The sequence below is a fragment of the Triticum aestivum genome, chromosome 5B (genome assembly GCF_018294505.1).
Source record: "Triticum aestivum cultivar Chinese Spring chromosome 5B, IWGSC CS RefSeq v2.1, whole genome shotgun sequence".
Taxonomy (NCBI): Eukaryota; Viridiplantae; Streptophyta; class Magnoliopsida; order Poales; family Poaceae; genus Triticum; species Triticum aestivum.
In genome coordinates this window covers 67,993,866-68,065,954 of record NC_057807.1, presented here as the reverse complement: position 1 = coordinate 68,065,954, position 72,089 = coordinate 67,993,866, and the positions used below count along the sequence as shown (strand labels likewise).

Here is a 72,089-nt window from a genome sequence, read left to right as displayed (position 1 = left end):
GAGACTATCACAGACCCATTCAGGAGACTCGACACCCTCCTTAGGAACATGGCTAAAGCGCTCGCGATTTGGGGCCAGAAGAAAGTGGGTAACATCAAGATGCAAATTGTTGTGGCCAACATTGTCATCCTAAGACTCGACTGTGCTCAGGAGTCCCGGTTACTCACGGAGGAGGAGAGGTGGCTCAGGAGAACTCTCAAATAGCTCGTATTGGGCCTGGCCTCGCTGGAGAGAATGATCTCTCACCAGAGATCATGTATTACTTGGCTTCGGGAGGGGGATGCGAATACCCAGCTTTTCCACTTGGTCGCGAATGGCAGAAGGATGAAGAACTATATCCTGTCCCTCTTAGTGGATGGGCACATTGTCACGGACCAAGCCGGGAAGGAGGTGGTGTTTCATGAGACATACAAGGAGTTGCTTGGGAAGGAGGTTTCTCGCGAGTTTACTCTGGACTTGGACATGCTTTGCTAGACTTGACCTATCGGAGCAGGATCATCTCTTTAGTGAGGAGGAAATATGGGCGGTGATCAAGGGCATGCCGGCGGATCGTGCCCCGGGGCCGGATGGCTTCATTGGCCTCTTCTTCCAGAAGTCTTGGGAGATAATAAAAGTGGACATTATTATCGCGGCATTGCACAAGCTATTCATTGGAAATGGGAGAGGTTTTGGTAGGTTGAACCAAGCGCTGATTACCCTGATTTGAAAAACCCGGAGGCCTCCACGACACTTGACTATCGCCCTATAAGTCTTGTGCATAGCCTTCCGAAGATTGCTTCCAAGCTCTTGGCAAATAGACTCGGTCCTCGCATGGGAGAGCTAGTTCATATTAACCAATCGGCGTTCATCAAGGGGAGAAGCAACCATGATAATTTCCTGCTTGTTATACAAATGGCTCGCCGGCTGCATCAAAGGAAGGCCAAAGGAGTAATGCTCAAGCTCGATATCTCAAAAGCATTTGACTCTCTTTCGTGGGCCTTTCTTTTTGAGGTGTTGAGGGCAAAAGTATTCTCAGACAGAAGGATCTCGTGGATTGGCACTTTGCTCACGTCTGCTAGCTCACGGGTCATGGTAAATAGTTGTGCGGGCGCAAAGTTTATGCACGCCAAGGGGCTTCGGCAAGGGGATCCGTCCTCCCCTTTGCTTTTCATCATTGCTATGGATGTTCTCACCTCGCTTGTCATCAAGGCGCATGAGTAGGGGATCCTCAGCCCCATTGCTAGTTATACCACGATGCAGAGGCTCTCCCTGTATGCGGATGACGTGGTCCTCTACATTAGGCCTACCAGACCAGAGTTGCAGTTGGTGAAGGATCTGCTTGGCATCTTTGGAGTGGCTTCGGGATTGAAAGTGAACTTTGCTAAGTCTGCGGCAATTCTTATAAGATCCGAGGAGGAGGACATGGAGCTGGTTAAGAATGCTCTACCATGGAAGATCGATTCCTCTCCGTGCAAGTACCTGGGCCTACAGTTAAGCATCAAGCAACTCAAGCGGAATGAATGGCAGCCAATTGTAGGCGCGGCTCTCCATATTATGCCTGGCTGGTAGCATGGCCTAGTCACTAGGCCCGGACGGCTCATCCTGGTAAATCAAGTCATGAGAGCAAGGCCTGAAGGAAATATGCCCTAGAGGCAATAATAAAGTTATTATTTATTTCCTTATTTCATGATAAATGTTTATTATTCATACTAGAATTGTATTAACCGAAAACATAATACATGTGTGAATACATAGACAAACATAGTGTCACTAGTATGCCTCTACTTGACTAGCTCGTGAATCAAAGATGGTTAAGTTTCCTAGCCATAGACATGAGTTGTCATTTGATTAACGGGATCACATCATTAGGAGAATGATGTGATTGACTTGACCCATTCCATTAGCTTAGCACTTGATCGTTTAGTATGTTGCTATTGCTTTCTTCATGACTTATACATGTTCCTACAACTATGAGATTATGCAACTCCCGTTTATCGGAGGAACACTTTGTGTGCTACCAAACGTCACAACGTAACTGGGTGATTATAAAGGAGCTCTACAGGTGTCTCCGAAGGTACATGTTGAGTTGGCGTATTTCGAGATTAGCATTTGTCACTCCGATTGTCGGAGAGCTATCTCTGGGCCCGCTCGGTAATGCACATCACTATAAGTCTTGCAAGCAATGTAGCTAATGAATTAGTTACGGAATGATGCATTACATAACAAGTAAATAGACTTGCCGGTAACGAGATTGAACTAGGTATTGGATACCGACGATCGAATCTCGGGCAAGTAACATACCGATGACAAAGGGAACAACGTATGTTGTTATGCGGTTTGACCGATAAAGATCTTCGTAGAATATGTAGGAGCCAATATGAGCATCCAGGTTCCGCTATTGGTTATTGACCGGAAACGTGTCTCGGTCATGTCTACATAGTTCTCGAACCCATAGGGTCCGCACGCTTAAGGTTTCGATGACAGTTTTATTATGAGTTTATGAGTTTTGATGTACCGAAGGAGTTCGGAGTCCCGGATGAGATTGGGGACATGACGAGGAGTCTCGAAATGGTCGAGACGTAAAGATCAATATATTGGACGACTATATTCGGACATCAGAAAGGTTCCGAGTGATTCGGGTATTTTTTGGAGTACCGGGGAGTTACGGGAATACGGGGAAGAGTATTGGGCCTTGATGGGCCTTAGTGGGAAGGAACCAGGAGGTGGCGCGCGCCCCTCCCAAGCCCAGTCCGAATTGGACAAGGGGTTTGGGGCGCGGCCCCCCTCTCCCTTCCTTCTCCACTTCCCTCCTTTCCCCCTTCTCCTAGTTGGACTAGGAAAGAAGGAGTCCTACTCCCGGTGGGAGTAGGACTCCCCTTGGTGCGCCCTCCTTCTAGGGCCGGCCTCCTCCCCCCTTGCTCCTTTATATACGGGGGCAGGGGTGTCGTGGTTCTAAGTCTGACAGTAGAGTGGGGGTAGGTATGGAGAGGCAAGGTCCTAGCTATGGAGCAGTTGTAAACACAAGGGATGTACGAGTTCAGACCCTTCTCGGAGGAAGTAACAGCCCTACGTCTTGGAGCCCGGAGGCGGTCGACTGGATTATGTGTGTATGGATTACAGGGGTGCGAACCCTTTACACTAAGGAGGGGGGTGGCTTATATAGTGTCTGCCAGACCCCTTCGGCCCTAAGAAATGCAGGGTTTAAAGTACATTAAGTCTAGGCGTTACTGGTAACGCCTCACATAAAGTGTCCTAAATGCTATAAAGTCTACTTAATTACAGACCGTTGCGGTGCAGAGTGCCTCTTGTTCTTCTGGTGGTCGAGTGAGTCTTCATGGTCGAGTCCTTCGAGTCCGTCGAGTGAAGTCCCTCTTGGTCGACTGGAAGGTCGTTTCTTCTGAGGGTCTCCTTGGGTAGGGTACTTAGATCAGGTCTATGACCCTACCCTAGGTACATGACTTCATCATTAGCCCCCGAATGGATTGAGGTTTGAGTGAGGAAGGAGTTGATATTATTTCCGACCTGCTTTTGTGTTCTGGATATGTATCGCCTTGGACCAATAATCTTTTCGTTGATAATCAGCAACTTTTCTTCAATCGCCTTGATCCATTCTTTCCTCTCGTCGAGTGAACTTTTGAACTTAACAATCTCCGAGCGACGGATCATAGGAAATCTTTCGTCTGACAGATCGATCTGCCGTTCGCAGATTTTGTGGGATTTGAATTTTGGGGAAGCGCACGAAGCGGGGCGGACCGCGGCGCTCGGATGGGATAGGGCGTAGACGCCTCGATTCCCGTGGCGCCTTTTTCGCCACGTATCGCGTATGCGCGACTGTTTCGGGATGTGATTGGATCGCCAGGGCCCACCTATCATCCACTCGGAAGTGTTCTTATAAAGGCGTCCGGCGAGGGTTTTTGAACAGTATCTCTCCATTCTCCCTCTGCCCTCTCCGCCTCCGCCCACTACGCCCGCTCTCGCCTCCACGCAATCGCTCCTCGCACGCTTCACCGGCAACAATGGTGAAGGAGAAGACGGCGGCGCTAGAGCGCACGAAGAAGGCGACGGCGCCGGGAAGGCGAAGGCGAAAGGGAGAGCAACCAGTCGGGACGGGTCTTCTTCGAGATCTCGTCTGCCGCACGGCTGGGTCCAAGGAGATTGGATCCGGTCGACTATCACCGAGAAGGATCTGACGGAGATGGAGAATGAGGGTTTGATCCCACACGGGGCGGCGAGGCTCCTGGGGGACGAGTGGCAACCGCAACCGGAAGAGGGTGAGTGCGTTCTTCTGGCTACCCATGTCGACCGCGGGTTCTCTCTGCCTCCGAGTGTATTTTTCCGCGGTTTCTTGAATTTATTCGGGGCGCAACTCCACCACTTCAATCCAAACTCCATCGCCTACTTTGCTGCCTTTGTGTCCATGTGTGAGAACTTCCTGGGCTGCCGACCGCACTAGGGTCTGTTCAAGCACATATTCACTTGTCGTTCTCAGACAGTGAAAAAGGCGAGTCCAGATGACGACAAGACCAAGGTTATTCAGATGTGTGGAGGTCTGGGGATCCAGATGAGAAACAAGAGCACTTTTCCGACCATGACTCTCCCCGAGTCGGTCAGGGGATGGCAGTCGACTTGGTTTTACTGCCAAAACGAGTCGACGCCGGGAATGTCGAGTGGTCTCCCTCCGTTTACCATGGACCGAGCAAGCAAACCCTCTTCTTTGAAGGTGCTCCCTGAGGAGAAGGCTCAAGTGAAGATGTTGATGGAGCGTGTAGTCCAGCTAGTCAGGGAAGGAGTGACAGGTATGGACCTTCTGGAGGTCTTCCTTAGGCGACGCATCCAACCTCTTCAGTACTGAGGCCATTGCATGTGGCTGTACTGTGGAACCGAGGATGAAACTAGGGTCCATCTAGAATCAGTCGACGATGCCACACTAGAGAGGTGGATGGCCGCGGTCACTGGCAACAAGGACAACCCTCGAGGAGCCAGGAGGATTCCGCCACTCGACCATTCTAGCATTCCAGACAAGGTACGCCCACTTTGTTTCCAATTGTAATCTTGCCGTATTCATTCTGCTTTCAGTGTAAATTGGTCGATTGATCTTTATTTTGCTTTCTGTCAGGCCTTCACTGAACTGTACTCGATGCCTAATGGAGCACAGACGCCGACTGAAGAGGAGGAAGGTAGTGGGGGCGAAAGCCAGGAAGACTGGGATTTAGATGTTGCTGCTGATGATGATGATGACGACTCCGATGGGGAGGACGAAGAGGAGGAGGAGGAGGACGTTGCACCGCCGCGCTCGGAAAGGCGATCGAAGCTTGTCCATGACCCTGCGACTGAACGCGGCAAGGGGGTGGCGACTGTCATGCAGTCGACCAAGCGCCCTCGGACCACTTCTCCGGCGCCGACTAAAAAGGCTCCGAAGCAATCCAGGGTGGCTCTGTTGAAGCCGGCCAAGGTCCTGCCGAAGATGAAGGTGTCGATTCCCACCATATTAGGGTAAAAAATGCTGCTTGAGTCTTCTTGTTTTATATGAGTTTATCTTCGGTCGACTCTTGAGTTAACCGACTGATTTTTGGAATTGCAGTGCTGCTACTTCTGATACTTCGGCCAGGGGTGACGACCATGAGATGGAAGATGCTGCTACCTCAAAACTTGGTATGACTCGTAATTCCGTCTTCTAGTCGATTGGCTCTTAGTCTCTAATTCTGATTCTTTTCTGTAGCCCCATCCAATGTCGTTATCACTCTTCCTGAGGACGACGACGATGAGGAACCGCTGAAGCACAGGAGGAGCAGGAAAGCGTCTGCTGGCAGGGTGGCTCAGGACGTGACCGCGCCCGAGACACTGGTCGCGGAGGAGGAGAACACCACTTGGCACACTGTATCTTTCGCGGTGCCGCTGACGAGTGCTCTTCCCGCGTCGTCGAGTGCTGCGCAGCCTTCGCTCTTCTCGACCCACTACGTCCCAGAGGACCAAGCCAGTGCTGCAAAAGAAGCGATACGCCAAGCGGGAGTCATGATGGAGCAGGTGAAGGCCATCCGGGAGGCTAGCCAGGCAGCTTATGACGCCAGTTCTGCTCTTCAAAGCAACGTCCAGGTCAGTCGATCATCGCCTGTTCTGTTAGGATATGCTATCTGAAAATTCTTCTTTCTGAAATCCGTAGTGGTCCTACACCCACTGGGTGTGTCGATTGAAATTCCGGGTTAGTGGGGGCACGCTGAGTGCACCCACTGGGTGTGGTCCCCAAGGCTATGGTGGACTGCTGGCAGTCGACCATAGGCTTTATAAATTTTTCCTTCATTCGACCGGGTCGAATGGATTTCTCAAACCGGTGGGGGCACGCTGAGTGCACCCACTGGGTGTAGTCCCCGAGACTGTGGTCGACTGCTGGCAGTGGACTACAGTCTGAAGAGCAACTCCTGTTTTTTTTTGGTGGTCGACTGGTCGACTCTTTCTTGATAGAACTAGTGGGGGCACGCTGAGTGCACCCACTGGGTGTAGTCCCCGAGACTTCGGTCGAATGTTTGAATTCGGCTAAAGTCTTAGAAACGTGTGTTTTTTCCTCGGTCACTCGGAAGTGAATTATCTTTGACATTTCGTCGATTGGTTCTTCGTAGAAATCCTGCGACCTAGAGGCTCGTTACACGGAGTTGGAGAACAAACATATCCAACTTGAGCTTGATCTGAAGCTGGTCCAGGAGAACTTGGCGAAGGCAGAGGAGGAGAGCAAAGGTATGTTTGGTGAGGACTCGACGACTGCTTTTGCCCCTTATTTGTTTCAAAGTCTGACCTTGTTGTAACTTTGTAGGCAAAGTGAAGGAGGCCCAGAAGAAGAAAGACCTTGAGCTAGCTGAGATGCAGAAGATAGCCTTAGAGAAGACCAAGCTCGCGGACGAGAAGTTGGCTTCGGTCACCAGGCTTGAAGAAGAAAACACCAATCTGAAAGCTGCTCTTGCTATTGCCAACAAGGAGGTCAGTCGACTGAAAGGCGACAAAGCTGCTCTGAATGACAAGGCCAGTCAGTTTGCTGGGAAGAAGGATGATCTGGAGGCCTATCTGAGTGGACTCACCAAGAAGTTGGTCCTCATGCTCGAAGGTAATCCTTTGCGCCAAACAATCATTTTTACAGTGATCTTTCCATTCGACCATTGCTTTGACTCGGCGATTGTACTTGCAGAATTTTGCCAAAATTTTGAAGAGGAGACTGGTCGACTGGAACCAAACCTGGACCCCATCAACTCTCCGGTGAATGATGAAGTCGCCATGAACGTGTTCCGGCTCGAGTCTCGTGTTGCCGCTGTCATTGACTATCTTGCAAGGTTGAAGGTCGCCACTTCCCGCATTGACACTACGCTCTGGCCCAGGGAGACACTCCAAAATGACCTCGAGTCTCTGATGACTCGACTAAACACAGTCCCTGGTCGAGTGCAGGAGTGGAAGAAGTCTGCTGCCAGGTGTGGTGCAGATGTCGCTCTGTGTTTGGCCCGAGTCCATTGCAAGGATGCACGAGAGGACAAGCTGGCGGCTCTTCGGGTGGCTAACACCAAGAAGCATGATTTCCGGTCTTTCATGGAGACTTTCATCACTGCTGCCACTCAGATCGCGGACGGAATTGATCTTGATGAGTTTGTTGCACCTTCCAGCCCTCCACAGGAGGGGTAAAAAACTTCTTGAGCTCGACACTTTAAATTTGCCTCGGTATGCCGAGTGATTGTGTAACCGACAAACCTTAACAGGCCTAGCGCCTGAGCACTTTTGGTTACGTTAGGTTTTATCCGAACTTGGATTCGACGTTTTGAATATGCTTGATTTTGGTCTGAAATGTCTTTTGCAGGGTTAAAGCGAGATGCTTACTGCAGTCGACTTATTCTTCAATTCACCTAGGCAGGCACTGGGCTGCGGCTAAGCCTCCGAGTGGGAAACATGCTCTCCACTCGGTAGGATTTTCAAAAACTTAGGCGAGCAGTGAGCTACAGCTAAGCCTCCGAGTGGGAGGTCTGCTCTCCACTCGGTAGGATTTTTTATAACTTAGGCGAGCACTGGGCTGCAGCTAAGCCCCCGAGTGGGAGGTTTGCTCCTCACTCGGTAGGATTTTTTATAACTTAGGCGAGCACTGGGCTGTAGCTAAGCCCCCGAGTGGGAGGTTTGCTCCTCACTCGGTAGGATTTTTATAACTTAGGCGAGCACTGGGCTGCAGCTAAGCCCCCGAGTGGGAGGTTTGCTCCTCACTCGGTAGGATTTTTTTTATAACTTAGGCGAGCACTGGGCTGCAGCTAAGCTCCCGAGTGGGAGGTTTGCTCTCCACTCGGTAGGGTTTTCACGTTGTACTTGTGGCGTAGCTCAGAGGAGAGGGTCGCAGTCGACCTGCACCTCGTCCTCCTTGCAACCGCACATTGTACTTGTGGCGTAGCTCAGAGGAGAGGGTCGCAGTCGACCTGCACCTCGTCCTCCTTGCGACCACATGTTGAATTTGAACTTAGGCGAGTGCTTAGACTGCAGCTAAGCCCCCGAGTGAAAGTCTGGCTTGTCACTCGGTAGGATTTTATTGAAACTTAGGCAAGTACTTGGACTGCAGCTAAGCCCCGAGTGGGAGTCTGGCTCACCACTCGATAGGATTTTATTGAAACTTAGGCGAGTACTTGGACTGCAGCTAAGCCCCCGAGTGGGAGTCTGGCTCGCCACTCGGTAGGATTTTCTTGAAACTTAGGCGAAACGGATTCGCAGCTAAGCCCCCGAGTGAGAGTCTGGCTCACCACTCGGTAAGGATTTTTTACAAACTTAGGCGAACCGGATTCGCAGCTAAGTCACCCACTAAGGGGGAAATTTTACTGAACAAATAAAAGTGACAAAAATCATTGGGGAAATTATGACACTATTATCTTGCAATACATGGACTACAGAAGTACTTTTATTACAACTCATCTGAGTGAAAATTTAAGTGTAAAATGGGTGGAGTAGCTCCGCGTTCCAAGCCCGGGGCTCGTCGATATTGTGCTTGACGTTGTAGATATGGTACGCTCCGTTGTGGAGAACCTTGGTGACGATGAAGGGTCCTTCCCAAGAAGGAGCAAGCTTGTGATGTTTCTGCTGGTCCACTCAGAGAACCAAATCTCCTTCCTGGAAGGCTCGACTCTTCATGTTTCTAGCGTGAAAGCGACGCAAGTCCTGTTGATAGATGGTCGATCGGATCAGAGCCATCTCTCTTTCTTCCTCTAAAAGGTCGACTGCGTCCTGCCGCGCTTGTTCCGCTTCAGCTTCGTTGTAGAGCTCAACTCGAGGAGCATTGTGGAGCAGATCACTTGGCAAGACCGCTTCAGCTCCATAGACCAAGAAGAATGGAGTTCTTCCGGTCGAGCGATTAGGCGTGGTCCTCAGACCCCAAAGCACCAAGGGAAGTTTGTCGACCCATGCTCCAGCCGCATGCTTAAGGTCACGCATCAGTCGGGGTTTCAACCCTTTGAGGATCAAGCCATTGGCTCACTCCGCTTGTCCATTCGACTGTGATGGGCGACCGAAGCGTAGTCGACTCGTGTGCCTTGAGAAGTGCAGAAATCCCTGAATGAATATCAGTTCCCTGATGAAGCTAACAGCAGTACCGGCGTCAAGGTTCTTGATTGGTTTAGCCTCAATCCACTTGGTGAACTTGTCGACTGCCACCAGTACATGCGTGAAACCGCTTCGACCTGTTCTCAAGGGGCCCACCATATCCAATCCCCATACTGCGAAGGGCCAGACGAGTGGTATAGTCTTTAGAGCTGACGCAGGCTTGTGTGACATGTTGGAGTAAAATTGGCATCCTTCGCACTTGTCCACTATTTCCTTTGCCATCTCATTTGCCCTTGGCCAGTAAAATCCGGCTCGATATGCTTTAGCCACGATGGTCCGAGAGGACGCATGATGACCACAGGTCCCCGAGTGGATATCATCAAGGATGATTCGACCTTCCTCTGGCGTTATACACTTCTGACCAACTCCAGTCGCGCTCTCCCTGTACAACTGTCCTTTGATCACGGTAAAGGCCTTGGATCGACAGACGATCTGTCGAGCCTCTTCCTCGTCCTCCGGGAGCTCTTTTCTCAGGATATATGTGATGTATGGAACTGTCCAGTCGGGAGCGATCACTACAACCTCCATGACCAAGTCGACCACTGCTGGGACTTCTACTTCAGTCGGATCTGTGGCACTCTTGGGCTGCGGAGTTTCTTTTGTGAAAGGATCTTCTTTGACTGATGGAGTATGGATATGCTCCAAGAACACACCACTCGGAATGGCTTCTCTCTTGGAACCTATCTTTGCCAGATCATCAGCCGCTTGATTCTTCAGTCGGGGTATATGATGGAGCTCTAACCCCTCAAACTTCTTTTCCAGCTTCCTCACTGCATTGCAGTATCCAGTCATGGCTGGGCTTCTCACATCCCACTCCTTCATCACTTGATTGACCACCAAATCTGAGTCGCCATGGACCATAAGGCGACGGACGCCGAGTGAAATGGCCATGCGCAACCCATAAAAAAGGGCCTCATACTCTGCCTCATTGTTGGAGGAATCAAAGTGAATCTGGAGCACATACCTGAGCTTATCTCCTCTGGGGGAAACCAAGACAACCCCAGCACCGGAACCATTCAACATCTTAGAGCCGTCAAAAAACATGGTCCAATGCTCCGAGTGAACTTGAGTTGGCTGTTGTTGCTCGATCCACTCGGCAAGGAAATCTGCTATTGCTTGGGACTTAATGGCTTTCTTTGCCTCAAACTTGATATCAAGGGGAAGAAGTTCAATCGCCCATTTCGCCACTCGACCAGTTGCATCTCTGTTGTGCAGAATCTCTAAAAGTGGAGCGTCGCTAACGACTATAATGGAATGATCAGAGAAGTAATGAGCAACCTTCTTCGTGGTCATGTAGATCCCATACACAAGCTTCTGATAATGAGGATATCATTGCTTCGATGGAGTCAAAACTTCAGACAGATAGTACATTGGGCGCTGAACTTTAAAGGCTTTTCCTTCCTCTTCCCGCTCGACCGTAAGCACTGTACTGACGACTTGTCCTGTGGTTGCGATATAAAGCAACAGAGGCTCTTTGCTGACTGGAGCAGCAAGCACCGGCTGGGTGGAGAGCAGAGCTTTTACCTCGGCAAATGCTGCATCAGCTTCTGGAGTCCACTCGAACTTGTCTGCCTTCTTCATCAGTCGGTAAAGAGGTAATGCCTTTTCACCGAGTCGTGAGATGAATCGACTTAATGCGGCCAAGCATCCAGTAAGCTTCTGGACATCGTGCACCCGCATAGGGCGTTTCATTCGGAGTATAGTGCCAATTTTTTCTGGGTTAGCGTCGATTCCTCGTTCGGAAACGAGAAAACCTAGTAACTTTCCACCAGGAACTCCGAATGTGCACTTTGATGGATTGAGCTTGATATCATATCTTCTGAGGTTGGCAAATGTTTCTGCGAGGTCAGTCAGCAGGTCGGAACCCTTTCGCGACTTGACCATGATATCATCCATATACGCTTCCACATTCCGACTGATTTGAGCGAGCAAACACTTCTGAATCATTCGCATGAACGTGGCTCCGGCATTATTGAGGCCGAATGGCATGGTGATATAGCAGAAGCATCCGAATGGAGTGATGAGAGTTGTTTTTATCTCGTCGGGTCCGTACAGACGGATCTGATGGTACGCGGAATAGGCGTCTAGAAAAGACAATCTCTCACATCCCGCAGTCAAGTCAACAATTTGATCAATGCGAGGGAGAGGAAAATGATCTTTCGGGCAGGCCCGATTGATGTGCTTGAAATCGATGCACACTCGGAGTGAGTTGTCCTTCTTAGGAACCATGACGACATTGGCGAGCCACTCGGAGTGGTATATCTCTCGGATAAATCCTGCCGCCAATAGTCGAGCCACCTCTTCACCAATAGCTTTTCTCTTCTGGACGGCGACCATCGAAGATGTTCTTTGACTGGTTTTGCTGCTGAGTCGACTCTAAGGCGATGCTCAGCCAGTCCCCTGGGAACACCCGGATGTCAGCTGGCTTCCATGCAAAGATGTCCCAGTTCTCACGGAGGAACTGGATGAGCACTTCTTCCTATTTCGGGTCGAGTGTTGTGGAGATATGGGTCAGAGCTGCATTGGGGTCGGTTGGGTGAATGTGGACGGGCTTCGTCTCACAGGACGACTGGAATGCTGACTCCGTGGCCGGCTTCTTGGCTCGCAGCAAATCACTCGGATCTGCATTTTGCTTATACTCTTCAAATTCGACCGCTGTCACCTGGGAATCGGCAATCTTTGAGCCAATCTGGAAACACTCTTCTGCCTTTTTCCGATCACCAGTGAGAGTGATCACTCCTTTGGGGTCGGGCATCTTCAGTTTGAGGTACACATAACATGGTCGAGCCATGAATCTTGCGTAAGCTGGTCTCCCCAAAATAGCGTGGTAAGCGCTCTGAAAATCCACGACCTCAAACGTCAGTTTCTCTTTGTGAAAATGTTTCGAATCACCAAACACCACATCCAGAGCTATTTGGCCGAGTGACTCGGCTTTCTTTCCTGGTATGACTCCGTGAAAACTCATGTTACTGGTGCTCAGTCGGGACATCGGAATGCCCATTCCTTTAAGCGTGTCCGCATACAACAGGTTCAGTCCACTACCACCGTCCATTAGCACCTTCGTGAGTCGAGTGCCTTCGACCACCGGGTCGACCACCAAAGCTTGCCTCCCGGGGGTGGCTATATGAGTCGGGTGATCAGACTGGTCGAATGTTATGGGAGTTTGGGACCATCTCAGATAACTTGGTTTCGCCGGGGCGACCATGTTCACCTCACGGTTAATAACCTTCAGTCGGCTCTTGCTTTCCACATCCACAAAAATCATCAGAGTGGAGTTAACATGAGGATATTTTCCCTCACTGTCCTCCTTGTCTTCGGCTTTGTCCGACTCCTTTTCCTTGTCCTTTGGTTGTTTTCCTTGGAACTGCTGGATCAGGAGTCGACACTGCCGAGTGGTATGCTTCGGGTAGATGATATTACCCTCTTCGTCTTTCTTCGTGTGGATGTGACACGGCATATCCATCACGTCATTTCCCTCTTTGTCCTTCACCTTCTTGGGGTTCCAGTGTCCTTTGGGTTTCCCTTTGAACTTGCCCTGAGTCACGGCCAGAGCCTCTCCAGGAGCTGCTGGTTCGGCCTTCCGCTTCTGCTTCCGACTGGTGTTTCCCTTTTCCGACTGACTCGGCTTGTACTTGCCGCTTCGGAGTCGGTCTTCCTCTTCGCCGTTGGCGTACTTGGTGGCAATCTCCATCATCCGACTCAGGGTCATGTCTCCGGTTCGACCAAACTTCAAACTCAATTCTCTGTTATTAACACCATCCTTGAAGGCGCAGACTGCCTGATGATCAGACACGTTCTCCACGGTATGATGCAAAGTGATCCATCTCTGAATATACTCTCTTAGAGTCTCATTCGTCTTCTGCACACAAACTTGCAGCTCTGTCAATCCAGCTGGTCGCTTGCAAATTCCCTCAAATGTTCTGACGAACACTCAGGAAAGATCTTCCCAAGTGTAAATGCTGCTTGGAGGTAACTGATTCAACCATGCTCTGGCAGAACCTTCCAACATGAGCGGTAAGTGCTTCATAGCCACCTCGTCATTCCCACCGCCGATCTGTACAGCCACTCGGTAATCTTCAAGCCAAGTTTCAGGCTTAGACTCACCGGTGAACTTGCTTACTCCAGTTGCCAACCTGAAGTTGGGGGGAATCACCGCGGCCCTGATAGCCCTGCTGAAACATTCCAGACCAGAAACATGCACTCGACTGCTTGTGGGCGCATCTCTGTCAGGGCCGCCTTGATGAGCTCTGTTCCGGTCGACCAAGCCTTGCACGATGATGGATCGCGCGTCGAAGCCTGGTTCCCGGGGGTTGAGCAGAGCTCTTCGCCACACACTGAGTTGACGCCTGTCATCTTGCTGCCGAGGAGTGTGAGACCCATCCCTCGGGGGAGGAGTGGGCACTCGACGCCTATCATCACGATCATATCGGTCACCATATTGGTCCCGTCGATTCTCGCATCCTTCACGCCGCGGAGGCGATCTGGGGCTGTGAGCCGACTGAACCGTATTCACAGCGACGGATCGACTGTGAATTCTGTTGCGTGACTGCGACACGGCTGAATTCTGATCTCCTGCTGCCCGGAGCAAATCTCTGATCTGCATCAGGCCTCTGCCAGCCTCTGACTAAGAGGGCTGAATGGACTCTGCTATACGGGTTGCAGCTGCTAAATTCTGAATCGGGGTTCGGTATACCTGAGTCGGCGGGAAGAGTTGACGTCGATTGGAGTCGGGTACTCGTTGCCGCGCGCGCTCGTCAAGTGCTCGCTGAAGGTTCTCCAGACGAGCGCGTTCAGCCAAGTTGGCCAAACGTGCTTCCTCCAAGGCGCGAGCCTCAGGGGTTTCTCCCGCTATGGGAGTGTGCAGGGCATCCATGTTCCTGCGGCGAAGTTCTTCCCTCTGCAGGGAATTAAGTGGCTCGGGTTGATACTCTTCGTGGACTTGAACGGGGTCGCCTCCACCGTCTACCCCGTCCTCGCGAGGGAAACCGGGAGGGCTGCGAGGCCCGTTGACCACCAAGACCTCTGCCGCTGGATCACTGCTATCACACTCGGATGCAGTCTCTACGGAGCCAGTCGACAGATCGAACAGGTCGTAGAGAGATTCGTCAGGCTCGATTGCCGCAACTTGGGTGGTGGCCGTCTGGCGAGCCACCGCGTGCCTCACCCATCGCTGGAGCCTCGACCGACCAGAGCGCTTGCGCTGGCGGGAGACCGGGAAGGTGATCGATAGGGGAGTCGACCGATATGGAGTCGACGGTTGCCGCAACAGAACGCCGCGGACACATGCGCGAAAATGCGTCGCACCGCGGACGGGGAGCGCATCAACGTCGAGTGGAGCCTCCTGGAGCCAAGCGGAGTCGTCGGCGATGAAGGTGAGAGCGCCGAGACGGATCTCGCGGCCCTCGACCAAAACTCCACCAGCAACCATAATGAAAGTACTCGGAAGAATCGCAACTTCTCCAAAAATCGCTAAGACACCTGCCCCACGGTGGGCACCAACTGTCGTGGTTCTAAGTCTAACAGTAGAGTGGGGGGTAGGTATGGAGAGGCAAGGTCCTAGCTATGGAGCAGTTGTAAACACAAGGGATGTACGAGTTCAGGCCCTTCTCGGAGGAAGTAATGGCCCTACGTCTCGGAGCCCGGAGGCGGTCGACTGGATTATGTGTGTATGGATTACAGGGGTGCGAACCCTTTACACTGAGGAGGGGGTGGCTTATATAGTGTCTGCCAGACCCCTTCGGCCCTCAGTAATGCAGGGTTTAAAGTACATTAAGTCTAGGCGTTACTGGTAACGCCTCACATAAAGTGTCCTAAATGCCATAAAGTCTACTTAATTACAGACCGTTGCGGTGCAGAGTGCCTCTTGTTCTTCTGGTGGTCGAGTGAGTCTTCATGGCCGAGTCCTTCGAGTCCGTCGAGTGAAGTCCCTCTTGGTCGATTGGAAGGCCGTTTCTTCTGAGGGTGTCCTTGGGTAGGGTACTTAGATCAGGTCTATGACCCTACCCTAGGTACATGACTTCATCAAGGGGGGCACCCCAAGACACACAAGTTGATCTTCGTGATCGTTTCTTAGCCGTGTGCGGTGCCCCCCTCCAACATATTCCACCTCGGTCATATCGTTGCGGTGCTTAGGCGAAGCTCTGCGTCGGTAGAACATCATCATCGTCACCACGCCGTCGTGCTGACGGAACTCATCCCCGACACCCTGCTGGATCGGAGTCCGGGGATCGTCATCGAGCTGAACGTGTGCTGAACTCGGAGGTGCCGTACGTTCGGTACTTGGATCGGTCGGATTGTGAAGACGTACGACTACATCAACCGCGTTGTCATAACGCTTCCGCTTACGGTCTACGAGGGTACGTGGACAACACTCTCCCCTCTCGTTGCTATGCATCACCATGATCTTGCGTGTACGTAGGATTTTTTTTGAAATTACTGCGTTCCCCAACAAGGCCAACACACCACCTCATGGTTGCTGAGGCGCTGAAGTGGACCCTGTAACAAGTTGATAAGGGCTGACGCGCTTTTTTCTGGGCTGGCACGAAAGTGGTAAACGGTGGCAAGTGTGTGGTCTCCTGGAGGAGAGTATGTCGCCCCAAGCAGCTTGGAGGGTTGGGCATCATTGATCTACACAAGCACGGTATCGCTCTAAGACTCAGATGGGAGTGGCTTAGGAGGACGGATCCATCTAGGCCCTGGCAGGGCCTAAACCTCACCGCGGATAAGCAGGTGACTCTCGCTTTCCGGAGTCTAGTCCAATGGCGTGTTGGGAATGAAGAGCACGCCCTTTTTTGGAGAGATAAATGGCTTAACTGAGGCACGATCACTGAGATTGCTCCCTTGGTGGTTGCCAGAGTCAGGACGCAGGTGGCAAATAAACGACTTGTCAGAGAGGGGCTTCGTTTGCACGCCTGGACAGATGACATTACCGGGATCCTAGATACTGACGCTCTAGCACAGTTCATTCGGCTCTGGGAGCTACTTATGGAGGTTCACTTGGATTCGGAGTTGGAAGACGCTCCGCTTTGGGCATGAAACGAGTCCGGTGTCTACTCGGCAGCTTCGGCGTATAGGATGGTTTGTATGGGAGGGATTCGGTTTCACTCTTTCGCGGCCATCTGGAAATGCTGGGTGCCGCTATTCTGTCGGATTTTCATGTGGCTTGCGGTGCAATATCGCCTTTGGACTTCGGATAGGAGAGCTAGGCATGGGCTACAAGAGCAAACTTCCCCATGCTACCTCTATGACCAGGATGAGGATACGGTGGATCACATCCTGCTACAGTGCGTGTACGCTAGGCATGTGTGGTTTCTTTGCTTTAGCAGGATCGGAGTGGACCTAAATCTTTGCCCCACGACGCAGTCCCAAATTGCTGATTGGTGGTGCGAGGCGAGGAGGCGGATTGACAAACGTGCAGAAAAGGCTTTGACACAGTGATTATGTTGATCTGCTGGTCTCTGTGGAAGCAGAGAAATGCGAGAGTCTTTGGTAGGAGCGGCACGTCGTGACGGAGGCCATCTTTCAGGAACTGTTTACCTGGAAACAGGTCGGCGCGACTGGAGTGGAGCATGTAGTTGACTAGCATATAGAGTGTTGTGTGTGGAGTGGAGGCAGTGTCCTGGTCGACTTGTGACCACGTGACTAGCCACAAATCTCTTTTATACATATGGCATACCCTCGAAAAAAAAACACACATGTAATATTAATGAATTTCCACTCTAATCATCCAAAAATGCCAGGAAAAAGGCTTGCAAATAATAAGACACCAACTTTATGCCCACACACTTAACCCCTGTCTTCATCTCGACAGTCGACGCGCACACACACTGTGTATGTATAAAACCGCCCACTCCCCCAAAAGCCAAGCACTCTCATCAGGCCGCAGCATTACCTCCTCTTCGCTCCTCCCCACCACCTTTCCGCGCGCCCCACACACGCGCACGCACCCGGCAACCGCCGCCGCGATGAACGGTTCCGGCAGGGCGAGCGCGCGGGGCGGCGGGGATCGGCTGCCGCCGGAGCCGCAGCGCGATCCGCTCGAGTTCCTGTCCCGCTCCTGGAGCGCGTCCGTCGCCGACGTCTCCCGCGCGTTCGCCGCCGCGCCGGCGGCCGGCGCCATCGCGGAGGACATCGCCGGGGAGCTCGACGACGCCGCGAGCGCCGGCACCGGCACCGGCAGCTCCTTCTCCTTCGCCTCCGCGGCCACCTCGCAGCTCATCATGGACCGGATCATGTCCCACTCGGTGCGTTTCTTGTCACTCCCTCTCTTTTTTTTTACGGAAAAAAGAAATCGGTCTTTTTTTAATTGGGCTGGGATTCAGCCCTTCTCATTCTCCCCAAAAAATGGATCATTTCTTATCCTTTTTTCAGATTGATTTCATCTGTTCATGGCATCCTATTTTTATTTGACCAATTAGTAACTGCTTTATCGAATCGAATGCCACCTGATCCATGGGCTCCCCTGTACTCGTCAGGACAAGAAGAAACATCCAAATATGAGTCTTTTTGTTTTGTTTCTCCGGCAGGAAAATAACAACCCATTTTTCAATCGTCAGATCATCGATCTTGATCAGACCAACCTTTTTTCTCTCTCAATTAGTTACTGCAGTTAACTAGGCAGCGTTTTGAGTAGAGATCAGGTACTGCCGATTAACATTTCTTTTCCCCTGCAGCAAGAGGTGTCGCCGCTGACCTCCGGCCGCCTCTCGCACAGCAGCGGCCCCCTCAACGGCGGCGGCTCCTTCTCCGACAGCCCGCCCGTCTCGCCGGATGTCGACGACAGCAGGGTATATTGTGCTATCCCATCCTCCCCCTCTGCATTTTTCTTCTTTTAGATGAAGTGATGATGAACTGCCAATTTCCTTTTTACTTGGATAAAATAAAGGACAGGCCAGTTATAATCTACTCCTTTTTAACACAGGAGTACTTATTTTTTAGGTGATTTTACTTGTACTCCTGTGTTGACTGCAACTCACTGAAACAAAAAGGGCAGATAATCCTTTTAATCATTCTGTGAATTTTGAGTGAGCTGGTTACTTGGAAATGCATATGTTTTTTGTCTCTTTCTTTTTGGGTGTGGAACACACTATGAGTTCCCTAATTTTAATCTTGGATAGCAACAAGTTTGTAAGTTTTTATTAGGGTAGCTGTAAATTTCTTCTGTTTTCTAGTAGTACAACCTGTCAGACTGGTTGGGACAAAAACACTGCTTTTGGTTGCAGGCGGGCAGACATTTCTTGCACAAAACGGATACGGTAGATGAATTTAATACGATGTGCCTTTATCTCCACCCAATAGATGCTAAACAAGAACCAAAACTTTAGTCACACACTATATCTACTCTAGCAACTGGATCATGCCATCTGCTGTAATTTGGTAGGCATTTAACAGACATTAGTGAGTAGTATGATTAATGAAAGAATCAGGGACTTTGTTGCACAGGCAAATAAAGCCTGGTGATTGGGCCACATCACCTGACCCAGTGCGTGGATGCTTTAAATTCTGATGAAAGCATCTATCTATTGATAATCCTTCATGCCCTTGTGTTTCTTTAGAGAAGATTATTTCTTCACTTTACTGATGAGTACACAAAGCAAGTGTGAGTGAACTGAAAGAATTCAGTGTGCACTGTGGTATAAGTACCATCTAGTCAAGTCAAGCTTGGGTCATGGTCCAGCAGACGAGATTTTCTTTTCTGAGGCAAAGCAGATGAGAATTGAGAAGCATATGCCACACAATGATTCAGCAATACTATCTTTAAGGCAAATCTGGTTGGCAATTTGGCCCTCTGTGTCCATCACCATGGCCACTACTATTTCAAACTGAAGAAAGGAAGAGATGAGCTTGCTTGCTGGTGTGAGTGTGACCTTCTGTCCTGGGTGCAGTGCTCTTGTAGCTCTGACCAGGGAGAGAGGGAGGAGGGGGTGCTCCACTCCTCTTGATTTGATGGTCTTCGGCGCTTGCTTGCTTGCTGTGCAAAAGAAGCTTTGATTCTGGCTGCCATTTCTGCCCTTTCTCTGCCACTCTGGTCTCCTCCTTCCACAAGCAAACACTGCAACCTGTCCAGTGCCTCACTGAGCTTTGAACTTCACTCTCTCTCTCTCTCTCTGGATAAAAAGCAGCACACTGTAGCTTGCAGGCCTATGGATGCAGCCCTTGTCTTGCCCCATCTTCACTTTGACCTTTAGCAAGCTGCCTTTCTCATCCCTAATCAAGTGTTCTCATGTCCCCAGCTTTCTCTTCTAATCTAATGATGCACTCTTTTTTATCTGATGTAATTAGAGTATTAGCTTCTGTCACAGAGTCTTGTTTGTTCCCCACAGAGTGCCTCCATGATTATGTCCTGTGCAAGTGGTGTGTGCATTAACCTATGGCACGCCTCGGCAATTCATCAACTAGATCTATGCCCTAGATTAACCCTATGGAGGCACAATGATTTGTGTACACTTGGCAGTGCAAGAATCATTGCTACAGCGTGTGCTTTTAATTAGGAACCACCACACAGGCACACACTGTTCTCCAATTAAACAACTTCCTTTGGGCACTGACAAAAAGTGTTCACAACACAACTTTGAATATTGATTGATACTATACGAGTCATTTTAATCATCTTGGTATGTTTTGTTTGATTTATTTATGGATTCAGTTATAATATTAGATAAATTTTGATTCGTAATGGTGCTAATAGTATTTTCTGGCAAAAAAAAGATGCAGTTTTGCAGAGCAGTGAGCACGCCCAAGGCGCAGCCACCGCGGGGCGGCAGCAAGACGGTGGGGCGGTGGCTCAAGGACAAGAAGGAGAAGAGGAAGGAGGAGACCAGGGCGCACAACGCGCAGGTCCACGCCGCTGTCACGGTGGCCGCCGTGGCCGCTGCCGTCGCCGCCGCGGCCGCCGCGACCGCGGGGTCGGGAGGTAAAGACGATCGCGCCGCGCGCACCGACATGGCGATGGCGTCCGCGGCCACGCTGGTCGCCGCGCAGTGCGTGGAGGCGGCCGAGTCCATGGGCGCCGAGCGCGAGCACCTCGCCGCCGCCGTCGGCTCGGCGGTCAACGCCAGGACCCCCGGCGACATCGTCACCATCACGGCCGCCGCCGCCACTGGTGAACTCATCATTTCAGCCGAATTCTTGATCACAATGGCCATGAGAAAAGACATGGGCATGACTGCTTTCCCGTTTCTTGATCGGCAGCGCTACGAGGGGCGGCGACGCTGAGGGCGAGGGTGCAGAAGGAGGCGTGGAACGTCGCCGCGGTGATCCCGGTGGAGAAGGGCTCCATGGGAATGGGAGGTCACAGCCACGGCCACAAGCACGGCGCCGCCCAGAGGCAGCTGCAGCAGCAGCCGCATCACAAGGTGCAGGAGATGGGCAGCAGCAACAGCAGCAGCTTCAGCGACGACCTGCCGGCGATCGATCAGGACGAGAACAACTTCCTCGGCATCTGCTGCCAAGAGCTGCTCGCCCGCGGCACCGAGCTCCTCAAGCGCACCCGCAAAGGTACTGCATTCCCCCGGCCGTCGAATGATCGCCGGTCGCCGGTCCATTCCGGCGACAGATGCTGTTCTGAATCTTCACTGATGTTGCCGATCATGTGCAGGATCGTTGCATTGGAAGGTCGTATCAGTGTACATCAACCGAACGGGCGTGGTACATCTCCTTGCATTGTTCTTGATCTCCTATTGCATAATAATTCTGTTAACTGATGTGTGAATTCGGCCATTAAATTTTGCAGGTGATGCTGAAGCTGAAGAGCAGGCATGTCGCCGGGACCATAACCAAGAAGAAGAAGAGTAAGTGCACAAGCTATCTCCTACAGTACATATACAGCCATGGCGTGCTATAGCTTTGTACTAGCCGTGTGGTTTTGTCTCCCTGTCATGGTCACCGGTGACATCCACTGACGCCGGAGTTGCCCCGACAGGCGTGGTGGTGGACGTGTGCAGGGACCTGGCGGCGTGGCCGGGGCGGCACCTGCTGGAGGGCGGCGAGCACCGGCGCTACTTCGGCCTGCGCACGGCGGAGCACCGGGTGATCGAGTTCGAGTGCGCGAGCCAGAGGGAGCACGACATGTGGACCAAGGGCGTGGCGCGCCTCCTCGCCATCGTCGAAGGCCGCAAGCGCTTCGCATGATCGCCGCCGTCATCAAGAGCTGCGCAACCCATGGTGATCCGATTGACCTTGTTAGAAATGTGTTCTTGTAGTTCTTGCTATTGTTTTCTTTGTTCCGATCTCCTGTAAGTTTTAGTTTCTTCTCCTCTCTCGTCTAGACTTGAGTGAGTGTGGCAAATGGGCAATGGCAGGCAGTACAAAAATCCAAGCACCGGTAGTTTCTAATTGAACCGTGGTAGCCTCATGCATGTTTGATCTAAGAGCACCTCTAGCAGATCCTGCAAACCGGGCTGCCTGCTATAATAACCATAGATATAGCGGCGATTTTTCATCCCAAACAGATCCTATAAAATCGCTCGTCTGTTAATTTTTTTTTTGGATCCTGCATAGTTCAGACCGATTCTGCTATATCTAGAGGATTCATCCCTCTTTTTACAGGGACCTGTAAAATAAATAACCGTTGGCGCGAGAGAACTTTCAGGTCCGGCCACCGCCCTGAGCTGTCACCGCTACGTGAGCTGCTATTTTACAGGGACCTTTTTGTAAATTCAATTGGTTTATACAGGATCTGTTCTGCCCACATATAAATCGTACCATTCGTTTTAAGAGATATCGTATACTGTTTTTAGAGAACGCAGTTTTAACGGCTATGCTAGAGATGCTCTAAACAACCTTGGGAACAGGAAGAACATCTCAACATGGCTGTGTGTGTCACTGTACTACAAAGGTTTACTCAGCCTCTGTCTTTGTAGGCTGGGCAGAATCTACTGTCTGCAAGGTGAAAGCAAAAGCAAAAGTGAAAGCAAAAAAGGGCTGGGTTGCCAAGCCATGGGTACCTTACCAATCTAATCCAATCTAGCTCCTGGACGCTGAAGATCAGCATGCTAAGTAGAGGTGTCAGCCAGCCAGGACATAGACCAACTTGTCTGCTGCCTCTTTGAATTGAATTGCTGGGGCCATTCTCTTTTCTGGATGCAGATGATTGGAGCCCTGTTGGTTCTGTAGTGTAGGAGGTTTGCAGCAACAACTCTGCATCTATTCTAAACCTATGAATGATGGCATGGAGCTGGAGGACCGTTCCGTTGTCACCCACAACTGTTTGTGGATCATGCAGGGATTGCAGGACCAGGTATTGCTCTGAATGAGGCTGTTGTTGGGTAGTTTTGGGCAGGACCACTCCATTTTGTTTGAATCATAAGCATTAGCAGTCCAGGGCCTGGGCTTTCATGCCGGTTGCTGTCCTGGTTGGTGATTGGTTTTTGAGGGTTAGAATGATACATTTGTGGTTACAGAGGCCGTAATGCTGGAATGAGAATGCAGTATGGTAGTGCAAAGGGACTTAAAAAGACGCCGGAATAGTAGGCGACCTAAGTTTGGCCATTGTCGCCGTTTGGTTTAAATTGGAGCTACTCTATCAGAGCCGCCATATTGCCCCGATCACTGTAATCACTAACTTCATGATTAGGGCTCGAAAAAACGGTCTATCAGAGTCGCCATATCGGCCTTGACCTGCACATTTTCTGTAGCGCGCTCCAAATACAACCGCCTGCCCGGGAGAAAAGTTTTGGTTTGTTTCGTTCCTCCCGTGCCCAGTCATGTCCAGTATGCCTGCCGCCTTCACTTCTTTCAATGGCGCAGCAGTTTATCACCCGCGCCCGCCAATTCTATCCCCGTTTCTCGCTAGAGCGCACATGTTCAAGGGTATAGAAACCGGGCCACCCCACTTACCAGTGACACTCCTCGTCCATCTTTCACGTTCGCCGACGAGCACTCATCTTCCCCTTTGCTGCCAGACTCACCCCATCGACCATGTTGCGGCGGCCCACCCCTCCACACAGAACTTTCTCTGGCGACAAGCATTTCCTGGAGAGGGCTTGGGACTTCTGGGAGTGGGTCGAGAAGGACGCGCACCGTAACGCTGAATCTGTTATCGGGCATGGCCTTTGCAGAAATGGGTGTCGTGCTGATGCAAGCTTCAAAGTCGTTACCTGGAGCAGCATCGGGATGCCGAGAAGTTTGTTGACCGCCTAAGGGCGGAAGTGGAAGCCTCCCAAGCAGCCTCCGCTTGCGAGGTCAGCTCAAAATCAAGGAAGAGTCCGAACTAGTTGGTGAAGAAATATATGTTTCCGATGCTTCAAATCGACGACAACAACAACAACAACAAAGTCTTTAGTCCCAAACAAGTTGAGATAGGCTAGAGGTGAAACCCATAAGATCTCGCGACCAACTCATGGCTCTGGTACATGGATAGCAAGCTTCCACGCACCCTTGTCCATAGCTGGTTCTTTGGTGATACTCGTATACTTCAAATCGTTTTAGAGATTATTACTATGTTGTTGAAATCATAGCAAAAAATATAAATTGGGATCGTACTAGATAATCGATGTTGAAATCAAGTTCAAAGCCTCTATTATGGTGGTTTTAGAAACTACTCTCTCTGTCCAAGGAGTACAAAGTTAAGACACTTATTTTGAGATGGAGGTAGTATTATGATGATTGGAAGTTTGCGCTTTGCTTCGGCTGCCTTCAAAACATCATGGAGTATGCATTATGGAGGCAGTGACTCTCCTAGAATTGCTCTTTTTACAAAGGGTGTGTTGGTCAGCCTTGTGTTAAGTAATACTCCTAATGGACGAGGATGAAAACTGAATTTAGAAAACATCCATGTCAAGAGAATCAGAATTGGGACGAGAATTCCGTAGATGAGAAGATTAGTGCGAGATGAAGAGAGTAGATACGGTTGGTTGCTGCTTCTTTGGGCAAAGTCGACGTGATCATCGCGGATGCCGGATGCTGCAAAGCGAAAGCATTGCCATCGTACTACTACAGTACTACTGCAGCTGTATCTTTACGAGCAAGGCCATTGAACCGTAGTAGTACAACAGTCTGGTGTTACTGCTAAGTTTCCAGTTATCAGCACACGCAGTACGTTGGGAGTTAAAAAAACAAAAAAGCTGAACACACCGTGTCGATGTGCTAATGCATATGCAGTACGGAAACTAACCTAAGCTACTTAAATCATATATAAGAATATTTGTAAATTGCTGATCCCGCTTGCCGCGGGATGCCGTTGTGTCTTCGAGACCAGCTTATAAACGTCGTCCCCGTCCTGCACGCAAGCCGTGTGGTACTAAACGCGAACCAACGTGGGAACTACGTAGGCGTTGATTGGGCCGTATTCTAACGGAGCCCATAGGAAAAACCGGCTCGGCAGGAAGGAGCCGTTGTTGAGCGAAGAACAAAAAGACGGAAATCCAATTCGGCTCATGGGAGCATATGCTCGTGCCCATGAATTTTCATTTTCAAATGTCAATTTTTTTTAAAAAAATAGATGTGATCATTGTCACACCAAAACGCTACCTGCAAATTTTTAAAAGGAAAGCTTAAGTATTTTGATCTGTAAAAAATAATAAGTCGAACGACAAATGTTACCTCCAAATGTTATACTTAATTTTGCTTTTTCACCGAAGAATTACCATCATCCCTTTTCACATGAAAATTGACAAGAGTTAAACTAACAAGAACATCTATGAAAAATTTCAGAATTTTTAAATTTTATTTTCCATTTATTTTGAATTTACTGTTCATTCGGGAGCATATGCTCCCAAGAGCCAAAACGGCCCTCCCCAAAGAAGACTGCAACATCAAAGCATAGAAAACAAAGATGCCTTGTTTTTTTTTGCGATAAACATTTTGACAAAGGGAATATATTAACATCGCGGACATATCAATTACACCCAATCTCTGTAACAACGGAATGTCATAAAGACATTACAATGCACACAACCAAAATACAAAAAGAAGAAGAAAAGAAAAAAGATCTTGCTATAGTGATCAATTTCTTGTAGCTGCAGCACGAACCACCGCCAAGACAACATCCGGAGTTCAAGTTCTCTACAAGCGACACCTCCAAGAAGAAAACAGTGCACGATCATAGATCTTAAATTTTTACACTGGAGAAAATCCGCACTCTCAAAACAATGCCTTCAACAAGAATACTGTCAGGCAGAATCAGTTAAGGCCAGGCCTTGGGTTTTCACCCTGAAAGCTAAGACTCTGTACTTTGCTTGTACTGCCGCCTCCACTTGCCGATGCCGCTGCTACGAGTCACGAATCAGCAATCAAAGTCCTCACCGCCTCGAAGACTCGATCCGCCATTACTAGGCCTCAGACCTTAGCCACCAGGATGTTCTCCGCCACTGTCTTCACCTCGGAAATCGAAATACCGACATGTCCCATGATGCCAACAGACAACGCAGCTTCACATCACACCCTTCTGAAGTCACTTGGGCTGAAATAGGACGGACACGAACGAATCCCATCTGGTCCAATAATCTACAGGGGCAAGCACCCATTGGAGATCACCGACGGAGCATTGCAGAACTCACCAATGGACAGATCAAAGAGGGCCAAAATCTAGCAGAACACCATCTTGGAGTAAGAAGAACCATAGGACCGCGTCCCTTACACAAGCAACAAGCAGCGCCCCCCCCCCCCCCCCCCCCCCCCCCCCCCATCCGGTTCGCACCAGGCCATGGCCAGATCGGGCGGACCGGGACGACGCACCAGGAGCCGCGGCCGGGGCGAGACCAACCGTGCCAGTAGCAGGCCGGTGAAAAGACCGCCGGCGGGCTTTCGAGGGAGGCCGCCGCCGCCGCCAGGAACGGATAAGATAGGGTAGGGGCGATGGGAAAGGGTGGGAGAACGGCCCCGCTGCCGCCATCCCAGGGCCCGACGAGGCTTTGCCGGTCGGCCCTCCGACGGTGGCGACGCCGTGGTGGGTGGGAGGAGGGGTGCTGAGCCTGGCGGCGGCTGGATTCCCCCGGTTCGCCCGGGTCGAGCGACGCGGGGGCCTCTTTTGCGATGAACATAGACGCCTTATTAATTACTCCCTCTGTTTCTATATATAAGTTCTTTTAGAGATTTCGATACGAACTATATCCGGATATATAAGACATATTTTAAAGTGTGGATTCATTTATTTTGCTTTGCGTATGTAGTCTATATTGAAATCTTTAAAAGGACTTATACGTATTTAGGAATGAAGGGGAGTAGTAATTACTGTCTTGAGCCTTCGCACATGAAACATACACAAATTGCAATTTAGGATGAAAACTGAATTTAGAAAACGTCCGTGTCAATGGATTCAGAACTGACACGAGAATTCCGTAGATGAGAAGACTAGTGTGAGATGAACAGAGTAGATACGGTGGCTGCTTCTTTCGGCAAAGTCGACGTGATCATCGCGGATGCCCAATCAAGCAAAAGCATTGATATCTAGTACTACTAAAAGAACGCCCGTGCGTTGTAACGGGATCACATTAATTTTAAGCGTTCAATATTAATCATGTTAATATTACATTTAATATTCTCATACATATCAAGTGACACTGGCGATCTTTTTTACCATCAAAACCTCTCACACACACACTCTTCGTACCTCTTCCTCACTCTCTCTCCCCCTCACCCTCTCTCTCTATAACACACACACATATCCATCTTATTGGATATGGGACCATAATCCATCTATTTCACACATACGATAGTGCATAATAATATGGATTATGTGTATTATATTTACCACCACAACTGAGGGAATTTATTTCATGTAAATCGGCCAGCCACAGCTTCGTGACAAACAATATATCTAAATTCTCAGCGTTATTTTTATGTAATATGCATTATCTTTATACTATTTCTTGTCCGCGATTAAACTAGTACTTGAACTTGCTACCACCAAATGATCTCTCTCTCTCTCTCTCTCTCTCTCTCACTCAGACACACACACACACACACTCACACTCACACACACACTCTCTGATATTATAGGACCAAAAACTTTTACCAATTACCATACTGTAGAACACCACACTCCTCACTACATAGATGGGCGTTGGGTGGTGTCTCTTGGTCACCTGGCATCCTCTAATTCTGCGCCACCATCTCGACTATCTCCCTTGGCACCGAATTGTAAACACCTGCCCTCCTTCTCCTCCTTCCCTGTGCTCCACAACACCCGAGCTGACCGCGAATCAAATCTGGACTGCTGGTACGGGCGCCCATGAGCTAATACAACGATTCTCAATCAGACATGACAAGAATGTAAAAAAGAGCACATACCTTGATGCGGAAACTGCTGCCACCTACCAAGTGAAGACCATCAGGTGCGCTGCTCCGCCGTGGACCTGTGCTGGCTTGAGTCCATGTCCGCCATTGGCCGCTGCTCGCATTCGTCCCACCCATCGCCCAAGCCGGCGTTAGGAGCAAACTCAATAGCCTTGCCCACCTTAATGGTTCCACACCACGAGATCGAATCAAGCATCTTAGAGTTCGGGGAGGAGTAGCATTTCCACCGTCAGCTCCTCGCTGATGTATCAGCGTAGAGTGCGGGGAGGACACGGAATGTAAATACCTGGGGTTTAGCGCTGGTGGCGGGAACGACCGACACGGCCTCCTTGCGCAGCTCCTTGCTGCCCGCCCTGCTCTGGGGATCCTAGCGCCCTGCCCTAGGGTTACTCGCTGGCGGCGGCTGCGGCGGCGTTTCCCTCAAGAAAAAAAGCACGTCTCATGTCCGGCTCGTGCAGGAATCCATCACCAAGTAGGATCAGTAGTTCCGTCCCGAATCGGTTATGTGGCAAGTCCTAGCTAGGGAAATACCCAATGGTTCCTGGTTGTATATGCACCCTATATGGGATTTTTTTAAAATATTTTTGAAAAAAGTCAAAATAGGTAAGAACTATTTTGACAAAACACTTGACTTACTTTTGCACTGGTATATACACTTTCACAAAAAAAGTTGACATCACAGCAAAAAAGACAAAATTTATTTGCTATTATAGGTCATTATTTACACCATTTCAGCTAAAAATTTGTCTTTTTCAAAAAGAAGTCAAAGGGATATTTTTTGTGTGTGGATTTTTTCTCACGGGTACAGCAAAAGGTCAAGTTTATTTCAAAAATATTTTCAGGAATTTTTGACTTTTTGTTGAATTACTATTTTTTCCCATATAGGGTGTATATGTCCCCATAGACCACAAATCCTCCTCCGTCCTAGCTATAGCTATATATACGTATTACCCTCCACCCCTATAAACAGTACACCCAGAGACCAATAGAAAGATCAGCGGGCACGAGGCATGCCCATGTGTATCAATTGCTTGCGCGTATCCGTGTTGCTTCTAGTAGATCGATACTACATCAACCGTGGTTAGCCAGCTACATCCAATCTATTCGAGTGTTTTTGTCTGCGTACGTGTTTTTCTGGTATATACTTCAGAATTCATTAATTCAGTCAGTCGGGGGCTGGATGTCTAAGCAAAGAAGGCAGGGCGAGGAGGATGAGGCCAACTACTACCACAACCGCAGCGGCAACAAGGAGAAGAGCCTCTATCTGGTTCTAGACGACTGGCACAAGGGTTTCACCATCCGCAAGATCGATGCCGACAGTCCCGGCCTCAGCGCCTCCCCTGTCCTCCGGCTAGTGTCACCTGAGCGTGGCCGTGCCATGAAGTTCGCAGCCCTGGGGTGCTACATCATCGCCACGAGCAACATACATGCCGGAACCCTCTTCTACGACACTGACACCACCGGACTGGCTGTCGGCCCTCCCGTTCCAGACGCACTGCTTTGTGGCTCCAACACCTTCCTGACCTCCGGCGACGGTGACATGCTGTTCGTGTTCGCCTTCCACTTCATGGAGCGGCCTGTGTCCTTTGAGGCGATGGCGAAGCGCCGTCGACGGAAGATGACGACCTGCTGCCCACCGACTGGTCGTGGAGAAGCATGCCAATGCCCTTCACCAAGGACGAGATGATCTTCTCCTACGCGCTGCACCCGGACGGGCGCACCATATTCGTGTCCTCGTGGAGCAGGGCGGTCTGCGGCACGTACTCCGTCGACACCAGGAGCTGCAAGTGGAGGCGCCATGGGGAGTGGATGCTGCCTTTCAGAGGCCGAGGCTACTTCGACGCCGAGCTAGACGCATGGGTCGGGCTGCACGAGGACGGCTACGTCTGCTCCTGCCAGGTTGCCTCCCGCAGCGGCGGCACCACGCAACAGCCGAAGTGGAAGATGGCCGACGAGCGTAGGATGTGGATCCCGTGGCATCAGCTGGAGTTTCGCATGCGTCGGATGTGACGGCGCGGGCGGAGTATCAAGGAGTTGCTGGCGTCGGCCAGGGCCTGGAGCACAGAGGAGTCCTCCTAGTCAAGGAGATCGGAGAGAAGAAGATGATGGCGGCGCGAGGACACATGAGGGCAGGCGTCGAGAGGATCGGCCGTCCAGGCTCGTGAGGAGGGCAGCGATGGGAGGAACGCGTTAATGGTACCGTGTACAAAAATCCCATGAAAGCAAGTAAAATATACCATCGATGCTTAATTGATTCTAATTTAATTTTTATAGACATTTTCAGATTTGCAGGGCATGTGCCCACGATCCTCGCACGCCGTACCTTTTTTTGACGTGTATGATTCATGATAAGAAATGGAAATCACATCAATGTAAGGAAATATCTCATCAATGCTTGATTGATTATGATTAATTTTTTATATGGTAACTAATCCGATGGGTTTATATGGGCGGTGAAGCGAAAAGGCAGGTGGAAGGGGAGACGAAAAATAACCGGTCAGAAAAAAAATGAATTGATTGTTGCCTTGTACGTTTGGTTTTGGTATTTGAAGATTGATTACTATCCGTTAGTTGGGTTACCAAAGAATAAATCAATCATTATATGTGAATTCATTGTGTTACCAAATAAACGTTGGGTTTGTCCGGCCAGTAGGAGGGGGGCGAATAAAAAACCGACGGAAAAAAACCAACGAAATTGGGAGGTGGGAGGAAGGACGAAAAAAACCAACGAAAAATAACCGACGGACTATTCACCAACTGCTCCATTAGAAATAGACTATTACAGTACTAGTATTGATCTTACAGTGGAAGTGAACTGGGCTCTTGTACCCTCCTAATCCTAATAAACAAACAAGGAAAAAAAAAGCTGAACACACCGTGTCGGTGTGCTAAATGCATGCAGTACGGAAACTAAACTATGCTACTTAAATCATATCATATATAAGAAGATTTGTAAATTGCTGATCCCGCCTGCCGCGGGATGCCGTTGTGTCTTGGAGAACAGCTTATAAACGGCGTCGACGTCGTGCACGAAAGCCGTGTGGTACTATACGCGAATCGACCTGCGAACAAAGTAGGCGTTTTCATTTTTGCGGAAAGGGAACCACGTAGGCGTTGATCGGACCGTATTCTAACGGAGCCCATAGGAAAAACTGGCTCGGAAGGATCCGTTGTTGAGCGGTTCAACTATTATACATCAAGTTTTTCAAAAATAATTAAAAAAACTATATGATACATCAGCGGGTGGCTTGGAGGATTGGAGGCAGCTTTTTTTTATTCGGAAAAACTTTCAATCTATTCATCTTCAATCATGACAGTACAACGAACACCAGAAATAAAAATTACATGCAGATCCGTAAACCACCTAGCGACGACTACAAGCACCGAAGCGAGCCGAAGGCGCGTCGCCGTCATCGCCCCTCCATCACCGGAGCTGGGCACAACTTGTTGTAGTAGACAGTCGGGAAGTCGTCGTGCTAAGGCCCCATAGGACCAGCACCCCAGAACAGCAACCGCCGCCGATGAAAAATAACGTAGATCGGAAGGATCCAACCGAAGACACACGAACATAGACGAACAACGATGAGATCCGAGCAAATCCACCAAAGATAGATCTGCCGGAGACACACCTCCACACGCCCACCAACGATGCTAGACGCACCGCCGGAACGGGGGCTAGGCGGGGAGACCTTTATTCCATCTTCAGGGAGCCGCCGTCGTCTCGCCTTCCTGAGTAGGACACAAACCCTAACAAAATTAAAAAAACGACTAAAAACGAAGCCCTCCCGCCGGCCCTTGCCAGGATCCACCGCGCCTCCATGGCCCTAGGGCCACCGGAGACGAGGCGGACCTGCGCCGGCGCCGGCGAGAGGCACGAACCCTAACTTCCTTTCTTGGAGGAGGAGGAGGAGGCGGAGCCCTGGATTTAGATACGTGCGTGAGGCTGGAAAGATGTTTCTGGAGGATTGGAGGCAGCTGCTCTTGGCTTATTTCATCAAATTGGTGACAGTGACGCAGAGATCGAATCTTGATTGTGCTTCTGGTCATTCAAACGATGCGCTTCACGGCTGCTGCGAGAGTATACGATAGGGCCATCTATACGTGTAATTCAGTATTGAATACGCTTGATCCTCCAAGATTACTGTTGAATTCCTTTTAGGAGAAAGTACTCTCTCTTAACTGAAAGTTAGCAAAGATCATCTAGCAAAGGGGACTCTGAAAGACGCCGGAATAGTAGGCGAGCTAAGAGCATCTTACAGGCGGATATGTCGGGCACATCTCAAATTTCACTAGTTGCATTTGGACATCTCATACTAAATTCTTAAATTCATACAAAGACATGCAAACGAAATAAACCTACGTACTACATCAATCACCTAGCTACTCGTCGTCGGAGATCTCTGTGCCCGGCTCTGGCTGCATTGGCGGCAACTGCAGCTTTGCCTCCTCTGGCGCCTCCGGCTGCCTTCGTGGTACTAAGTCTGACAGTAAGTATAGGGGGTGTATATGGAGAGGCAAGGTCCTAGCTACGGCAAGGATGTACGCAAGTGTTTACGAGTTCAGGCCCCTCTCGGAGGAGGTAAAAGCCCTACGTCTCGGTGCCCGGAGGCGGTCGACTGAATTATATGCGTGTGTGTTACAGGGGGTGCGAACCCTTGTGCCAGAGGAGGGGGGTGGCTTATATAGAGTTCGCCAGGACCCCAGCCATCTCCCGTTACAGAGGGTTGAATGTACATAAAGATTGAGGCGTTACTGGTAACGCCGGCCTTAAGTGCCTTTAATGACTTTAAAGACTACGGAGTGAATACTCGCCCGTTGTTGTTCTGAGTGACTTCTGGTCTTCAGTAGGTCGAGTGGTTTCTTATATGGTCGAGTGGTTGACTGGTCGTGTGACTTCGGGAAGGAGGGGTACCCAAGTGGTTCTTTGGTCGAGTGGATTGCACTCGACATTCTTATTGGGCACTCCCAATTGTCTCTTGAGCTTCTTTGCTTCTAGGGTAGTGACCTTGGGTAGGGCATATAGGTCAGGCCTATGACCCTACCCTAGGTCTGTATCCTCATCATTAGCCCCCGAATGGATTAATGTCCGAGTGGAAAGAAGATTGAAGTTGATCTTGCTTCGACCCTTGCGCTTCACAAGTATTTATGCAGGACGGAAGGCTCATGGTTGAACTTCAACTTCGCTTCAGTCGCCTTGATCAATTCAGAAAGTCGTCGAGTGAATTTATAACGTCACCTATCGAGTGTTGTTTTTGGGCGTGGAACCTTTGGCGCGATTGGTTACGGCGTATCCCGGATCTCATGGGATTCAAAATTCCAGGGAAGCGCGCGGGACGGAGTGTGCCGTGGTAAGCGGGATGGATAGACAAGAGGTCCTCGATCTCCGCATCACCTTTTTCACCATGTACCCAGCGCGTGACTGTTACGGGATTTGACAGGATCACCTAGGCCCACGCATCAGCCACTCGAAAGTGGGCCTTTATAAGGCGACGGAGCCAAGGCGCCTGCACTGTGCGCGTCTGTTTTCTCTTCTTCTCCTCTGCTTCTCCACCGCATACGGCTCCTCCGCTCTCGACGCCGCCGCCCCGCCACCATGGTGAAGGACAAGACGGCGGCGCTGGAACGCGCGAAGAAGGCGACGGAGGCGGCGAAAGGCAAGAACCAGAATCGTGGGTCGTCATCGCGCTCGGCATTGCCGCCGGGTTGTATCCAGGGCAATTGGATCCGATCTTCGCTCCGGCAGGATGACTTGGATAAGTTGGTGGAGTCCGGGCTGATCGCCAAGGGTGCCGCGCGGTTGCCGGAGGGGGAGACGGAGCTGCACCGCGACCGAGTGAGTGTGTCCTGCTTGCCATCCATGTCTACCGGGGTTTCTCGCTCCCTCCGCACCCCTTTTTCCGAGGTTTCCCGAACTTCTTCGGAGCCCAACTCCATCACTTTTCTCCCAACACCATCACATACCTTGTTGCATTCGTGTCCATGTGCGAGAATTTTCTGGGTTGTCGACCGCACTTGGGCCTCTTCAAGCACATTTTCACCATCCGCTCTCAGTCAGTGAAGAAAGCAAACACGAGTGACGAGAAAACACATGTGATTCAGATGCGTGGGGGTTTGGGTATCCAGAAGAGGCAGAGGAGCTCTTTCCCTTCCATGACCCTTCTTTAGTCGGTCAGGGGCTGGCAGTCGACCTGGTTCTACTGCCAGGACCGAGCAACTCCAGGCCAGTCGACTGGACTTCCCCATTTCACCTTTCATCGTGTTCAGACTCCTTCCTCGTTAAAAGTGACCGCTGCTGAGAGCGTGGAAACAAACATGCTAGTTGAGAGGGTGGTCCAACTGATCAATCAAGGCGTCACTGGCATGGATCTGCTGGAGGTATTCCTCAGTCGGTGCATCCAGCCTCTCCAGGCTCGTGACCACCCTATGTGGATGTATTCGGGGGTCGACGACACCACTCGGGTTCACCCAGAGGAAGTACCGGCTAAGACAGTGGCCATGTGGTTGAAGAGTATTACAGGCAACAAGGACAATCCCAGAGGAGCTCGGAGAGTCGACCCTTTCAGTGACAGCAACCAGCCAGACAAGGAGTGACCTCCATTACCGACTGTTTTTGGGTACATATTCCGACTGCCTTTGAATCCGACTGACTTTTACTCGACTTCTTGTCTTGTAGGTTTATACTGAGATGTACTCGATGCCCAATGGTGATCAAGTTCTGGAGCAAGGCCAGGAGGGAGAGAACAGTGTGGAGGAGAGTGGTGAATGGGAATCTTCGGACGATGAAGACGAAGAGGAGAGCGACGAGTCGGACGATGAAGAGCCGGTCGACTCGCCGCCTCGTTCGGAACGTCGAACCAAGCTACTCCATGATCCAGCGGGTGGGCGCAGTAAGAACGTGGCCTCAAGCACTCAAACGCAGAAGCGCACTCGGACGTCGACTCCTGAGCCGACAGAAAAAGTCACCAAACAGCCCAAGGTTGCTCCTCCAAAAGCTTGGAAGACTCTGCCCAGGATTAAGATGGATGTTCCTGTTGCCTCTTGGTGAGTATCCTTTCTTTGTTTTCCTTCACCGACTGATTCTTCTATTCTGACCGAATGGATTGTGAACTTTTCTAGCCCAACCTCTACCGCGACTGACATGGACGTTGACAAGGCCCCAGGAGATGAGGAAACCGTTGACGCGGCCACCTCCAGAGCTGGTAAGTCCACTCGACTAAAACTTATTTTGTCGATTGAGTTGTCGGTCAGTTGAATTTCCGATGTTTTCTTTTTGCCGCAGCTCCACGAGATATTGTCGTGCTTCCAGATGATGATGAAGAAGAAGTGCCTCTGAAGGAGAGGAGGAGGAGAGTCAAGGGCTCGAGCGGGAGAGCGCTTGAGGTTCAGGTCCCTCAGTCGACGCCGGTGCTTGAGACGGTGGTCGAGCGATCCGGAGATCCGGTTTGGACCAACGTCACATTCGCCGACCCGCTGACGACTGATCGTCCATCAGGGTCGACCGCTCAGATTCCTGCTGCTCCAGTGCAACTCCATGCGTCTGACCCAGTGGCTGCTTTGACTGCTTTGGCACCATCACTCTTTGCTACGTACCAAACTCCAGACGACTCGCCGAGTGCCGCCAGGGAGGCTCTTCGCCAGGTGAACCTTGTGATGGAGCAAGTGAAGGTGATGCACGAGGCCAGTCAGATGGCCTATAATGCTAGCACCACTCTGCAAACCAATGTTAAGGTCAATTAACTCCCGATTGAACTTTTGAATCGTGAAAAACTGCCGCTGTTGCTTCGCTGCCCATATGTGCATCTACTATCATGGGTCTGTGTTTCATATTCGATCACCCACTGGGGTGTGCCTGCCTTAGGGTTTAATAGGTCTTTCACTCCACTCTACTTATGCTGAGTCGAGTGTTTGTCCGAACCAGTGGGGGCACGTAGAGTGCACCCACTGGGTGTAGTCCCCGAGACCACGGTCGACTGCTGGCAGTCGGCTGGGGTCTGAGAATCTAGTCGCTTTTTTTTGACTCGAGCTGGGCAGACCATGCTGAGTGTTGATCCAAACCAGTGGGGGCACGCTAAATGCACCCAGTGGGTGTAGTCCCTGAGACTACTGTTGAATGTTTGATTCGACAGTAGTCTTAGAGTAACTTTTGTTGTGGTTGTCTTTTGTTTCTGCTGACTGACGTATCTTGTTTGCTGACCACAGAGGTCATGTGATCTTGGAGCTCAACTTTCTGAACTGAACAAGAAGCAAATCAGCCTCGATCTTGATCTGGAGCTGGCTAAGAAGAACCTCAAGACTGCTCAGGATGAAGCTGCTATCATGGGAGGTAATGAATCGTCGACTGTCCACCTTGTGACCCATACTCCACCGTGTTTCTCTTTTTAGTCTCTTTGAACCGAGTGACTTCACTCGAACAGATGTGCGTAGTGAAAACCGTCAACTTCAAGCTCGTCTAAAGAATGTTATTTCTTTAGAGAAAATGAAGGAGGCTCTGGAGAAGAAGGATCAGGATCTTGCTGCTGCTCAAAAGGAGGCACGAGAGAAGACAGTGCTTGCGAACAAGAAGCTGGATTCAGTCAGCAAGCTAGAAGAGGAGAACTTGAAGCTGAAGACTGCTGTCTCTGAGGCCAATCGGGAGGTTGAGCAACTGAAGAAGGATAAGGAGAACTTAACCAATGAAGTCGGAAGCCTCAAAGCCAAGACGGGCGAGCTGGAGTCCTATCTGGGACAACTTGCTGCAAAACTGGTCTTGAAGCTTGAAGGTATCATCATTCGACTGATTAGTTACCATCGATTGGAACGTCCTGTCATACTGTCGACTCACCATTTTTTCCGATTGTGCAGAACTTTGCTAGGACTTAGAGACTGAGACTGGGCGGGTCGAGAAGGGTCTCGACCCCATCAATTGTCCTGTTAAAGATGATGTCGCGATGAACTTGCTGCGGTTGTAATCACACATGGATAGTGTTGTTGCTTATTTGGCCCGATTGAAGGCGGCGATGACGCGGGTTGATGCTGAACTCTGGCCTCAGGCGGAACTTCCCCAATATCTCGAGTCGCTGATGACTCGACTGAATCAGATCCCTGGCCGAGTGCAAGAATGGAAGAAATCATCTGCTCGCTGTGACGCTTACGTTGGCCTGTCATTGGTCTGAGTGCACTTCAAAGACGCCAGAGAAGACAAGCTGGCGGCCCTCAAGGTTGTGAACACTAAGAAGCACCTTTCAGTCCTTCATGGGAAGTGGACCTTGAGCCAGTGTCCCAGTCCTCCCAACCCATCCTCCAAGATCGATGAACCAGTTGCCATCGGCGAGGACCACAAAGCACAAAAACACAGGTTCACTTCAAGCCACAAATTTCAAGATGCAAAAGAAATATCAAAGACTGCACCTTCCTCTATGGTCGCTCGGACCAGCAACACCACCACGCTCTCTGCTCTCCCTCCCTCACCCCATCAATCCATCTCTTTGAGTATGAAACGTGTGCAATTAACTTCAAGGTGTAAATTAAGTTAATTGCCTTTCTTGTCAACCAAAGCCATGAAGGTTATTTGATTGACCTCTTATTGCCAGAATTTTGATAATATGCAAATTTTATGTGTATGCATGATATATCTAGTGGAATTCACATGGATAACACAATTTTTAGCGAGAGAAATAGCTCTGGAATTCACATGAATGACACTAAACTCTTACATCCTAACACAATTTTTTTACAACGGTACAATAATGAGAAATTAGTTCGCACCATGTGGCATCCCATTAATGCATAATCCAAGCTAAAGCTACCTGATTAGAGCTCAACTAATGCATAGGAAATTCTTCTAGTCTGTGACAAAGATGTTGCTCACAAAGATACTTGTCCTTCTAGAAATTTTCATGCTGAATTTTTTTGATTGCCTTGCAAATAAAGATTGTGGGCGCCGTGTGAGGAGTGGGAGCACATCGGCGGTTGTGGCGTCCAAGCAATGTGTTGTACATGCTTCCTTCTCCATGGACAAGTTGATAAGGGTGATATGCACCATCACGTCAACCGCCAGATCGTCACCGGCCCCTTATCTTACTATGGCCACCATGAGTCTGCTCATTCACCGCTTGTGTGCAGCTTCTGGCGAGGAGGAGAAAAAGATAAAGAAGAGCCAAAGGCATCATGTTGGGTCTTCGTATTGATAGGACCAACCGATAGGATTTGCCCGTGTGTTGCTACGGGTGACAATGCAAGTAAATGAAACAAACAATTATGTTTTACCAATTGCATCGACCAATCAGTTAATTCTACAGCCAAGCTATTGGGTGGAGTATTGTTTCTTCACTGATATATAATATTAAAAGTGTATAATTTGATATTGTGAAGTACCCTACACATGTACTAACTCGAAGAATAGCAAGTATATTTATAAAGCAAGTTAGAGGTGAACTTCTGAAGGGCTTATAGTTCCACACCAGAATAATCACGGGAAAACATTAACCATACATTCTACACAACAACCAAGCCAAATGTCATAAAAGATGGAAACTGCATTTTTGTTCTAAAGTTCATGCAAATGGACTGAATAACTAACCATTCACTATATCCGATCAAATCATCAAAGTAACATATATACCTATACCTATATAAAAAGAATATATAAAACAAGGTATTTCCCACATCACAGTTTGCAACACATTACAGTTGAGCTACTGCAAACTGAACCTTGGTAGCAAATTCAATGCTATCAGCAAATATAACTAAGGAAGTCCTACCTTTGAATTAAATATGGACCAACATGATATTCTTTTCTACCAATCTACACTAATCCCTATTGCAACAAATAATAATAGCTTGTACACCACTAAAAATACTATTAAAATACCACTTCAATCCAGTGCTGGGATAAAAATGAAAGCTTAAACATAATCCCCCAACAGCAAAATACACATGTAAACTGTAGTTCCAAAATTGAGTTGACTGGTGATGTATTCGGATTTTTGGATGAGGCAACCTGAAGACTAACTATACTTATTTGTCAGAACACGGAACTAACTACAGTCGAACTTTCATCGTGGTCTCTTCTAATCGAGCTCAAAAATCAGAAATACTAATCAGAAATCAAGCCAACAAGGCCAAGAAGGAAGTCTCCCTCCGAAGATGGAAATAAAGAAAACAAAGAAAAATGGATTAAGGGGAGTTTTGGAAGTCGGCTGTGTGACACTAACAGAGCTGATTGACCACATGGAACCCTAGACCGCGAGTTGGGTGAGAAATGGCACATGGAAGCATGCTTTGTTAATAACCACTGTGGTGCACAGGTGGAATGCTTTTGTTGCTTCAACTGCAGCTAAAGTCCTATCAATAACTACTCTGAACTCCAACTCCACCACGTCAATAAAAACACAGAAGTCCTAGCTACATATTTGATCGAACAGTCAATATGGACTTCAGAATGCCATTGACAGAATGACACTACAACGAACAGAAAAATTAGTTGCTTTAGAATTCGACATGCCGAAGCTTTATATGTGTTCTTTGTCATGTATCTGTTCTTCTGTTCCATATTCCAAAATGTTAGCAGCTGCATGGCGATCGCATGCATGTACGTGCTAGCCCACGTACTCGCCACGATCTCCACTCCTGCGCACGTCGCTCCACTCCCCTCTCTCTCTCTCTCTGAGCGCCATTGCGCCATGTACTTGTACTATATATTGTTGAATACAGAACGGGAGCACCCAAGGTGCATTCTCCCTCTCGCATACTGCTCTACATGGTATCAGTTACCAGGCACATCCACTAGCCTCTCTTCCGCTGCCATTCCCGCTCGGCCATGGCGATCCCTCCGCCACCCCCTCCACCGCCTCCTCCACCACCCTTCCATGGCGGCACCCCGAGCCCGATCCGTACCATGCCTCTCCTCACCCCCAACGCCCTGGCGCAGGGCGCGCTCCTCGCTCGCCGCGACGCCGACGCGAGCTCCTCCACGGCACCTCCGGGCCAGTCGTCGTTGGCCGCGGTCTTCATCAACCAGCACGTTCCCCTCGTGCTCAGCCTCAACCCTCCCAACTTCTCCCAGTGGCGCACCCTCTTCGAGGTGCAGTTCCAGAAGGCCGGCGTCACCGACCACATCACCGGTCCGCCCCGGCGGGCGGATGCCGCCTGGCTTCAGGACGACGCTCACGTCCTCTCGTGGCTCTACAACCGAGATAGCCCCGAGATCTTCGGCCTGGTGCATCGCCACAGAGCTACTGCTGCTGAGGTTTGGGAGGCGATCTGCGCAATCTTCCTCACGAACCAGGAGCACCAACTCGTCCTCCTCGCCACCAAATTCCGCCGCATCGAGCAAGGATCCTCCTCCATCCTCTCCTACTTTGCTCGGCTCAAGGACTGCGCCGATCGCCTGGTAGACTTGGGCGAGCACGTCGGCGATCGCGACCAAGTCCTGAACATGATTCGCGGTCTCCATCCCAGGTTTAGCTACGCTGTCCCCATACTCACAATGCAGTCTCCCTTCCCCACCTTCCTTCGCTGTCGTGCATTCCTTCTCCTCGAGGAAAGCCGCCACGCCGAGGACACCCCCAACGACGTCGCCCTGCACGCTGCGCGCACACCGACGTCTCCAAACTCCAGCGGGGGCAACGACAACACCAACCGCCCCGACGGGGGTGGCCGTGGTGGCGGCCGCGGCAGAGGAAGGGGCAGGGCCTCTGGAGGGGGCGGGCCCCCTCAGCACGGCGGGGCTGCGCCTCCCCCCCGCTCTCCTGCCTCGGCGCCTTGGACGGGTATGGTCCACGCCTGGCCCATGCCGTGGCGCCCCCACGCTCCTGGTGCTGGAATCATTGGGCCGCGCCCCGGCGGCCTGTCTCCCTTCGCCGGCGTTGCAGCTCAGTACGGCGTGCCACCGCCACCTGCCTCGACTCCACCAGCACACTGGCAGTACGGGGCTGTTCCCCCGCACCCGATCTACGGCCTCAACCACGCCGCGCCTCCCGCGGCGCCACCACATGCCTGGGATCAGGCTGCTCTGGTCCAGGCCCTCAACGCCATCAGTGTGCAACAAGGACAGGCGTCGTCGAGCTCTGGTGGCGAATGGATCCTCGACTCCGGCGCGACATCCCACATGGCTTCCTCCTCTGGTATACTCACTTCATCCCGACCCTGTATTTCACCTGATATCATAGTTGGCGATGGATCTATGCTTGCAGTCTCGCACATAGGCCAACACACCATCCCCACCGCCTCTCACAACCTAGCTCTCCGCAACATCCTAGTCTCTCCACACTTAATCAAAAACCTCATCTCCGTTAAGAAACTCGCGCGTGATAACCCAGTTAACATAGAATTTGATGACTGTGGTTTTTCTTTCAAGGATCGAAGCACGAAGGCGGAGATCCTCCGCTGTGATTCACCGGACGAGCTCTACACTCTCCACCCATCGCACCGGTCCCAAGCACCACATGCCTTCACCGCCGTCACGCGCGATACTTGGCACCGGCGTCTTGGCCACCTTGGTGACGATGCGCTGGACTGCACCCTTCACCGCGCCTCCATCAACACAACTGGCGCCCCCGGCGCCATCTGCACCGCCTGTCAACTAGGAAAAATTCACCGTCTACCTTTTAGCTCTTCGGATCATATTTCGTATTTCCCTTTTCAGCTTGTACACTGTGATGTATGGACCTCGCCCGTGCTTAGTTTGTCTGGTTGTCAGTACTACTTAATCGTTGTTGATGACTATAGTCATTTCATGTGGACATACCCCCTCAAGCACAAATCTGATGTTCTGCCCACACTACGTACCTTTGTATGCCTCGTCTACACCCACTTCAACCTGCCTGTACTGACGGTCCAAACAGACAATGGGCGGGAGTTTGAAAATCATGCCGCCTGCCAATTCTTCTCCTCTCTAGGCATTGTTTTGCGCATGTCCTGTCCTTATACATCGCTGCAAAACGGATGCGCGGAGCATGCTCTCCGCACTCTAAACGACATCATGCGCGCTCTGCTCGTGCACGCCTCCATGCCATACTCATATTGGGCGGAAGCTCTTCAGACAGCTACGTTTCTCCTGAACCATAGGCCGTGTCGCCCCCGTCATCAACACACCCCATTCTTCCTACTCTACGGCGTCCACCCCAACTACTCTCACATGCGGGTCTTCGGGTGCCAGTGCTTCCCCAACATCACCGCCGTCACCCCACATAAGCTGGCACCGCGCTCGGTCCCCTGTATCTTCCTCGGATACTCACAGGATCACAAAGGCTATCGTTGCTTAAACCCTACGACCGGCCGAGTCATCATCTCACGCCACGTCGTGTTCGACGAGAACACGTTCCCCTTTCAGCAACCCCAAACCGATCGTGCCCCCTCCCTGGTGCCGGATCTCACCGATCATGTCGTCCCCCCATCTGTTCCTCGGCGGCCCTGCGTCCAAAATCCCTCACGCACACTCCCCCTCCCTGCCCCGAGCGAGCCCACTGCCACACCCGTGCCATCATCACCTTCCCCGGCCGCCTCCCCTCCCCACCACACAACACCACCACCTCCATCCACCTCCCAAAACCCTAACTCCCCACCCTCCGCCTCCCCGAGCACTTCCCCGCCGGATCACCAAACCGAACCAACTCCCGCCCCACTCGCCCTGCCCCACAACATGGTCACGCGAGCCCGAGCGGGCAAGTTCTTCCCTAACCCTAAGTATCACCAAAATCTCCACACCGATGTCGGTCCCTCCATCTCTCCCGTACCCAAGTCCGTGCGGGCTGCTCTGCGTGATCCAAACTGGTTGACTGCGATGCAGGATGAATACTCGGCGTTGATGCAGAACCAGACGTGGAGCCTCGTTCCTCGCCCCCTGGAGCTAACATTGTGACCGGAAAATGGTTGTTCTCACACAAGTTCAAAGCTGACGGCGGCCTCGAGCGTTACAAGGCAAGATGGGTGGTCAGGGGCTTCTCACAATGGCCCGGTGTGGACTTCGATGAGACCTTCTCGCCGGTCGTCAAGGCGGCCACGATCCGCGCCGTGCTCACCGTGGCGGCCTCCACGGTCACCTCACCGAGCGCGTGTATTGCCAGCAGCCGGCTGGCTTCATCGACGCCGCCCGCCCCAATCACGTCTGCCTCCTCGACAGATCGCTCTACGGCCTCAAGCAGGCACCGCGCGCATGGTTTGCCAGGTTCGCCGCGTTCGCCCGCACACTCGGCTTCCGTGACTCCCGCTCGGATCCGTCCCTGTTCGTGCTGCACCACGACGGCGGGACGGCCTACCTGCTACTCTACATCGACGATATCATCTTGGTCGCGTTGTCCACAGCTCTACTCCATCATCTATAACAGCAGCTCTCGACGGAGTTCTCCATGAAGGACCTGGGCGCCCTTCACTAATTCCTGGGCATCGCTGTCACCAGGAGTGCCACTGGCTTCTTCCTGTCCCAGCATGGCTACACCAAGGAGCTCCTGGAGCGCGCGAACATGGTCGACTGCAAGGCCGTGTCCACTCCCATCGACACGCACTCGAAGCTGTCCGCCACGGACGGCGCGCCGGTCTCAGACGCCTCGGAGTATCGAAGCCTGGTCGGAGCACTCCAATACCTGACAATGACGCGCCCTGACATCGCCTACGCCATGCACCAGTGCTGCCTTGTCATGCACGATCCGCGCGCTGCCCACCTCGCCCTGGTCAAGCGCATCCTGCGGTACCTCCGTGGCACGACGGACCTCGGCCTGCATCTCCAACGCTCCTCTAACCTCGACCTCGTGGCGTACTCTGACGCTGACTGGGCCGGTTGCCCGGACACGCGCCGCTCGACCTCCGACTATGCGGTGTTCCTCGGTGACGTCCTCGTGTCCTGGTCCAGCAAGCACCAGGCCACGGTCTCGTGCTCGAGCGCTGAGGCCGAATACCGTGCTGTCGCCAACGCGGTTGCGGAGTGCTGCTGGCTCCGGCAACTCCTCGGCGAGCTCCGTGTCCCCCTGCCAAAGGCCACGGTGGTGTTCTGCGACAACATCTCGTCCGTCTACATGGCCGCCAATCGAGTTCACCACCGTCGCACGAAGCATATCGAGCTTGATATCCACTTCGTCCGCGAGAAGGTAGCCCTTGGCGAATTCCGTGTTCTCCATTTCCCGACCACGCAGCAATTCACCGACGTTCTGACCAAGGGGCTCCCCTCGCCAGCGTTCCACGACTTCGGGTCCAGCTTATGCATCCGGCCACCGGATGCTACAGCTGCGGCGGGGTGTTAGCAGCTGCATGGCGATCGCATGCACGTACGTGCTAGCCCACGTACTCGCCACGATCTCCACTCCTGCGCACGTCGCTCCACTCCCCTCTCTCTCTCTCTCTTTGAGCACCATTGCGCCATGTACTTGTACTATATATTGTTGTATACAGAACGGGAGCACCCAAGGTGCATTCTCCCTCTCGCATACTGCTCTACACAAAACAAAGAAGCATGTCTAAACTCTGCAGCATATGATCTCGTGTATATGTCCTACCTGTTCCAGTTGAAGCTCCGTAGGTCAGGGTGGACGGGACGAGCGGGCTTCTGGCCCGGACCGCGGCCCGTTATGGACCGGACCGTACGGGCCTGGCTCGCTAGATAATATGGCCGGTCCGGTCCGTGAAAACGAGACCGAAATTCGGTCGGTCCGGTCCGGTTAAAGCTCGGTCCGGCTCGGAGGACCGAAGGCCCAGCCCAATAAAGCTAATCAGAAGAGCCCAGCCCAATAAAGCTAATAAGAGGGGCGTGCGTGACCTAGCGAACTGCCACTGCATTCTCTTCCTCGCACGCGCCGCCCCTCTTCCTCCCCTGCGCCGCCATCTTCCTCGACTTCCTCTCCCCGGCACAACCTCGCGCCGCCGCGCCTCTACCTCTCGCCGCCGTCCCCTCGGGCCACCACGCCTCTGCCTCGCGCCATGTTGCTCCCTCTCTCTCCCGTGCCTTTCTCTCGCGCCGGCGTGCATCAGGTGCTTCTTCTCCGGCTCCGGCCACCGTGCTGCTACTCCGACCACCACTCCGATGTCCTGGGCCCACATGGCAGTGACTGGACGTCGTCAGGACCGCCAGGACCGCCGGTCCGCACCGAGCTTCATGCCAGCCGGTCCGGTCCCTGTAATCAGGACCGCTGCACAGCTCGGTCCGGTCCGGCCCGGACCGCCGGCGTCCGGTCCAAACGGCGGCTCGGACCGGGACCGGACCGGCCCGGACCGTGTCCACCCTGATCCGTAGGCACCTGTGTTGTGGCCGATGCGTGGGGTGAACGACGAAGGGAGGAAACTTACTGGCTTCTCTGGCTCACGGATCAGGTTGGCGGCCAGGCGCGCGACAATAGAGGAGGGCGGCACCGTACATGGGGCAACAGAGGAGGAGCGGCCTGCGCTTGTGTCCATCAGAGGAGCGGCTGGCGGCGGCCTGCACTTGCGTCCATCAGAGGAGGAGTGGCCGGTCGTGGCAGCGGTCCGAGGTTGCTTCATGTGCGGCGGGGGCGACCCACGCTCACGTCCTAGTCGACGCCTCCTGCCGTGACTGAGGATCAAGGAGGAGGCGCGCGGCAGCGCAGAGGCCGAGCGGGGCGCGTGGTGGCGGTTGGAGATCGGGCGAGATCGGCGGCGGCTCCTCTAGGGGATCGTACCGACGAGATCGGCGGCGGCGAAGGGATCGGCGGCGGCTCCCTAGGGGATCGTAGCGACGAGATCGGCGGCGGTGAAGGGATCGGTGGCGGGGAAGGGATCGGCGGCAGGGAACGGAGGTAGCGCAGGGATCGAGGGGAGGCCTCGATCCTGCGAGCGCGAGGGCGGCCGCGTGGTTCTCGCTCGAGGGCACCCCGCAGCCCTCGCTCGTGTTTTTTTTCGACGGTTTTGTTTCGTAGGTTTATTTTCGTAGGATTTCTTTGACGTGGAGGCCTCGCTCGCTACCTGGAGGCTGGAGGCTGGAGGCATCGCTACCTAGGCATCGTTTTTTTGGTTCGGCGCTGGAACCGGGGTGAGGTCGCTGATACGTGGGAGGTGGGAGGGAGGACGAAAATAAACCATGATAGGTGGGACGAAAATAAATCCGAAACGGAGACTATCAACTGACACATTAGAAGTAGAGATAAACAAACAGACAAAAACACACTAAACTAGGCTAGTTAAATCATATATCATAGAAAGATTTATAGAGTGCTGATCCCGCCTGCCGCGGGATGCCGTTGGGCCTTCGAGACCAGCTTATAAACGTCGTCCCCGTCGTGTACGCAAGCCGTGTGGTACTAAACACGAATCGACCTGGGAATCACGTACTAGGCGTTTTCCTTTTGCGGGAAGGGAACTACGTACGCGTTGATTGGGCCGTATTCTAACGGAGCCCATGGGAAAAACCGGGCTGGTAGGAACGAGCCGTTGTTGAGCGGTCCAACTACTATACATCAAGTTTCTCAAAAAAAAACTACTCAAACAACGGCTTCTGATCATCAGCTGGTGTCTTGGAGGATTGAAGTTGGAGGCAGCTACTCTTGGCTTATTTCATCGAATTGGTGACAGTAATGCAGAGATCAAATCTTGATTGTGCATCTGGTCATTCAGACGACGCACGCCGCCACACAAGCTTCACGGCTGCTGCGATAGTATACGATAGGGACAGGGATGGGCTCTGAACCCTAGCCCCCGCCTCGCGCCTCCCGCGGGAGACACGGGCGGCACCGCCACCTCCTGCCGCTAGCCCTCCCCCTCCTCCCCTTCCCCGCCGCCGCTGGCCAGAGCCGCCGGGGCAAAGCCCCCCGCGGTGGCTGGCGGCGGGGCCTTCTCCCCTCCTCGCGTCCGTGGCCTGCGGGGGCGGCCAGGCCGGGCGGAGGCGCCGGGACGCGCAGATCCTGGCGACGCGGCGGCGACGATCTTGACGGCGGCGGGCTCGATGGCGCGACTGCAGATGGGTCGACGTCTAGCTGTGTGGCGGCTGCGTGCGGGGCTCCTCGTGGCGGCGGCCTTCGCCGGTGGCAGAGCGGCACGTGCGCGGCATCCGGTGAGGGGTGGGGACGCGACTTCGGTGGCTTCCCGTGCGACACAGATCTCATATGGTACGCAGTGAAGAGGCTGCGGCGTGTGCCCTCGGGGAGGATGGATATCCTCACCCAGATCCGTCGGCGGCATGGCGGCGGAGGTCGCAGTGGCCGGCGGCTCGGCCGGTCGGCGGCGGAACAGGGCCGGTGGCAGCGGCGATGTTCTGTCTGGATCCCTGGGTGGCGGCCCTGGATGGTGGTGGCGGGCTTCCCGCGGCGGCATGGCGTGGTGCAGTCCGTGTCCAAGGCGGATCTGTGACGGCGATCTGTTTGTGGATTGGTTCGGATCAGAGACGGTGACGAGCGCGCGGGATCCATCTCGGCGACTCTCACGGTTTGGCGAGGTAGGGGTGGGAACCCTCCTCCCAGGCTCTAGTGGTGGCACACTCTGGCAGTGGCCGGTGCGCCAGGGCTCCTACGGTGGCACTGCTGTTGCGGTTAGTCACCGGATCTTGGTGGCTAGATCTGGGACTTTGAAGACGTTCAATGTTGGGGAAAGTAGTAATTTCAAAAAATTTCCTACGCACACGCAAGATCATGGTGATGCATAGCAACGAGAGGGGAGAGTGTTGTCTACATACCCTTGAAGATCGCTAAGCGGAAGCGTTAGCACAACGTGGTTGATGTAGTCGTACGTCTTCACGGCCCGACCGATCAAGCACCGAAACTACGGCACCTCCGAGTTCTAGCACACGTTCAGCTCGATGACGTCCCTCGAACTCCGATCCAGCCGAGTGTCGAGGGAGAGTTCCGTCAGCACGACGGCGTGGTGACGATCTTGATGTTCTACCGTCGCAGGGCTTCGCCTAAGCACCGCTACGATATTATCGAGGTGGACTATGGTGGAGGGGGGCACCGCACACGGCTAAGAGATCCAAGGGATCAATTGTTGTGTCTTTGGTGCTAGCCCTGCCCCTCTATTTATATGTTGAGCCCCGGGGTCGAAACTTGGAGCAAAAGCCTCCTCAAAGTCGGTTTTGCCCGAAAGGCAAGAGTCCTTCTCGGACTCCAGGACCAAACGCCACAATCCTTGGCGTCTGGCCCAGACGCCATGGGCCTCGGCGTCTGGCCCAGGGCCAGACGCCAGGGTCTCCGGCATTTGGCCCCCTGGCCTCCACAAAACTCCTTTTGCACCGACCTAAAGCCTCATGGGCTTGACCCCTTGGCCTAACCATATCATCCAATATATGAATCTTTACGTCTCGACCATTTCGAGACTCCTCGTCATGTCTCTGATCTCATCCGGGACTCCGAACTCCTTCGGTACATCAAAACATGTAAACTCATAATATAACTGTCATCGAAACCTTAAGCGTGCGGACCCTACGGGTTCGAGAACAATGTAGACATGACCGAGACACGTCTCCGGTCAATAACCAATAGCGGAACCTGGATGCTCATATTGGCTCCCACATATTCTACGAAGATCTTTATCGGTCAGACCGCATAACAACATACGTTGTTCCCTTTGTCATCGGTATGTTACTTGCCCGAGATTCGATCGTCGGTGTCCAATACCTAGTTCAATCTCGTTACCGACAAGTCTCTTTACTCGTTACGTAATACGCATCTCATAACTAACTCATTAGTTACATGCTTGCAAGGCTTAGGTGATGAGTATTACCGAGAGGGCCCAGAGATACCTCTCCGACAATCGGAGTGACAAATCCTAATCTCGAATTATGCCAACCCAACATGTACCTTCGGAAACACCTGTAGAGCACCTTTATAATCACCCAGTTACGTTGTGACGTTTGGTAGCACACAAAGTGTTCTTCCGGTAAACGGGAGTTGCATAATCTCATAGTTACAGGAACATGTATAAGTCATGAAGAAAGCAATAGCAACATACTAAACGATCAAGTGCTAAGCTAACGGAATGAGTCAAGTCAATCACATCATTCTCCTAATGATGTGATCCCGTTAATCAAATGACAACTCTTTTGTCCATGGCTAGGAAACATAACCATCTTTGATAAACGAGCTAGTCAAGTAGAGGCATACTAGTGACACTATGTTTGTCTATGTATTCACACATGTATTATGTTTCCGGTTAATACAATTATAGCATGAATAATAAACATTTATCATGAAATAAGGAAATAAATAATAACTTTATTATTGCCTCTAGGGCATATTTCCTTCAGTCTCCCACTTGCACTAGAGTCAATAATCTAGTTCACATCGTCATGTGATTTAACACCAATATTCATATCTGTATATGATTAACACCCATAGTTCACATCTTCATGTGACCAACACCCAAAGGGTTTACTAGAGTCAATAATCTAGTTCAAATCACTATGTGATTAACACCCAAAGAGTACTAAGGTGTGATCATGTTTTGCTCGTGAGAGAAGCTTAGTCAACGGGTCTGTCACATTCAGAGCCGTATGTATTTTGTAAATATTCTATGTCTACAATGATCTGCACGGAGCTACTCTAGCTAATTGCTTCCACTTTCAATATGTATCCAGATTGAGACTTAAAGTCATCTGGATTGGTGTAAAAGCTTGCACCGATGTAACTCTTTACGACGGACTCTTTTATCACCTCCATAATCGAGAAATATTTCCTTAGTTCTCACTAAGGATTTTCTTGACCGCTGTCCAGTGATCTACTCTTAGATCAAAATTGTATTCCTATGTCAAACTCAGAGCAAGGTATACAATAGGTCTGGTTCACAGCATAGCATACTTTATAGAACCTATGACTAAGGCATAGGGAATGACTTTCATTCTCTTTTCTATTTTCTGCCGTGGTCGGGATTTGAGTCTTACTCAATTTCACACCTTTGCAACACAGGCAAGAACTCTTTCTTTGACTGTTCCATTTTAAACTACTTCAAAATCTTGACAAGGTATGTACTTTTGAAAAACTTATCAAGCGTCTTTAACTATCTCAATAGATCTTGATGCTCAATATGTAAGTAGTTTTTACTGAGGTATTTCTTTTAAAGAACTCCTTTAAAACACTCCTTTATGCTTTGCAGAATAATTCTACATTATTTCCGATCAACAATATGTCATTCACATATACTTATCAGAAATGCTGTAGTGCTCCCACTCACTTTCTTGTAAATACAGGCCTTTTCAAAAGTCTATATTAAACCATATGCTTTGATCAACTCATCAAAGCGTATATTCCAACTCCGAGATGCTTGCACCAGTCCATAGATGGATCGCTGGAGCTTGCACACTTTGTTAGTACCTTTAGGATTGACAAAACCTTTTGGTTGCATCATATACAACTCTTCGTTAAGAAAACCATTAGGGAATGCAGTTTTGACATCCATTTGCCAGATTTCATAAAATATGGCAATTACTAACATGATTCGGACAGACTTAAGCATCGCTACAGTTGAGAAAATCTCATTGTAGTCAACACCTTGAACTTGTCAAAAAATCTTTTTGCAACAAGTCGAGCTTTGTAGATAGTAACACTACTATCAACGTCCGTCTTCCTCTTGAAGATCCATTTATTTAACATGGCTTGCTGATCATCGAGCAAGACAATCAAAGTCCATACTTTGTTCTCATACATGGATCATATCTCAGATTTTATGGTCTCAAGCCATTTTGCGGAATCTGGGCTCATCATCGCTTCCTCATAGTTCGTAGGTTCATCATGGTCTAGTAACATGACTTCCAGAATAGTATTACCGTACTACTCTAGTGCGGACTGTACTTTGGAAGACCTACGAGGTTTTGTAGTAACTCGATCTGAAGTTTCATGATCATCATCATTAGCTTCCTCACTAATTGGTGTAGGAATCACTGGAACTGATTTCCGTGATGAACTACTTTTCAATTCGGGAGAAGGTACTATTACCTCATCAAGTTCTACTTTCCTCCCACTCACTTCTTTTGAGAGAAACTCTTTCTCTAGAAAGGATCCATTCTTAGCAACGAATGTTTTGCCTTCGGATCTGTGATAGAAGGAGTACCCAACAGTTTCCTTTGGGTATTCTATGAAGACGCACTTCTCCAATTTGGGTTTGAGCTTATCAGGTTGAAACTTTTTTCACATAAGCATCACAACTCCAAATTTTTAGAAACGACAGCTTAGGTTTATTGCTAAACCATAGTTCATACGGTGTCGTCTCAACGGATTTAGATGGTGCTCTATTTAATGTGAATGCAGCTGTCTCTAATGCATAACCCCAAAACGATATTGGTAAATCAGTAAGAGACATCATAGATCGCATCATATCCAATAAAGTGCGGTTATGACGTTCGGACACACCATAACGCTGTGGTGTTCCACGTGGCGTGAGCTGTGAAACTATTCCACATTGTTTTAATTGAAGACCAAACTCGTAACTCAAATATTCATCTCCATGATCAGATCGCAGAAACTTTATTTTCTTGTTACGATGATTTTCCACTTCACTCTGAAATTCTTTGAACCTTTCAACTATTTCAGACTTATGTTTCATCAAGTAGATATACCAATATCTGCTCAAATCATCTGTGAAGGTCAGAAAATAACGATACCCGCCGCGAGCCTCAACACTCATCGGATCGCATACATCAGTATGTATTATTTCCAATAAGTCAGTTGCTCGCTCCATTGTTCCGGAGAACGGAGTTTTAGTCATCTTGCCCAAAAGGCACGGTTCGCAAGCATCAAATGATTCATAACCAAGTGATTCCAAAAATCCATCTTTGTGGAGTTTCTTCATGCGCTTTACACCGATATGACCCAAACGGCAGTGCCATAAATAAGTTGCACTATCATTATTAACTTTGCGTCTTTTGGCATCAATATTATGAATATGTGTATCACCACGATCGAGATCCAACAAACTATTTTCATTGGGTGTATAACCATCGAAGGTCTTATTCACGTAAACAGAATAACAATTATTCTTTAACTTTAAATGAATAACCGTATTGCAATAAACATGATCAAATCATATTCATGCTCAACGCAAACGCCAAATAACATTTATTTAGGTTTAACACTAATCCCGAAAGTATAGGGAGTGTGCGATGATGATCATATCAATCTTGAAACTACTTTCAACACTCATCGTCACTTCACCCTTCAACTAGTCTCTGTTTATTCTGTAACTCCTGTTTCGAGTTACTAATCTTAGCAACCGAACAAGTATCAAATACTCAAGGGCTACTATAAACACTAGTAAGGCACACATCAATAACCTATATATCAAATATACCCTTGTTCACTTTACCATCCTTCTTATCCACCAAATATTTAGGGCATTTCCGTTTCCAGTGACCATTTCCTTTGCAGTGTAAGCACTCAGTTTCAGGCTTTGGTCCATCTTTGGTCTTCTTCACGGGAGTGACAACTTGCTTATCTTTCCACTTGAAGTTCCCTTTCTTTCCTTTTGCCCTTCTCTTGAAACTAGTGGTCTTGTCAATCATCAACACTTGATGCTCTTTCTTGATTTCTACCTTCGTCGATTTCAACATCACGAAGAGCTTGGAAATCGTTTTCGTCATCCCTTGCATACTATAGTTCATCATGAAGTTCTAGTAACTTAGTGATGGTGACTAGAGAATTCTGTCAATCACTATCTTATCTGGAAGATTAACTCCCACTTGATTCAAGCGATTGAAGTACCCAGACAATCTAAGTACATGCTCACTAGTTGAGCGATTCTTCTCCATCTTTTAGCTATAGAACTTGTTAGAGACTTCATATCTCTCAACTCGGGTATTTGCTTGAAATATTAACTTCAATTCCTGGAACATCTTATATGGTCCATAACGTTCAAAACGTCTTTGAAGTCCCGATTCTAAGCCATAAGGCATGGTGCACAAAACTATCAAGTAGTCATCATATTGAGCTAGCCAAACGTTCATAACGTCTGCATCTGCTCCTGCAATAGGTCTGTCACCTAGCGGTGCATTAAGGACATAATTCTTCTGTGCAGCAATGAGGATTAACCTCAGATCACGGATCAAATCCGCAACATTGCTACTAACATTTTTCAACACAGTTTTCTCTAGGAACATATCAAAATAAACATATGAAAGCAACAACGCGAGCTATTGATCTACAACATAATTTGCAAAATACTACCAGGACTAAGTTCATGATAAATTTAAGTTCAATTAATCATATTACTTAAGAACTCCCACTTAGACAGACATCTCTCTAGTCATCTAAGTGATCACGTGATCCAAATCAACTAAACCATGACCGATCATCACGTGAGATGGAGTAGTTTTCAATGGTGAACATCACTATGTTGATCATATCTACTATATGATTCACGCTCGACCTTTCGGTCTCCGTGCTCTGAGGCCATATCTGCATATGCTAGGCTCGTCAAGTTTAACCTGAGTATTCCGCGTGTGCAAAACTGGCTTGCACCCGTTGTAGATGGACGTAGAGCTTATCACACCCGATCATCACGTGGTGTCTGGGCACGACGAACTTTGGCAACGGTGCATACTCAGGGAGAACACTTCTTGATAATTAGTGAGAGACCATCTTAAAATGCTACCGTCAATCAAAGTAAGAATAAGATGTATAATAGATAAACATCATATGCAATCAAAATATGTGACATGATATGGCCATGATCATCTTGCGCCTTTGATCTCCATCTCCAAAGTACTGTCATGATCTCTATCGTCACCGGCATGACACCATGATCTTCATCATCTTGATCTATATCAATGTGTCATCACATGGTTGTCTCACCAACTATTGCTCTTGCAACTATTGCTATCGTATAGCGATAAAGTAAAGCAATTATTTGGCACTTGCATCTTATGCAACAAAAAGACATCCATAGGGCTTCTGCCAGTTGCCGATAACTTCAACAAAACATGATCATCTCATACAAAAACTTATATCTCATCACGTCTTGACCATATCACATCACAACATGCCCTGCAAAAACAAGTTAGACGTCCTCTACTTTGTTGTTGCAAGTTTTACGTGGCTGCTACGGGCTTAGCAAGAACCGTTCTCACCTACGCATCAAAACCACAACGATAGTTTGTCAAATAGACTTCGTTTTAACCTTCGCAAGGACCGGGCGTAGTCACACTCGGTTGAACTAAAGTTGGAGAAACTGACACCCGCCAGCCACCTGTGTGCAAAGCACGTCGGTAGAACCAGTCTCGCGTAAGCGTACGCGTAATGTCGGTCCGGGCCGCTTCATCCAACAATACCGCCGAACCAAAGTATGACATGCTGGTAGGCAGTATGACTTATATCGTCCACAACTCACTTGTGTTCTACTCGTGCATATAACATCAACGCATAAAACCTAGGCTCGGATGCCACTGTTGGGGAATGTAGTAATTTCAAAAAATTTCCTACGCACACGCAAGATCACGGTGATGCATAGCAACGAGAGGGGAGAGTGTTGTCTACATACCCTTGAAGATCGCTAAGCGGAAGCGTTAGCACAACGCGGTTGATGTAGTCGTACGTCTTCACGGCCCGACCGATCAAGCACCGAAACTACGGCACCTCCGAGTTCTAGCACACGTTCAGCTCAATGATGTCCCTCAAACTCCGATCCAGCCGAGTGTCGAGGGAGAGTTCCGTCAGCACGACGGCTGACGATCTTGATGTTCTACCGTCGCAGGGCTTCGCCTAAGCACCGCTACGATATTATCGAGGTGGACTATGGTGGAGGGGGGCACCGCACACGGCTAAGAGATCCAAGGGATCAATTGTTGTGTCTTTGGTGCTAGCCCTGCCCCTCTATTTATATGTTGAGCCCCGGGGCCGAAACTTGGAGCAAAAGCCTCCTCAAAGTTGGTTTTGCCCGAAAGGCAAGAGTCCTTCTCGGACTCCAGGACCAAACGCCACAATCCTTGGCGTCTGGCCCAGACGCCATGGGCCTCGGCGTCTGGCCCAGGGCCAGACGCCAGGGTCTCCGGCGTTTGGCCCTCTGGCCTCCGCAAAACTCCTTTTGCACCGACCTAAAGCCTCATGGGCTTGACCCCTTGGCCTAACCATATCATCCAATATATGAATCTTTACGTCTCAACCATTTCGAGACTCCTCGTCATGCCCCCGATCTCATCCGGGACTCCGAACTCCTTCGGTACATCAAAACATGTAAACTCATAATATAACTGTCATCGAAACCTTAAGCGTGCGGACTCTATGGGTTCGAGAACAATGTAGACATGACCGAGACACGTCTCCGGTCAATAACCAATAGCGGAACCTGGATGCTCATATTGGCTCCCACATATTCTACGAAGATCTTTATCGGTCAGACCGCATAACAACATACGTTATTCCCTTTGTCATCGGTATGTTACTTGCCCGAGATTCGATCGTCGGTGTCCAATACCTAGTTCAATCTCGTTACCGACAAGTCTCTTTACTCGTTACGTAATATGTCATCTCATAACTAACTCATTAGTTACATGCTTGCAAGGCTTAGGTGATGAGTATTACCGAGAGGGCCCAGAGATACCTCTCCGACAATCGGAGTGACAAATCCTAATCTCGAATTATGCCAACCCAACATGTACCTTCGAAAACACCTGTAGAGCACCTTTATAATCACCCAGTTACGTTGTGACGTTTGGTAGCACACAAAGTGTTCTTCCGGTAAACGGGAGTTGCATAATCTCATAGTTACAGGAACATGTATAAGTCATGAAGAAAGCAATAGCAACATACTAAACGATCAAGTGCTAAGCTAACGGAATGGGTCAAGTCAATCACATCATTCTCCTAATGATGTGATCCTGTTAATCAAATGACAACTCTTTTGTCCATGGCTAGGAAACATAACCATCTTTGATAAACGAGCTAGTCAAGTAGAGGCATACTAGTGACACTATGTTTGTCTATGTATTCACACATGTATTATGTTTTCGATTAATACAATTATAGTATGAATAATAAACATTTATCATGAAATAAGGAAATAAATAATAACTTTATTATTGCCTCTAGGGCATATTTCCTTCAGTCAAGACGGTGCACAGGTTGTCGGGTGGATTCCTTGGGACGGATCCGGGTGAAAACCTGGTATTCGGTCGTTCACCGGAGTCGGTGATGATGATGCCCTTATCATCGTTTCCTTCATGAAGACATCATCGAGGTGAAACTCCCAACCCTACCCAATACCTCCGGGGGAAACCCTAAATCAGTTGATCGGATGACGACGGCATTCATGTGTCGTTACCCCCTTGGGGACGGCATTCTTGGAGATGCACTCGGTCTCGAGGGACCATCGGTTGGCTTCTTCGGTGGAGCGGTGTTTCTTTCTACATATTCATGGCGGAAGTTCTTGACGGCATGGAGCAATGGAGGCTTGGCGTCAGATATATGGCGATGGACACGTGCAGGAGGTTGACGCTGCCTGGCGTTGTGGTGGCGTCGGCAGCAGCTAGACCGGGCAAGGTAGGTGCAGCAATACAGCTCTGAAGATGAATTGGTGGCAGGTGGACGCGGCGGCCTCATACCCGGCAGGCGTCCTGGTTGAGGAGCACGCCGGACTGGTGGATGCCATACCCGGTAGACGTCCTGGTTTGGATCTCAGGTCTTAGATGTTTAGGTTTGCTGCGAGGTCTGTTTGGTATTAGGCCCAGACTATCAGCATCTCTTCATCAATTGGATAGGAGTAGCGATAGTTTTGTTGTCTAGACGGTGACTTCAGTCTTACTGTTGTATGACTTTGTAAGGTCTTGTGTGAATAATTAATAAAATGGCTCCATGCATCGTCCAGATGCGGAGGCCGGGAGTCCTCCATTTTAAAAAAATCCTACGGAGGAAAATTCGATATGCTAGTTGATACGCATGATCCGCTAAGATTGCTGTTGAATTCCTTTCATGAGAAAGTAGTCTTAACTGAAAGTTAGCAAAGATCACCTAGCTAGCGGTGCTGCTTCTTTCAGCAAGCCCGACGTGATCCGATGCCGTCTCCTGCAAAGCAAAAGCATTGGCATCTAGAGGTTCTGCAATATCTTTACTAGCTACTGAACTAGTACAATAGAATAGAACAGTGCAGTCGAACTGAGGTTACTGCTCATTTTTGTATATATATTAGTACTACTTAGCTTCTTCCTTCCGTTCTGTCATACACACACACACAAAGTGAAAGTTGCCACAACCTTTGTTCGAACTAAATCTTGTAGTACTAGCTTTGTTGCTCATGCATGCAAACCACGAATGCAAGAAAGAGGTATAAAGTTGGTTTGGGAAGAGCTGCAGATAGTAGCACACTGACACTGATCTTGGATGTTGGAAGCATGTGGAATCTAATAGTACCTTGAAAACTTGAGCTTGGTTGCGACTGCTTTGCAAGGACACCGGATGAGATGGGAGGCTCGTGTGCATTTCGATGGCTCTTCTTGATTGCTACGTGATACTGCATCGCTCTATTTCTATTCAAGACATTTTGTACACGGCTGTGCGCCTAAGTAGGCAAAAATGTCAAAAAGGAAATAAAAACTGTACACACTGTGTCGGAATGCGAATGCATGGAGTACGGAAAGTAAGTTACTGAAATCAATCATACCTAAATACTCCCTTCGTCCCAAAATTCTAGTTACGTTTTAGTGTTAAATATATCCGTATCTAGACAAATTTAAGACAAGAATTTTTGAGACGGAGTGAGTATTAAAATTTGTAGATCGCTGATCACGCGTGCAGCAGGATGCCATTGTGCATCCGAAACCAGTTTATAAACGTCATATGCATCGTCCATGTAAGCCGTGTGGTACAAAAGGCCAATCAACCTTTCGAAATGTATCTAGGCGTTAAATTAGGCCATATTCGGCCGGGGCCCACTAGCAGAACCGGCTCGGTGTCTAAACAAAATATAAGAGAGATGGCTTTCAGAAAAAAGCCCTCCACATCTAGCGGGCTAGCCCAGTAACACGGTTTGTCCGCTACACTTTGTAGGTTTGTGCTGCTCCGGTCTATTTTTTCGTTGGTTTTATTTGTTTTCATCACTTGTTTTCTATGGTTTTTCTATTTTCTTCATTTTGCTTTGGTTTCTTTGTTTTTTCTTTATCATACTTTGATTTTTTAGCTTTTCTCTTGGTTTCTTTGTCAGTTTTTGTCTGCTTTCTTTTCTTCAACACATGTTTACTTTTTTCTCAATACACAATGCACAGTTATAGAGCACATGGCAAATATTTTTTGGATATATGTTGGATAGTTTTTAATCACGTGATGTAGTACATTTAAGAAAATAATTGTTTAAAAAACCTTTTTGAATACACGGTAACATTTTACCATGTACAGTTGATCATTTTTTAATGCCCATAATTTTTTTCTAAACTATGCAAAAGAATTGATCTCATTGGATAAACATTTTGAAAAAAATGCACGTACATTTTTTTTGAACAGGTGATTTTTTTTCAAATGCATCTATATTTTCATTGGAAATAAAAAAATTAACCTACAAGGAATTTTTTTTACATTGTCAATTACATTTTTAAAAATTCCATGAACTTTCTTTGAAATTCTGTCATATTTTCATAAAAAGTCACGTACTCCTCTGTCCCATAATATAAGAATGTTTTTAAACCTGTTTTAGCTTAAAAGGCGTTCTTATATTATGGGATGGAGGGTGTATATTATAGTATGTACATATTTTAAAAATAGTATAAATATTCCAACACAAACATGTTTGCTACAGGGTGTACACATTTTTTTGCAAGTTTCGCATGCTTTTTTTGGAACACAGGAACTTTTTTGATTGGCATGAACATTCTTTTTAAAGTTATAAACATTTTATTAGAACTGTGCTAACAATATTTCTACTCTAGGTTAACATATTTTTAAAGTTTTCTAAGTAAATTTAAAATTTTGAACTAAATGCGTTAGAAATGTAAATAAGAGTAAAAAAGTGAAAATTAAGTGATGACCGCCCGACGAGCCAGCTTCCCGTGGAAGCACAGATTGTGCTTTTTATTTTTTGGCAAGAACACATAAAAAATGAAAGTTAACAACTTAAATCTATTATACTAACTTCTATCCTCATGCATGCAAATTAGAAATGCAAGAAAACTATGCAAGGTTGGTTCGGGAGGAGCTGTAAGAGAGTACTCTAACAAACTAGCGCTAATCTTCTTGGATGTTTGAGGTATGTGGATAAGAGCATCTGCAGTCGGATCCCCAAACTGACCAGGCGGAGGACCAGTCAGTGCATGATCACAAAAACATGACCCAATCGGCCTCCCCAAACCGGACATCCGGGCAGATTTGCAACCCTCAAACCCAGCCCAAATCTAGGGCAGTCATGGGAGGCCCGGATGCGTCCGGGCACGTCCGTCACGTTGGATCAGCCCACCTGGACCTCACAAGTATCCCCACTCCGGGCGAATCCTAGACCATAGTCAAAGCATACTTCACTCTACTCTCAGTCTCCTCTTCTCCCCGTCCCGACCCTTCCGATCCATGTCGAGCTCCGACAACAGAGCAACGTCCGGTGACTGACCCGACGACGACAACGACTAGGTGTCGTTGTTGTGCGAGGTGTAGCCGGACAACGTGGAGGAGCTCGCCGTTCACATTGCTACGCTGGGCGCGGCTGGACAGGGACGAAAGCGAAAGCTCTAGCTCCGTGTCATCCCACGTCGCTCGTCGCATCTGCGTAGCTCCGGTGCTCCGCATCAATTTCGGCCGATCGCCCCCACGCCCTTCTCTACCTGCTCCAGATGGCGTCCCCGGCAACCGTTAGGTCCTTGCGCTATCGACGCTGCGTGGACACAGACGCCCGAATCTGAGGCGCGGACTGCACGCCGTGGGAGGCACCGGGCCAGGAAGAGGACGGCAGCGGTGAAGGCGACGCGCTCCTGCTGACCCCGCTTGCGCCCTCTGGTCGATCTGAAGGACCAGTTCCCCTTGTCGGTCCTCCGCGGCTCGTACACACACCACACACACAAAATGAAAGTTAGGCCAACTCCACCGCGCGGCCCCATCCTGTCCGGGCCCGTCCGTTTGGGGTAAAACGGACAAACGGGGCGGCCCAGCGCGCGGGAGCAAACGGACTTTTGTCCGTTTTGTGTCCGCTTTCGACCCATCTGTGGCCCAAGTTTGCGCCACATTTGGGGGTGAAACGGACACCACGCGGATGCGCCGGCCGTCTGCGCGTGTCCTTTCCTGGCCCGCCCGTCGGTGGCACAGGATGGGCCTTTTTATATCCGCCCTCCTCCCTCCCTCCGGCCGCATCCCACTCCACTCTTCTCCACTCTTCCCCACTGTTTCCCTCGTCGCCGCCGCCGCCCGCTGCCATTGCAGCCGTGCAACTCGGACGCGCGCTCGCCCAGCCCCTTCCCCTCGTCGTCGCCGAGCTACCCAAGCATGGCCACCTGGTTTGCGCACCCGCCGGCCGGATTTGGGGCGGATCCGGTCGGTCTTGAGCTCGCCCGACTGTGGGAGGCCGGGCCGCGCCATGGACTGGCCGGACACCTCGCCTGAAGGCCCTGGCAGATACACGAATGGCGGCCGGCCGGGCTCGGTGCTTGCCCAAAAGCTTGTCGGCGCACCGTTGCCCCTCATCAAGTGTGACCACTGCCCAAGGGTGGTCGTGCGCCGCGTGTCTACAACGCCGGAGCATCCCGGATGGGTGTTCATCAAGTGCTTAAACGATGGGGTATGCACTTTTTTTAGCTTCGATTTGTGCTCTCGAATTAGACTTAGTTGTGCTAATTTTAAGTTTTATTGTGTAGAATGGATGCAAGTTTTGGTATTGGGAAGAATAGTACATCGATATATTGATAGAGCGAAATTTAGTACATGTTCGTGCACTTTTAGCTAGCCTAGAGGCTTTAGATGAGACAAATGCCCTTGTTGCTAGATTAGAGGCTAGGCACGATACTACGTGCGAAGAAGCAATAAGGCACAATACTACGTGTGAGGAAGCAACGTCGACTTCTGGCTTGAAGAAAAAAGGAGGGTGCAACGTCGAGCCTCCTCCACAGATCAACAATGAGTGCATCGATAAGGCCCTAACCCAACTCAAGGGAGCAGTTATGGAAGTTGGGTATCTTCTCAAATGTATTCTTATGTTCTTATTTTATTTGGCCTTGATTTACTAGTCAAAATGTAATGATGTAGTGTCATGTACCAAAAATGAATAATAAAAAAAGTTTAAGGACTTGCAAAGAAATGTGCACACGGACAAGATGCGGCCGGGATGCATCCGCGCGCTGGGCGCACGGCCACCGCATCCCGGAAACTGCCCGGACACGACCCCATTGTCCTACCCAAACGGACAGAATCCGGACAAAACGGACATCTGTTTGGGATCGCGCGGTGGAGTTGGCCTTACCACAACCTTCTTTTGAGTGAAATCTTGTAGTACTAGCTTTGTTGCTGATGCATGCAGACCACGAATGCAAGAAAGACGTATAAAGTTGGTTTGGGAGGAGCTGCAAGAGAGTAGCAGAGACACTGATCTTGGACGTTGGAAGCATGTGGAATGTATGCAGTACGATGGCTCTTCTCGAAATTTGAGCTACTGCCCATGTACAGTTCGATGGTCTTCTTTCAAGACATTTTGTACACCGCCCAAGTAAGCAAAATTGCAAAAATGTCAAAAAGGAAAAAAAGCTGGACACGCCGTGTCAGAGTGCAAATGCATGCAGTACGGGAAGTAAGCTACCGAAATCAATCAATCATATATATATATAAGATTTGTAGATTGCTGATCACCATTTCCGCGGGATGCAAATCCACCGTCCGAAACCAGCTTATAAATGTCATGCGTGTCGTCCATGTAAGCCGGGTGGTACTAAAGGCGAATCAACCTTGGGAAATACTTTTTCTTTTGAGACAAACCTTGGGAAATACTAATACATAGACGTTCAATTAGGCCGTAGTCTTTCCGACGGAGCCCATCGGCCCAATTGTTTTTCTTGTGTAAACAAACAGATAGTATCCTTTTTCTCTCTTTTTTCTTTTTTTTTCTTTTCTGCTTATTTCCTTTTTTTCTCTTTTGAAAATCAAAACAAAAAAACGTTGAATTTCTCAATCATTTCTTGAAAACATGAACGTTTTTTAAAACAGAGAACAAATATGAAGACGTGCACAGTTTTTTAAAGCACGAAATTTTTTTGAATTTTGATTTTTTTAAAACAAAGAATAATTTTGAAAAGTTCTAAACAAATTTGGGACCACAAACAAATTTTTAAAGCATGATTTTTTTTTGAATCTTAACAAGAAAATTTTGAAAATGAGAACCATTTAAAAAAACCCCGAATAAATTTGGAAGCGTGAACAATTCTTTAAAAGCACAAACATTTTTTGAATCTTGAGAACAAACTTTGAAACTGAGAACCTTTTTAAAAAATCCTGAATAAATTCATAAACATGAACAATTTTTGAAAATACGAACATTGAATGAATTTTGAGAACAAATTTCGAAAAACAAGAACCTTTTTGAAAATCCAGAAGAATTTTTGAAAACCCAGAACATTTTTTTTTGCAAATCCGCAAAATTTTTCTAAAAAGCAAAAACTTGAGGAACAAATTTTGAGAATACCTAAGATTTTTTGAAAATCCAGAACATTTTTCTGAAAAAAGAGGAAACATTTTCAAAATTTGAAGAACATTTTTTGAAACCTCAGATTATTTTCTGGAAATCAAGAACATTTTTCTAAAAAGCAAAAAAAAATCCAAATATCAAGAACATTTTTCGAAAATCCTGAACATTTTTTGAGAATTCAAAACATTTTTTAAACAGAAACAGAAAAAGAAAGAAGCAGAAAATAGTAAAGAGAAAAGAAAACGAAAAAAAGAAAAAAACGGTTCTGGGAACCCCAAACCGGAAAAAACCGGCTGAGAAAGTCTAGAAGGTTCCCAAAACCGGAATCTGTGAAACGTGTTAAACAGGCCCGCCCATTTAAATCGCTCGCCTCTGGTTGCCCAACATCTTGACGCAACTAGCGTCAAATAGGATATTCCCTCCTATCCAGCGCGTTCAGCGCCGCGGAACAAAACTGGCGCTCACTGCGGCGCTTTGGTGGGCCGGCCCACGAACACACACTGCAGCAGCCAAAAAAAACCATAAAAACTTGTTAAGCTGAGGATTCGAACTCACGACGCTAAATAGCCATACGCGGTTCACATTTGCAGCCACGCTGTCCGAAGAATTACAAGTTCACAGATTAAAAGAAAAAGTTCTCGAAATTTTTCACAATAAAAAGGTTCATAAGTTGACAAAAGCTTACGAGAATTAAAAAAGGTTCATAAATTAGAAACAGTTCACTAATTTCAGAAAAGTTATTGAATTTTAAAAAGTTCACCAGTTTGAAAAAAGTTCACAGATTAAAAAAGTTCATGAAAATTTTGAATAAGTTCATGAAATACAAAATAGTTCATGAAAATCGAAAAAAGTTCATCGATATCGAAATAAAGTTCATCAATGTTTTCTCGTTCATCCCTTGCTCAGGTCGCTCGCCAGCTCAGTCGATGTAATCGTTCGTCTGTCTTTTTTTTCTTTATGTTTTCTTTTGTTTCTTCACCGGTTATTTTAGTTTTCTATTTGCTTTGATTTTATCGGTTTTCTTTGCTTCTTTCATGTTTTTTTAGTTTTCCTTCATTTCTTTGGTTCTTTTCGGATTCCAATGTATTTTTTCATTTTTTGGTTCCTTTGTTTTTCTTTGTTTATTTTGTCTTTTTTTTGTTTTCCTTTGTTTATTTTGTTTTTCTCAGCTTTCATTGTTTTCATTCTTTTGCACTGGTTTTCATTGGGTTTTTGTTTTTATCGGTTTTCTTCATTTTTCTGTGGTTTTTTTGTCTATTTTCATCAGTTTATTGTTTTGTTCAATATATGTCATCTTTTTTTAGTATATATATATATATACATATATTCACCCCCTCTATTTTAACATGAATCTACCGTAATTTTATGTTCCTTAAATTTTGTCTTATTTCAGACATAAAAAGAGAACGTAAGAAAATATATAATCGCCGTAAAAAATATTTTATATTACGCAAATTTCAAATGTAAAAATATAGTGTAAAATGTACATAAAATATAATTTTTCTGGTCTTCTGACTTTTTTTATGCCAAATTTTAAGCAGTGAATCAATATGACTGTAACTATTTGTATTTGAAACATAATTTATTTATGAAATGATTGTAAGATTACCACGGGTGAAGAATAACGTATTCTGGATCCTGGGTGATGATATATATATATATATATATATATATATATATATATATATATATATATATATATATATATATATATATATATCACCTTGAAAATTTATCATACATATATCAAACATTATGTTTATATATGTTCAACATTTCAAAAGCACATGACTAACATTTTTTAAATGTAGATTTTGATCTCTACATTTTTTTGTACACATCAAGAACATTTTTTATACATGTATAACCAACTTTAATACATAATTACATTTTTAAATACAATGATTAATATTTTTTTAAAATATTTGATGTCTACTTTGTGCCATACATATCTGTACATTTTTCGTGTACAACTGAAACATTTATTTTATATATGTTTTACATTTTTCAAATACATGATTAACATTGTCTGAAAACACATGTTTTTGAAGATTGTTTTTCGAAGACGTGTTAAACATTTCTTCAAATAATTGTTGAAACATTTTTTCAAATGCTATCAAAAAATTTGTACAGTTGCACCAACATTTTTCTAACACCACACAAACATTTTTTTTCCAACTTAAGTGTTTTTTAAACATGCATATTTTTTAATTGTTTTGAAAATATAACAAAAAATAATAAAAAAAGAAAAGGAGAAAATGAAATCGAGTGAACGAACGATAAAATGAACTAACGAAAACCGATCGAGCGACGGTGCTACTGGGCCGGCCCATTACCATGTCTCTTCACCCGAGCGAACAATTTGTCTCACTAAATGCGAGACATAGGGGCGCCCAAAAAAGGAAGGGCGAGTCTATACCTCGCTGAATGGTGAATTGGACGCACATCTTGCCTCAAACGCTTGTGATGAGAGGCCAGGCCCAGTGCACAACTACATGCGCACATCTAGGGTGCTAGCACACACACACATCTAGCTAGCTAGCATCCTGAGCTACTCGACAAGGGAATCCAATTTCCCCGTACCTGTTCTTGCTAGCAGCAGAGGGCCTTTGGTCCCTCTTCAAATCCAAAAGTGAGTCATCAAATCTTCACGGTTTGTAGATGGCATCCTCTGCGCCACCGGTAAACCATTTGTTATGCATAGATGAGAACGTGTTCTTCTTCAAGACAAATAGTATGGGAGCCATTGAGATGAACCAAGTGCTAGATATTTACTGTCAGGCCACTGGTTAGCGAATAATTTATGAGAAATCATTGATATTCTTCAGTAAGGGTGTACCAGCGATTAGGAATGAGATCAAGGGATTGCTCAACGTCCCAAATGAGACTTTCAACAAGAAATACTTGGACATGCCGTCTGATATTGGTTCATAATAAATGGTGCGTTCAAATATTTGAAGGACCGGTCCTGAAGTAAGATCGAAGGAAGGGTAGCAAATACCATCTAAGCGGCAGGTAATGAAGTGCTTGTAAAAGCGGTGGCCAAAGCAGGGCCGGTTTTTTCCATGTCATGCTTCAAACTTCCAAGAGGGCTATGTGAACACCTAAACATGCTAGTCTGGAAGTTTTTGTGGGGCAGCAAAGATGGCCACCGCAAGTCACATTGGGTCTTGTGGAAAGTGATAACATAGCCAAAAGGGATGGGGGGTCTAGGTTTGAAAGACTTTGAGCTTTTTAACCTGGCCATGTTAGCGAGACAAGCATAGCGCATTCTGCAGCATCTTGAATCTCTGAGCGCTCGTTTGTTGAAAAGCATCTATTGTCCAAACTCATCCATATTGCATGCAAACTATGGAAGTCATCATAGTCAAATTTGGAGGGATATCTTGGAAGGTAGAGATGTGTTGAAGCAAGGATTGATCAGGCAGATTGGAAACGACTAAACAACAAACATTTGGGATGAAATGCTAAGGCATATGGGTGCTTACCACACCACTTGAAGGAAATATGCCCTAGAGGCAATAATAATGTTGTTATTTTATATTTCCTTATTCATGATAAATGTTTATTATTCATACTAGAATTTTATTGATCGAAAACATAAATACATGTGTGAATACATAAACAAATACTGTGTCACTAGTAAACCTCTACTAGACTAGCTCGTTGATCAAAGATGGTTAAGGTTTCCTAACCATGGACATGTGTGTTGTCATTTGATAACGGGATCGCATCATTAGGAAAATGATGTGATGGACAAGACCCATCCGTTAGCTTAGCATCTGTACATTTTTCGTGTACAACTGAAACATTTATTTTATATATGTTTTACATTTTTCAAATACATGATTAACATTGTCTGAAAACACATGTTTTTGAAGATTGTTTTTCGAAGACGTGTTAAACATTTCTTCAAATAATTGTTGAAACATTTTTTCAAATGCTATCAAAAAATTTGTACAGTTGCACCAACATTTTTCTAACACCACACAAACATTTTTTTTCCAACTTAAGTGTTTTTTAAACATGCATATTTTTTAATTGTTTTGAAAATATAACAAAAAATAATAAAAAAAGAAAAGGAGAAAATGAAATCGAGTGAACGAACGATAAAATGAACTAACGAAAACCGATCGAGCGACGGTGCTACTGGGCCGGCCCATTACCATGTCTCTTCACCCGAGCGAACAATTTGTCTCACTAAATGCGAGACATAGGGGCGCCCAAAAAAGGAAGGGCGAGTCTATACCTCGCTGAATGGTGAATTGGACGCACATCTTGCCTCAAACGCTTGTGATGAGAGGCCAGGCCGAGTGCACAACTACATGCGCACATCTAGGGTGCTAGCACACACACATCTAGCTAGCTAGCATCCTGAGCTACTCGACAAGGGAATCCAATTTCCCCGTACCTGTTCTTGCTAGCAGCAGAGGGCCTTCGGTCCCTCTTCAAATCCAAAAGTGAGTCATCAAATCTTCACGGTTTGTAGATGGCATCCTCTGCGCCACCGGTAAACCATTTGTTATGCATAGATGAGAACGTGTTCTTCTTCAAGACAAATAGTATGGGAGCCATTGAGATGAACCAAGTGCTAGATATTTACTGTCAGGCCACTGGTTAGCGAATAATTAGTGAGAAATCATTGATATTCTTCAGTAAGGGTGTACCAGCGATTAGGAATGAGATCAAGGGATTGCTCAACGTCCCAAATGAGACTTTCAACAAGAAATACTTGGACATGCCGTCTGATATTGGTTCATAATAAATGGTGCGTTCAAATATTTGAAGGACCGGTCCTGAAGTAAGATCGAAGGAAGGGTAGCAAATACCATCTAAGCGGCAGGTAATGAAGTGCTTGTAAAAGCGGTGGCCAAAGCAGGGCCAGTTTTTTCCATGTCATGCTTCAAACTTCCAAGAGGGCTATGTGAACACCTAAACATGCTAGTCTGGAAGTTTTTGTGGGGCAGCAAAGATGGCCACCGCAAGTCACATTGGGTCTTGTGGAAAGTGATAACATAGCCAAAAGGGATGGGGGGTCTAGGTTTGAAAGACTTTGAGCTTTTTAACCTGGCCATGTTAGCGAGACAAGCATAGCGCATTCTGCAGCATCTTGAATCTCTGAGCGCTCGTTTGTTAAAAAGCATCTATTGTCCAAACTCATCCATATTGCATGCAAACTATGGAAGTCATCATAGTCAAATTTGGAGGGATGTCTTGGAAAGTAGAGATGTGTTGAAGCAAGGATTGATCAGGCAGATTGGAAACGACTAAACAACAAACATTTGGGATGAAATGCTAAGGCATATGGGTGCTTACCACACCACTTGAAGGAAATATGCCCTAGAGGCAATAATAATGTTGTTATTTTATATTTCCTTATTCATGATAAAGGTTTATTATTCATACTAGAATTTTATTGATCGAAAACATAAATACATGTGTGAATACATAAACAAATACCGTGTCACTAGTAAACCTCTACTATACTAGCTCGTTGATCAAGATGATTAAGGTTTCCTAACCATGGACATGTGTGTTGTCATTTGATAACGGGATCGCATCATTAGGAAAATGATGTGATGGACAAGACCCATCCGTTAGCTTAGCATAATGATCATTTAGTTTATTGCTATTGCTTTCTTCATGTCAAATACATATTCCTTCGACTATGAGATTATGCAACTCCCGGATACCGGAGGAATACCTTGTGTGCTATCAAACATCACAACGTAACTAGGTGATCATAAAGATGCTCTACAGGCATCTCCGAAGGTGTTTGTTGAGTTGGCATAGATCGAGATTAGGATTTGTCACTCCAAGTATCGGAGAGGTATCTCTGGGCCCTTTCGGTAATACACATCGTAAGCTTGCAAGAAAATGACTAAGGAGTTAGTCATGAGGTGATGTATTACGCAACGAGTAAAGAGACTTGCCGGTAATGGGATTGAACTAGGTATAGAGATACTGACGATCGAATTTCGGGCAAGTAACATACTGATAACCCACAAGTATAGGGGATCGCAACTGTTTTCGAGGGTAGAGTATTCAACTCAAATTTATTGATTCAACACAATGGGAGCTAAAGAATATTTGCAAGTATTAGCAGTTGAGTTGTCAATTCAACCACACCTGGAGATTAATTATCTGCAGCAAAGTGATCAGTAGAAAAGTAGTATGATAGTTTTGATAGTAGTAGCAACAACAATAGAAACAGTAACAATGATAGCAATGATTTTGTAGCAAGTGCAATAGTGACAGTAGCAGTAGTAACTTAGCAGAAACAGTATAAGAGAAATTCGTAGGCATTGGATCGGTGAATTTGTTGAATGATATTCATCATATAACAGTCATAACGTAGGGCGATACGGCACTAGCTCCAGTTCATAAATATAATGTAGGCATGTATTCCGCAAATAGTCAAACGTGCTTATGGAAAGAACTTGCATTACATCTTTTGTCCTACCCTCCCGTGGCAGCGGGATTCTATTGGAAACTAAGGGATATTAAGGCTTACTTTTAATAGAGAACCGGAAGAAAGCATTAACACACGGTGAATACATGAACTCCTCAAACTACCGTCATCACCGGGAAGTGTCCCGACTTCTGCCACTCCGGGTTTACCGGATCATAACACGTAGTAGGTGACTATAACTTGCAAGATCGGATCTAGAATATAGATATAATGGTGATAACATAAATGGTTCAGATCTGAAATCATGGCACCCGGGCCCAAAGTGACAAGCATTAAGCATGGCAAAGTCATAGCAACGTCAATCTCAGAACATAATGGATACTAGGGATCAAGCCCTAACAAAACTAACTCGATTACATGACGAATCCCATCCAACTCCTCACCGACCAGCGAACCTACGAAGGAATTACTCACTCCCGGTAGGGAGCATCATGGAATTGGCGATGGAGAAGGGTTGGTGATGACGAAGATCGAAGACCCCCTCTCTTTGGAGCCCCAAACGTACTCCAGATCTGGCCTCCCGATGAAGAACAGGAGGTGGCGGCGGCTCCATCTCGTCAAACGCAATAATTCTTTCTCTATGTTTTTTTCTCCAAATATGTTATTTTATAGTATCAGGGTTGGAGTCTGCGGGGCCACCAGGTGGGGACAACCCACCTGGGCGTGCCTGGAGGGGGTGCCCTGGTGGGTTGTGCCCACCTAGGTGCCCCCTCTGATGGTTCTTGGCTCCAGAAATTCTCTTTTATTATATAAAATTTCCTCGCAAAGTTTCGTTCTAATCCGAGAACTTTTATTTCTGCACCAAAAATAACACCATGGTAGTTCTGCTGAAAACAACGTTAGTCCGGGTTATTTTCATTCAAATCATGCAAATTAGGGTCCAAAACAAGAGAAAACGCTTAGGAAAAGTAGATACGACAGAGATGTATCAACTCCCCCAAGCTTAAACCTTTGCTTGTCCTCAAGCAATTCAGTTGATAAATTGAAAGTGAAAAAGAAAAACTTTTACGAACTCTTTTGCTCTTGTTTAGATAAATAAGCTTAAGTAGAACCCAGGTTTTCAGCAAAGATTATAACTAACCATGTTAAGAGTAACTCTTAAAAATTATATTAACTCATATCAATGGCATAATCAACTAGCGAGCAATAATAAGATATCTTAGACAACAACACTTTGTCAAAACAACCATGATATAATATAACAATAGTGGTATCTCGCTAGCCCTTTCTGAGACCGCAAAACATAAATGCGGAGCACCTCCAAAGTTCAAGCAGCGACTAAACACTATAATTCATGGTATAAAAGATCTATTCATGATGCACCCAACATTAGCTACACATAATGCATGAGGATGACAATAGTGCTCTCATGTTCTGGCGCTTATTTGAGAAGGTGATGACACAACATAAAAGTAAATAGATAGTCCCTTCGCAGAGGAAAGCAGTGATTTGCAGAGGTGCCAGAGCTTAAGTTTTTAAAACAAAGATAAATGAAATTTTGAGAAATGCACCCTTCTTATTTACTTCGTGATAATTAGTTATCGGTATCTTCCATGCTAAACACATTAGTGGCGGTTCCCAAGCGATAAAAGTGAAGGTTTACTCCCCCTCCACCAATAATCACACTCCACGGCTTGTCTGAAACAACGGGTGTCGTCCATACCAACAACAGTCCTGGGGGAGTTTTGTTTAATTATTTGCAATTTGAGTTCGGGACTGGGAATCTCTATTACCGCCCCTCTCATTCAAGGACGAGTGAATAAACACTCATCATGAGAATAACCCACGTAGCATGGAAGATACTGACTACCTCATGTTGCTCTATGAACAATCCAGGCACACAAAAGGATACTTATTTGAAGTTTCTTTAGAGGTGGCACATGCAAATTTACTTAGGACGACAGGGTAATACCACATGTAGGTAGGTATGGTGGACTCATCTGGAATAACTTGGGTTTTAGGATTTTGATGCACAAGTAGTATTCCCTCTTAGTACAGGCGAAGGCTAGCAAATAAGGTTGAGAAGCGGCCAGCTAGAGAGCGAAAACGGTCATGAACATGCATTATGCATAAGTAACATTGGATACTAGCATGAATAGGATATGAACACCATGAACATAAATATCATAGAGGCTATGTTGGTTTTGATTCAACTACATGCATGAACACGTGCCAAGTCAAGCCACTCGAACATTCAGAGGAGGATACCATATCATCATACAACATCACAATCATTTTAACGCAATGTTGACATCCAAGATAAATCATTATCCACTCCTAGCTACTTAAGCATGGCATGCGAAACTATAATCTCTAATTTTCATTGCAAACATGTTTGATCATAATAAGTTGAATCATGGATACTAGGTTAAACATATTTACAAAAATAGAACAAGTTGAGCTCGTACCCATTTCTCTCTGCCACAGCCAGTTCATCAAATATCGTCATTATTGCCTTTTACTTGCACGACCGAACGATATGAAAGTAATAATAGTGCAAGAGTGTCGTGCACTAAGCTAGAATCTGCAAACATTTTATTCAAAAAGAAGGAAACAAGCTAATATGGGCTCTCTGTTAGATCAACAATAATGCGTATGAGAGCCACTCAACATTTTCATCGTGGTCTTCTCCTCGGTAGGACTCAATAAAAAGAAAAGAAATTCAGAGAAACACAATGAAATATTTTTGGAGTTTTTGGTTTTTATTTGGAAGGAAACAAATTAAAGAAAGAAAAACAAAAATGAGAAAAACTATTTACACGGGAGAGCTCGCAACAAGCAAAAGAAGAACAAGGAAATCTTTTTGGGTTTTCTTTTTACATACTACAACTAACTACACTAGAAAGAAAAATCAAAAAGAAGTAGGAAATACTTTTTTTTGTATTTTCTCAAAGTTTTTCAAACACATAATAAGAAGGCGGGAAAATAAATCTAGCATGGATAATATAATGAATAAGTGTGGACACCTATAGCTAGAATAAAATGTGCGATCATGAAAGTAATATCGGTGGAAATACGTACTCCCCCAAGCTTAGGCTTTTGGCCTAACTCGGTAATCTCCATCAGTAGCCTGCATAATGGTCAGAGTGATAGCTCACCGAGGTTCAGGGTGCAGACACCTCAGCTCGCGGTGTAACCACAACCGTTGCGTTATGTGCTCGGGCCTCGCTCTCAAGAACATAATATCTTCCCTTGTTGTGAACATCAAAGAGAGCAGGTGCAGGAAAAAAGGTGTCCACAACGGACCTTTTATTAAACAACATGTTATAAGTAAAATTATGGGGTTCACTACTAAGGATCTTATGACGTTTCATAGCATCGAAGTCAAGGTACT

General features: G+C 48.1%; 2 protein-coding genes and 1 pseudogene across 3 annotated transcripts; all 3 read left to right on the top strand.

The window, feature by feature from the left end:
• The first annotated feature begins 17,439 nt into the window (after positions 1-17,439).
• On the top strand, positions 17,440-21,920 carry LOC123110449 (VAN3-binding protein). 2 transcript variants are annotated; one of them, XM_044530964.1, is made up of 7 exons: positions 17,440-17,825; positions 18,255-18,368; positions 20,296-20,683; positions 20,773-21,078; positions 21,179-21,228; positions 21,314-21,371; positions 21,503-21,920. In XM_044530964.1, exons 1-7 carry the CDS (start codon positions 17,547-17,549, stop codon positions 21,709-21,711), a joined length of 1,404 nt encoding a protein of 467 aa, XP_044386899.1. In that variant the 5' UTR covers positions 17,440-17,546; the 3' UTR covers positions 21,712-21,920. The 2 variants fall into 2 exon arrangements, with proteins under 2 accessions (XP_044386899.1, XP_044386898.1); XM_044530963.1 differs by having other exon boundaries at positions 20,290-20,683.
• Positions 21,921-28,996: 7,076 nt separating this feature from the next.
• LOC123114648 (uncharacterized) lies at positions 28,997-29,826 on the top strand (annotated as a pseudogene).
• A 9,732-nt stretch (positions 29,827-39,558) lies between these two features.
• LOC123115697 (uncharacterized) lies at positions 39,559-41,537 on the top strand. Its single transcript, XM_044536803.1, has 2 exons — positions 39,559-40,919; positions 41,153-41,537. The coding sequence occupies exons 1-2, from the start codon at positions 39,614-39,616 to the stop codon at positions 41,185-41,187; spliced, it is 1,341 nt and encodes a 446-aa protein (XP_044392738.1). The 5' UTR covers positions 39,559-39,613; the 3' UTR covers positions 41,188-41,537.
• The last annotated feature ends 30,552 nt before the right edge of the window (positions 41,538-72,089 follow it).

Bases quoted from the DNA above. Each gene is read 5' to 3' on its own strand.
- LOC123115697 (XM_044536803.1), top strand. From the start codon at position 39,614: ATGGCGATCCCTCCGCCACCCCCTCCACCGCCTCCTCCACCACCCTTC. The intron at 40,920-41,152 runs GTATACTCACTT...TTTTCTTTCAAG, and splicing joins CCACATGGCTTCCTCCTCTG to GATCGAAGCACGAAGGCGGA.
- LOC123110449 (XM_044530963.1), top strand. From the start codon at position 17,547: ATGAACGGTTCCGGCAGGGCGAGCGCGCGGGGCGGCGGGGATCGGCTG. The intron at 18,369-20,289 runs GTATATTGTGCT...GGCAAAAAAAAG, and splicing joins CGGATGTCGACGACAGCAGG to ATGCAGTTTTGCAGAGCAGT. The intron at 21,079-21,178 runs GTACTGCATTCC...GATCATGTGCAG, and splicing joins CCTCAAGCGCACCCGCAAAG to GATCGTTGCATTGGAAGGTC.